The sequence below is a fragment of the Mizuhopecten yessoensis genome, unplaced genomic scaffold (genome assembly GCF_002113885.1).
Source record: "Mizuhopecten yessoensis strain PY_sf001 unplaced genomic scaffold, ASM211388v2 scaffold10251, whole genome shotgun sequence".
Taxonomy (NCBI): domain Eukaryota; kingdom Metazoa; phylum Mollusca; class Bivalvia; order Pectinida; family Pectinidae; genus Mizuhopecten; species Mizuhopecten yessoensis.
The window spans coordinates 309,217-373,730 of NW_018408453.1; the positions used below are offsets into that span (position 1 = coordinate 309,217).

At 35.3% G+C, this 64,514-nt stretch overlaps 1 protein-coding gene across 1 annotated transcript; it reads right to left on the bottom strand.

The window, feature by feature from the left end:
* Positions 1-40,882: 40,882 nt before the first annotated feature.
* Positions 40,883-53,832, bottom strand: LOC110459878 (flocculation protein FLO11-like). The gene is made up of 4 exons (XM_021512346.1): positions 53,781-53,832; positions 46,884-47,147; positions 45,291-45,515; positions 40,883-41,735 (listed from the first exon to the last, which is right to left on the bottom strand). Exons 1-4 carry the CDS (start codon positions 53,830-53,832, stop codon positions 40,948-40,950), a joined length of 1,329 nt encoding a protein of 442 aa, XP_021368021.1. The 3' UTR covers positions 40,883-40,947.
* Between the last annotated feature and the right edge of the window lie 10,682 nt (positions 53,833-64,514).

Consider the following 64,514-nt stretch of genomic DNA (forward strand, 5'->3'; position numbering starts at 1 on the left):
ATATATATATATATATATATCACCAAAGGTCTACGAGAATTTAAAACAATAACACTGTGTATTTGTAAAAGTTGGTTCTCATCGAATGTTATATTTTATCATTGATATATGTACAGTCTCTATTACCAAGTATCACAACTAACCTTTTGTTGTTTGCTTTAGTAATTTGAACTTCATTTGAAATAAGTACAGTTGTTGGACCGCACAACACACAAAAATACCGAGCGTACATCGTGCATGCATCGTTTACACACCATCCGCACATCGTCCACACATGGTGCGCACAACTGTTAGATTTCACAATCGTATTCCACATTGTGCGCCTCTCCCCGCACAACTGTGCGATTTGGAACAATTTGTTGATCATTATTACCGAGTGACAAAAATTTAGAAAGCTCGTTTGCAATATTATACACAATATATGTTACTGCAATTTCTCATTACAATAATTAAGATTATGTAGAATTTAACAATTCGTGTTACACAGTATTAAAATGACCGTTACAAGATTGTTAAGAATGGATTCTACCTGGCCTGTGCCTGACTCATAGAACTGATACCTGATAACGTATGACCATTATAAAAAAACACAGCTGGACGTTTAGTATTTGCTATTTGCATTCCATTTCGTTCTCCCGTTACTTAGATTCTCACACTTCGACGAGTGACGTAAGTGCCCCGGGTGAGGAAAACTACGGTCAATGTACCTATACAAAGTGGCTATGTGGATTTGTATACGGGACTGTGTTGTAATTTTACATTTGTCGATTAAGGTCGTTTAAAAACTCCGAAAACATCGTTTCTACTTTCAGAAAGTATAAACAGAAAGGTAAGTTTATAGAATTATAGCTAGAATATAGAAACATATTTAAAAATCAGGTTTAAATGTTTATACACGAAACAGTATATATTGTTAAGACATTCCTCAATTTACACCAACCAAGATTGTTATCGCACATTCGTCCATTTCGTCCATTTGTGTGCAAGCAATGATCGTCCATTTTTGTATCGTTAGCACATCATGCACACATCGTGCAACCACCATGCATACATCGTGCTCACACCACATATCGTGTTACGTTGTGCGATCACACAACTGTATTTAAGTAACGAGAATTGAAGAACTAGATTGACGACTACATTAAACTGTTCCGGATTCATAATGAAAGGGTATGCATGTAACGTAAAAAAATACATGTAAGTGACATACCGGATTTAAGACGATTTGTGATGTTGACGCTGTCAATTCTGTATTCTCTTTCCAGATCAACCATCCACCATTTGTATAATGGCAGACCATCCCCCCACAATGTGTGCATACAAGACCCGTCCCAGAAATATGGATTGTTGTCACCGTCAACTACCTTCGATGCCGTCCCTGTTGGGAACGTACTGATCTGTTTTGCAGGTTTATTCAGTGCAGCATTCTCAACTAGGTGTGACGTAGGATCAACAGAGCATGTTTTTGAATGTCCTGTACAAGATACGATTATTCACTTTAATTATAAGTACTATACACGTAAATTAACAACAATTAAACAATAATATATTAATAAACTCTTGCCAACTGTTAATTTCGTGAGTATTTGATGGATCGATGCTTCATAAACGCAGTAACATTAGGATCATGAAGACAGAAATACAAAAATAACTTGTTGTTTTATCTCGACATTTTGAGCATCTCTAAATTTCCAGTAACTTACCAAAAAGACGAACGATATTTTCCATTCATTTTCCTATATTGCCCTAATGCTCGTTCATATTTATTTGAAACATAACACATAAAACACCACACAAGTGTCTATTAAATTGCGTAAAAAAAAAAGAAATAGTGCTGTGATTTTTCAAGGAAAACAAACAAAGAAGGGAATCATCTGTTTCTCTAAACTTTGGAAAGTGATAGGACAATATCCAGATCTAACACAAATTACAAGTGTAAATATTTTTAGTAATTGCCTACTTCCTTCTTTTACGAATAAAGTGACAAAAATCAAACAACAAATAAGCAAAGTTAAATAATAGAAAATACAGTGTTTCGTGCATTGTATGAAAAGGAAGATGATAGAGAGAGATTCGAGCCCTGGATAGAAACACAAATTATCTCCCTTATCGTCTTTTAATGTCAGTTACGTGAAGTAGTCCCGCGGCACCTTTATAAAAACGAAATTAAGCGAAATTAACCCTTTTTACGAAATTACTATGTCGAAAGTAATGTTTATGCAGCAGAACACAGATTCTTAAAACAAACGAACTGCTGCAAGTAGCTGTGTGAAGAATAAAAGACACTGCACATCCATGTGTATTTATGTTCTGTCACATAAACTTATCTACTTTAGAAGGAGGCGTGAGCTCGGCCTACAGATATTGCATCGACGCATAAAAAACATCTTGAAAATCGTAGTTCTCGTTAAATATACAGATTCTTTATCTTGACCATACTGTAACCACAGTAGAGGTAGTAGCATTAACATTTCCATATCAACACAGGTACACAAACAATAGATTCTACAGGTATTTCAGGTATATCATCAGATACTCAAGCCTTAGCTGTAAACTCTAAAACATGGTATTACATACACGTGACGTTGTTACCCGAATGATGAGTCAAACGGTGTCCTGATAGTTTTTGTTACTATGTTATGAATATATAATTGATGTCTAAATGTTATATGTATTGTTTAAAAGGAAACATACATTAATTAAGAATGGTTTAAGTTCCACATATTTAGAGTCCATTGTTGGAAGACCCAATCTCTGCAAACGTAGCACTTGGCAAATCGTCATTTTACTCTCACGAGTATTGTCTGTATAGTTAAACGTTCTGGTTTCGTTAACTTATTGATGGCAGTGTCAGATTGTATATAGAAATGTTGCGTGTCGTTTTGATAACAACTTCTGCTAGGTGGGATTTGACAAATGGTGATATATATCATGAAAGGGGGATTATCTAAATGAAAAACCAGAAATGAATTTGCCTTTGTATTCACATCCACGGATTAAATCGATAAATGTAATTAGTATTAGCGTATTAGTGAAAGCAGTACCACTAGGCACACTTATGAGTATAAACCTAAACGGTCAGGATGCATATCACACTAGAAACAACAATACTTTTCATCAACCTTTTTATCTTGAAATCTCTTGGTGTAAACCTGTCATTCAGCCTTTCACATCCGTCATGACATCGTAAATCTGAACGAAAAATATTGCTATCGCGCTAAGCTTAGAAATTTTCATTTTAAGCTTAGTATATTATGTCATTATTTTAGATCGTAGATTAAAAATAATGGACATCAGAAAAGATTATGAACGCCCTCTCCCTACTAAATAAACAGTATGGGCGGATTGGTCGAGTGATTAACACTCAGGCCTTCCACGCAGTCGGCCGGGGTTCAATCGGTCGTTCGCAAGGATATTCAGAGAAAAATGTTTTTCTCCTGCCAACAAAGCTCCAACAACAATGGTGGAATATACATTGGTCTGAGGTGGATGTTGCGGTATCTGTGATGTAGCATTCAAGTGAAAGGGTACTATAAATGATGCCGTTGGAAGCATTGTCCCACTACAAACAGAACACATTACGTCTCCAGCACACAAGCAGGCATACACATATAGGGAGATATTAGCCAGGTGCCATAGAACTAGTAGTTAGTGCATGATAAAAAAGAATGGATCGATTAATATATATGCTAATTGTATTAATTGTATATCTATGTACCGTTAAGCGCTTTAGAGTGGCTTATGTTAGCTAGATAGGGCGCTATATCAAATGCTGTATATTATAATTATTATCATATTTACGTACAAATAGGTGATCACAGGAAAAATTTCAACATTACGTCATGACTTGTAATTCTGTTAGCAGACTTTTATCTGTTCCCCTCAATACGACCACACAAAGAGGTGTCATCAGCAAAACGTTTTAATTTAAAAAAAACATCTTTATAGAATACAAATAAGCATGGCCCTAGGAATGAACCTTTAAATCCCCCTGTCTGAAATGTTTCCAATCAAAATTAGACCCCTCCATAACAACACTTTGTTCCCGAAAGGAAGGATGTGAACTATTTTAACATATTTCATAACTGTAATTTTTAGTTTATAAATAAAACCATCAAACCATATTCTATCGAAGGCTTTACTGAGGACACAAATAAATATAAAAAAATCGATAATGAATTAAAATTAATTCATGCTTAATAAAATTTGATAAGTTCATCTTATAGAACCAGTAGCTAATGCACATCATTACTGATTCTTGTATAATCTTTTTTTATATGTCGTACTAGGTAGTTTAACATGATTCACGATCGGGAAATCAAAGTCCTCTAACCTATCGTACAGCATAGGTAAAGATCGAGGAAAGTGGAACATCATATAATCTAGAACTTATTTTATTGAAATATTACAAATGTAATGAAAATTCAGTTGAATGTTTTGACCATTTTAAAATAACCAATATTGTTTTAAACACAATAAATATCCGGACTTCAAAAAATATTTCTTTTAAATGATATGTAATTTTATCACCATATTATCAGTGTTTTGTTAATGTTATACTATTTTGCATCAATCTTAACTCATATATAGAAATAGATTGATAAATACATCGTAAAATATTTATTATATTTTTTATGAATTTGCCACTTGATCTTCGCAACTGCAGACAGGCAAATGTTATTGCTCCAGGAAAGAATGCATCAATTATGCATGCTGCTCTGTTTTTCGAAATGGCCTTATACACTGAACAATCAGCCTTTCTTAGTGCAAACGTCACATTTGGATATGCCTTATTCGAACCCTACATTTTGTACAAGCCCTACAAGTTAATCCTACCATATCACCTTGATAGACTATACGTACCTAAGCAAACTCAAACAGCCCTAGTAGTTTGCACACAAACTTAACCCTGATCCACACAATTGTAACCACCTTGGTCTTACAATGCATTATTGGCCACTATCTTAACTTGTTCCACATCAAGTTGAAGCATATTGTTAACGTCTTATACATCTTCCTGAATTTGGAATCAATTATACTACAAAGTTCTTCTACAACTTATTTCACTCAGGGTCATCGTCACGAAGATAATAGTGGTTTGTGTAATCTTTGTTATTTATGTTTCCTCACAGTATAAAATACAGAACAAAAAGACACAAAGTCAAAATCAGCACAATCTCTTACAAATAGTATCCCCAATTAAACGGTGCATAATTTGCCACTTCTTGTTCTAACTTTTTCCTTGCAGTACACCTTATCCTCACCCCTGCAGGTAGGGGATCGGGAAAAGAATATACCTGCTGTTACCCACTGCATGTATCGTAGGAGGCGTCTAATGCTTATTTCCTAGCGCCTTGCTTGGCAACACCTCACCTTTGGCTTCAATGTTGAGCGTTCGCCCAGGTGAGGAAGGCAATGGATTTTGTCCCAAGGCCAGGACATACCAATGTCCTTAAAATGGTAGTTGTTATGACATGCTTGACGTTCAGCATTTAGGGGAATGGCAACAACTGGTTCACCTGTTGTCAGTATAATGTGACAGAGCAGAATGCTGTGCTTGGTACCTTTGTAATGGCATTTCAGTGAGATGCACTTGGTTATAAAGTCGACATCAAATCCTCTTTGGTGAACACCCACGATAAACTGTCATTATTTGCCTTCAGGCATCCTTACAGTCATAGTTCTCATTTAAACTAGATTTACATTGAAGCGTGCATAGCGAAGAAACAATGAAAGATTCACCACGGAACAGCAAGTAAGAATATGAAAACAAATTGCAACACGCCTACGTGGCGTGTATGGTTTGCTGTTCGGCCTGACAGAATCATGTGATATTGTTGCTATGCTAGGTGACACATTAATAATGAACATTTAGTTTCTACAATTTACGGAGTATCATTGGAAATATCATTGGGAGCTTAGCATCATTATGAATGTAATGTTCGGCTATTTTAACTTGAGGTTTATCCCCACTAACTCAAGCCGATAAAAGTACGTGGGAAAATATACCAACTTAGCATAAACGAAAATGCCAGAATGAAAAAAGGCAGAGATCGATGATGATCAATTAGCATAACATTATAAGGGAATGACGAATGCCAACTTCAATTAATCAACGAGTCACAATGGAAAAGCTTAGGTTTTTGCAAAAATAAAGTGTATGCTAAGATTGTCATCAAATAGTCTTCTCATTACATTTATCTTGATTTCATAAGGTAATACGGTGTTTCGTTGTGTGATAGGAAGGTCGCTTTATTTCTATTATACTCAGTAGTGTGTCTAGTGGTTCTATTGTCACTATCCTTAGTTCTTTACTTAAGGACGTGCTATCACAACCTGCAATTGACCTAGATTTATATGGAGTATGTTGTCGATGAAGCAAAAGGCAGTTATTTTTTCTTCGGCATGACTTTTAGTTTGCAGTATTGCATGTACTCTTACCAAAACGCGCTACAGTTATATCCCAAACTACTTAAAGGGCAGATTACTACATGAACATAAAACTACAGTGGAATACTCTGGTATTTTGTCTACAGTAAAACAGACTCTATTATTTCGTTTTTCATTCCAATCTCGTATAAGGATCTAAATACAAAACTGTATGCATGTTGAATCTTTACTTAATATATATATATCATACATAATTAGGTTTTTGAAATATTGACTAGTGTAACTAACGATTTTTAAAAAATAAAATAAAAAAATGATAAACTTTTGTATCCAAAAGAAGTTACTTACTATACAGTGTAAGTTGGTTAGCAATGTTGATTGTTAGGTTTTGTGTTAGTGTGACCTATTTTGATATTGCTCAGATGTGACCTTTTGTGTTGTCTGCTAACATATCTTTGACCGACAAACGCCATAATTTATTGCTTGCATGTGTAGGTACGATGTACCGGATCACAACTAGTCGCAATTAAACCGAAACATGCATAAAACAAATTAATCGCTTCGTCAGTTACAACGTTGGATTCGACCAAGATGAAACAGTGGCCTGTTACCCTTGCAGAACACATTGACCCATTAATCTTGTTCATTTTTAGATTTGTATTTGTAAATCTTTCTTTCCTTTATATTTGGCATTTTGTTATCGATTTTTAGTTCGAATTACGGTCTGGTTGACAGTACATCCCTCTCCTTTTGTTTTTAGTCATTTTAAACTACAAATTGTAGGCAACTGTAAACTTCCTTTACGATATTGGTTACATCAAGAATATTTTTCAATGAAATGTATTCTTTTAAAGAACATTTTGAAAATAAAAACAAAACAAAAATTAGAAGAAAACCTCCGACTTTCCATTTATTACTCAAACAAAGTACTATTCTTTGCCATTCTATGCAGGGATTAAATTTATAAAACGTTTTCTTTTGTGAATTCATCCCCTCGTTTTTCTTTAAAGGGATTAGTTTTTATAAGACATGCTCTCTGATTATTCCATTCCTTCATTATTCTATGCAGGGATTATCGTATAAACATGAAATTAACTTTCATTTTGGCATACGCTTAGACCTAATTTTCACAAAACACAAGCTTCTTTGTTATGACCAACTGAAGTGATGTTGTCGCCCTTTCTAACACTGCATTCATATGTAATTGTGAAAGTCTAGTTTCTATTCATAAGAAGAAAATACAATGGAACTTCGAAAAGAAATATCACCATTCACATAGTGTATCTTTTCCAAATGAGCCAGCCATTTATGACTATTCCTCCCATAGAATCAGTCATATATGTATACCTTCCCATTGATTCAGTCATATATTTGCATCCTTCCAGTTCCCATTCAGCCAGTCATATATTGCCATTTCTATCATAGAACCAGTCATTTATGACCACTCCTCCCATAGAACCAGTTGTATGTTTAACTTTTCCTATTGAACGAGTCATATATTTAGCTCTACCAATTGAACCAGTCATAAATTTATCTCTTCACATTAAGCCAGTCATATATTTAATAACCACATTAAGACAGTCAAACATTTCGCTATTCCAATTGAATTCATATGTTTTATTCCTCGTGTAATAGTAATAATAATAATATTTCCAGGTTCTTATATACCTCTTTATCACAACCTAATTCACAGGTCGTATCAAAGAGGTTCACAAATTATTATCCATGGTTATAGGGCCTTTGCAACCAGCCAATATATTTCTCAACTCCCTGGAGAGCATGCAGCCGGTGCTGATATCGACATAGTTACAGTTTCTATCTAAAACATTAAGTTGAGCTTCAATACTGAAATGTTTCTTCTCGCAAATATGAGACACGGCGTATAATACTTTCCTTGTTCTTCTATTTTCCCTTGTGTGATACTAAATTTACCATTAAATTTCAGTAGAATTCCAAGCTAGCTAAAACTATCAACATTTTCTAAAGCACAACCACTTTCAACTTACCACCATTTCTCAAAACTGTGACGTTTTATAGAACTACTTATGTAAACCTTTTAATTCAGTGTTTACAAAAACTGTGTATCAGGTATTATACTATCAGGATATTATCTGATTATTGGGAAAGTTACATGTACTAGGTACTCATGATAAAATTTAGAGACATGAAATAATGTGAACATGCGGTTTTTTAGCTAAACTTAAAGATGAATTATATTTTTTTATTGCAATTTTCATTTTATTCAGAATTAGGTCAAACATTGATAATTACGAAATGTAATATTAAAAGCTTTGTGTATTTAGGTTGGTTAACTGTCTTGTGTAAACAATGTGAAGGAATTAAACAAACCGAAGATTTTTTTGGTTTGGTATTCAAGAAAAGGAAAAGGTATAATAATAAAGTTTGACATAACTTAAAATTTGTCTTACCTTGGCCATATTGTAAACTCAGCAGAAGCAGTACCGTTGATTTGAACATTTCAATACAAGACCAGAAACAGTTATGTGTTCTAGTAAAACGTATCCTGGTTCGACGTCAGTCGCATCACAAATGAACAAATTCTGACAGCTAAAACACGGCAGGCCGCATGCGTGTTCTTTGTATGCGGTTGGAGAACACAGAAGTTTGTCAGATGTGTTTCCACGATAAAAAATAATGGTTGACTTCTTAAAGGATATAGTACATTTCCTCATAAATACCAACACATATTATTTATGAACTTTATCTTTCCATTCGTTATGGTTCATAGAAGTATATTATAGGGAAAACCTTCAGGTAACAGGCGAGTATAAGCTGTACAACTGCTGAGATAACTAAAACATGACAATACGGGTGTACACTGAGTCAGAGACGTCTCATGGGTATCGTCTGTACACTTTAACGTCCATGTTTCTTTTTTGTTATTAAATCAATAATCTTGTTTATTGGCAACATCTCCTTCCATTAAGTGTCCCCTGCCAAATAGGCGACATTATTAATCATCAGTGGCTAGCAAGGTATATAAATGTAAATGTGACTGAAAAGCATGTCAGATACAAAATACAAATTTTCTCAAACCTTAATGTATGCATGTTAGGCATTTATTTCAATGAAAACATGGTTTATTTGTACAAACAGTATCATCGTTATTCATTGCATTTGTACGGCTGTTTCGTGGTTATTGCAATGTCATCCAATGATAAACTTATAACCCTACGAATCAGCAATAATTACACTTGTAAGAAAGAAACAAGTGGATGTAAATGAGGTGTTAGGACGCACGGTAGTCTAGTGGTAGTTCGCCGGACTCATGACCGAAGGGTTGTGGGTTCGTGTCACGGCACGGCATAATTCAAAACCGTAATAGATCAATAATATATACACGGCAACTTTTGATAGGGTCAAAGGAGAATAATGCAAGATCATCAAATAAATATACCAAAATGGTTGCGTTACCGACCATAAAACTTTTCAATATTTGTCATTATTTTGCGTATCTGGAAAGCTTGTAATTTAAGATTGTTAGCCACTCTATTGCACTCTGCATCTGTATATGGCAATCTATGTCTGATTCAAAAAATATTGCCATCGAAATCAGCAAATACAAGAATTCAACCATGTTTACGAAAACGATTATTTTCTCATTTATATTTTATCTTTGTCTTTTTAAAAAACAGACTTTAATATAATTCGCCACCAAACATTTGAATACATAAGAAATTTCGAATAATTTTAGAATAAACGGATATAAGGAACTGATTTAGGTGTTTATTTTTCGCAATAATTTCATACTAGGACTGTTTATCTTCATCTCTTTACTTCTTGAAAGTTATCCAGCTCAATTTCATGAGCTTGGAACAAGGTCAGATTGATTTACAAAACTCAACTGTGTCTGCGGCAATCAGTTGACTTAAAACTGTATATTGATTTGATTATTTATAACAAGCAAACTTAAAATAATATTGTGCCGTCATTATATATCTATCAACAATCTTCAAATTCGTAACACTCGTTAAAATATAAATTGTAAACACAGTAACATTAGCCGCTTTTGTACGTCCATATCACCACGGTAACACAAACCGGCAACTATAGTTGTAACTAATAAAAGTACACCATCTGATATATCACATCGGTCTCAGGTAAAAAGAACCGCGACCAAGAGATTCTTTTGATGTACATCAAAGGATCAAACTTGTCTTCTCGTCTCATCCACAATGTCGTTGATATATTTCAGTGGTGCAGCGAGCGAAAGTGAGCGTTACTCCAGGAGTATCTAGGATGTATGTACCCGGATGATAAGCCGAACGGTGTCCTGATGATACTTGTTTCTATTCCATGAATACATAAAGTTTTATAAAAAAGAGACATGAGTTGCTGAAATGAAACTACATATGAATTACGAAAACATTGACTTTCCAAACGTTAGGGTTCCTAGATGGTTAAAACACATCCTATCAAAAACAGCACTTTTTACATCATCTTTTTAATTCCATGGGTAATGTCTGTATACTTTTACGTTCAGGTTTCATTTTCTTATTAAATCAATAGTCCTGTTAGTAAAAGCAATGCATTACCTGAAGTATTGATAACATCTACAACCACTAAGTGTCACCTGCTAATTGGAAACAAACTTAATGGGAAGTGGCTAGTAAGGTTTGTGACTGGAACGCATACCAGTTACATGAACATAAATACTTTTCCAAAAATTTATTATATGCACGCAAGTCATTCACTTCAATGAAAATAATTTTGTGGAAACACTATCATCTTCATTTCGACGCCATATTTATGTAAACCATTTATCGATAGCTAAGAAGCAAAGCCATTCAATGATAACTGATATCTTTTAGTATGAATTCCACAAGATTGATGGGGCGAGGAGCTGGTAAATCAGGAAAAGATAATCAATTTTAAAACTATGCCGCCTACATTATGACAATATAAATGTTCGCCGTTTGTTCACGGATGATGAGAATATATTATCCTGGACGTGTTTCTGTTTATCCGATTTACAAAATAAAACATTTGTTTTTAACGAACGAAAGTATTTTCAAATAAAACTGAAATTGATCACTTACGAATTATAATTTATTTATGTTCATTTAACGCTACCAACAAATGTTTAACTCGCAATATGTAGATGACTCGTGTAAATTGCAATTAAAAGTCCTATAATCTTCATACAAAATTATAAGCATTTTCTATTAACCACTCTGTTGCACTGCTTCTATAAACAGTGGACTTACCAAGTTCAGATGGCATATGGGCTGTGCACATCATGGGCAACGTATAGACTTGATTGTGCCGTTACAGTCAGTACCGTCATTGCTGTGAATAAAAAAAGGCTTAAGGGTGGCAGAGTTATTTCCCTTTGTCCATGTAATCAGCATCTGCATCGGTAGTGTTAATAAGAACTCTTCTAGGTAATAAGGCGAAAATGTAGATTTCACATGCAAAACACACACCATGCGGTCGGCCATTATACAAATTCTTCTTCTTTTCTGGGAGTTTGTGATACCATAATGTAAGTTTTGTTCCTTTGTAATTATTAAAATGTGATGTTAACCCTGGCATTGTCGCGATAAACATTGCCATAGTTTGTGATACCATAATGTAAGTTTTGTTCCTTTGTAATTATTAAAATGTGATGTTAACCCTGGCATTGTCGCGATAAACATTGCCATAGTTTGTGATACCATAATGTAAGTTTTGTTCCTTTGTAATTATTAAAATGTGATGTTAACCCTGGCATTGTCGCGATAAACATTGCCATAGTTTGTGATACCATAATGTAAGTTTTGTTCCTTTGTAATTATTAAAATGTGATGTTAACCCTGGCATTGTCGCGATAAACATTGCCATATGTGGTTAATTCCATCAGTTTAGTCAGTCATGTCGACCAATTACATTGTCCATGATAATTCATATAATTCTTGGGTCGAGTTGACCTTTGGCGAATTATTAGTGACATCATTAGGGAGAATTAATACTGTAATAATTACTGTTAAATATACTAATAGAAGTTCATTTTTATTTGTTGCAGTCCTTTACTTCAATACAACAATAAATTGCCACGCTCTAAAAATGCGGCAGACTTCGTGTTTTTTTTGTGTATCGCCCAAGGCCGAAACGTGCAGGCACATTGATGAATACAACATAATCAGGGCAAGCACCTCCGACTTTATTAATGGTATTATACATCTAAAGCTTAATGAAAATCAATGAGTTCAACCTCAAAGGTCAGGATATATATTAACAGAAAACAAGTCAAAATGAGATCGTGATAGTTTTCTTTAACTTAATTACGTAGAAACCCTGTGGTGTACGATTGTCAGGCATCATTCAACATCTTTAATAGAAAACGTAAGTTTGCTGGAAATTTATGTTGTCGAAAGATGAACGTAACACTCACATGTATCTGCACCTTTAAAATTTGGTAATAGATACAGTAAGTCAGACATGTACTACACTGCATCATACACTTGATTCGTCCTTGGACAAGCAGGACTGTTCGTAGATGCTTGGGGCAAACAAAATGTCCAAATATTCCAAATTTCTGTCGATACACAGGGACAGGCGAATAAATCCTCTTAATCAAGAATCTAAATCAAATTGTTTTCTACGCCTGTTTTTCAACAAAAATCGCACATATTGATCTCAATAAGCTTAGCTTAGCATGTATACCGACAGTAACCTCTAAACCTCAGCTAAATCATATTCGTCGTAAAGTATTAAACCACTGATAAATAGTCTAAATATTCTTCATAGTCAACTATCGATAAGCAAGTTGAATAACCGACTTTTGAACATCGTGTTTCTCTATTGGTCAGTTTTCTGTACAGTGAAACGTCATTGCACCAATCTAAAAAGTTACCGAAGGCATTTACTGTAAGGCTGTATCGAAAAAAAGCATTTTGTTTTCTGGATGTAGAAAAACAAATAACGCGATGGGACGAGTATATTACGTCGTTTTTTAGTGTTATTTATGTAGTTGATACTAACAATTGGAAGAGAAATTATGGGCAATATCACTTTGTGTTTTGATACTCAATCTAACCTTTTTTTAGAACCAAAAACTCACTGTCAAGTAAATGTAAATGTACAGAAATATATGTCTGTGTCTCTCGTATATGATCATTGTGACCCTATTTGAATGATATATTACAGGAATTATGATTACGTCTTTCTCATATTAATTCGTTCACTTTGATTTGAAATATAATTATTTTTCCAAATTTATATTTGGTAAGATGTATCGATGGTTATGGTGTTTATAACTTTAAGAATCATAAAACAAACGAAACGATACAACTGAATCATAAAACAAACGAAACGATACAACTGAATCATAAAACAAACGAAACGTTACAACTCAATCATGTCGTTTTATTGAGCTATAACATGTAAGAACAACAAACATTTGAATTAGAACGATGAAATATTATTCATATCTACATAAACTATCTTTTTCAGGTTTTGGGTTCCTATTAAAACACAAACAATATCACAATTTTTTTTTTTTGCCTTTTGTTTATCAGGAAAACAAAAATTGTGAATAGTAATTGAAAGCAATGTGGTTACACTAAATGCTTTAACTGGAATCAATCAGACGGCATAGGAGTTAACACTCTTTTTGACAATAACCTCCTGATTTGAAATATATGAATAAATGATAATTGGATATATGCATTAGATAAACAAACAAACAAAATTGCATATAGCAAATTCACAAATATCCTACTGTTTACGAAAGAATATCCACTGATATCGATTAACAACGAATTGCTATACAAATGACATTGGTTCATTGTTTAAGAGAAATTTACCTCCTACTTCAGGTATTCATAATATCGGTTTGAAAAATAAACTAATATCAATTATTTCAGTGCCAAGTATCGTTTACACTTCGTTTGGACTTTTTTCTTTAACAATTAACGATAAATCAAACAGGTAAAGGTTGAATTCTACTTAATACTAGCTAGACATCACTGAAAACAATAGCAAGCTGTATGACAAATCACCAGATAAAACACCAGCTATACATCACTGAAAACAATAGCAAGCTGTATGACAGATCACTGGGTAAAACACCAGCTATACATCACTGAAAATAATAGCAAGCTGTATGACAGATCACTGGGTAAAACACCAGCTATACATCACTGAAAACAATAGCAAGCTGTATGACAGATCACTGGGTAAAACACCAGCTATACATCACTGAAAACAATAGCAAGCTGTATGACAGATCACTGGGTAAAACACCAGCTATACATCACTGAAAACAATAGCAAGCTGTATGACAGATCACTGGGTAAAACACCAGCTATACATCACTGAAAACAATAGCAAGCTGTATGACAGATCACTGGGTAAAACACCAGCTATACATCACTGAAAACAATAGCAAGCTGTATGACAGATCACTGGGTAAAACACCAGCTATACATCACTGAAAACAATAGCACGCTGTATGACAGATCACCGGGTAAAACACATGATATTTAATGTAGTAACTAAGAAAATGGCCTGGAGTATAGAAATTTGATACTAGCCTTATCCATGAAATTGATACAGTATGCAAGGTAAGCTTTTCCAATATACAACTAACATTTACGTTAATATCATGTAATACATAATCAATTGATACTTTAAACTACTTGAAGGAAATAAGTGGAGAGAATATATCACCATCACTACAAAAAGGAATTCTCTCCACGACAGAAGATTATTTTTATAAAATATTCGTGCGTTCTACTATTAAATGTTAGAGAAGTGAAACTTATAATATGAAATAGGTGCTACCTAGAGGCGGACGCTTAATAAGTATACTGTATACATTTGAATGTATTGAATAAAATAATGGAACCACCTGATAATAGTTTTAGAGTAAGCGTTAATATTTTAAATGATATGGCATCGCTTTTGTTTTGAAAGCCGTTGGTACATTACATAATTCAATGGAATAGACATGTGTCCCAATGCAATGTAGTATGGATCACACTACATTAAGTATGATGATGACCATATGTATGTGTTAGGGTATACAATGTTAAAGAGGACGTTATCGAATTTAATTATGTATACCACTCCGCGTTCATTTCCATTCTACTTCCACCAGTCTAGAGAGATTATTTTAGAGACATGCGTTCACAATGGCAAGGAAAGTGTTACCATCAACACGTTTCGGAACAAAAATGAGAGCTACAAAATAAGGTGCACTCCTTTTAATTTACTGGACCTTTTTCACCAAGTTGTCCAATATTGTGCAATATACGAAATATCGTTTAGTACAGTAAATATACAATATAATATAATGATAACACACAACTTGAATATGTGTCAGACCTTATTTTTGATATAATATGATACAACTAATTGCATTCCGTTCTAACAAAATGTACATAAATATGTATATAATGAAATATTGCTATTTCGCCGGATAAAATGAAATTTTCGCCGGATCACAAGCTCAGTCGATATGGTAATTCCTGGATTGCCTTCTCCTGACATATACATGCATCTTGCGTAATGTTGCTCTTTTACATGGACTAAAGACCGGATTTCTTACACAAACAGTATCATACTTTTCTATGATAATGTTGTTATTTTTACAACCTGATCTCATACTGAATTTGATTAAAACCTTAATAATTGTAAATTTTCCTATTTTACTGTGTAAAAGAAACATATATACCTTCATGTGTAAATATACGCATCGTAAAGCTTACAGTAGAATTTCAAAACAAAGATGCCTGACATATATTCTTTAATACATGTACCGCCTTACCAAACCCCACCGCTTATCAACAGTTTTAATTAAAAGCAGAGATTGACTGTTCCGGATTATCGATTATGACGTCATAATGATTGATGACGTTGTACGTGGGTTTTATCTGTGTGAGCTGGGTTTGGTCTCGATATATAGAAATTGGCCAGGAAATTGGCGTTATGTCATAGAAATCGTTAAAATTGAAAAAAAAAACTTAACTGAGACCGCATGTTTCGGTATTATTATAATGTCATTTGAAATTAATCTGCATCCGGTGGATCCTAAATGGCGGATTCCTTCTTTGGAATTTGTGCACGGGTGCTTTCCCAAATTACGCAAGTGAATTGACTTGCTAAGTCTATGGGATTTCATGGTCGGTTTTGACAGGGGTTTCTTTTACGTGTACGCGTACGTGTACGTGTTATCTATGAAGCCCCCACAAGAGCGTTCGCTATTAATATATACATATACATAATACTAATAATAGTTAATAATTCGAGGTTCTTATATACCGCTTTATCACAACCTAGTTCGAAGGTCTCTCAAAGCGGTTCACACATTATTATCCGTGCTTATAGGGCCTTTGCAACCAGCCAATATCTTCCTTAACCCCCTGGGGAGCATACAGCCGGAGCTGCCATTTCGGCGCTAACAGCTAGCATTCAACAATTATATAACTGCTCAACCCCGTACTCATTTACATCTGAGTAGACTGGAACAGGCGAAGTAAAGTGTCTTGCTCAAAGATACAACACTGTGCCGTGCCATGACTCGAACCCGCAACCCTTCGGTCACGAGTCCGGCGTCCTTCCGCTAGACTACCGTACCTCCTTATACATAAGAAAGTTAGAGATAAAAAGCCATTAATAAAGCCGAAAGTGTATTGGATTTTTGATTAACAAACCCGGCATTTTATTGCCAGAGATTAAAATGTATACCAACAAAACAATATCAATAATGAAATAAAGAAACACATTGGACAATCAATTACAAGTCAAATTGAATCCCAGAATTATAACTAAAGCAGTTCTTTTAGTCAGTTAGCAAACGCGTGTCAGCCCTCCCAATCGTTCAAAAAAGATAACATTAGAAAAAGCTCTATATAATGGACAGTAATTTAGTCACTATCAAAACGGTTCTAACACTATCAAAACGTCAGCAAAACAGTAATTCGAATTCATAATAAATACAAGGACAAAAAAATGAATAAATAAGCTGCAACAGCATTTTAGAATAATCTTAAAAGGAATCAATTCAATGGCAGTTGGCAGATATTATCTTCCTTGTGGCGAAAAAGTATCTAATTGGATCTCGTGATCAATATATTGATCAACAAGAGAAGAACACAATATTGTTTGGTGCTGAATAAAGCGTTTTCGAGCTTTCGATAATTACAAAATGCTGTGGCTTTACTAATCAAATACATTGTCAAAATTAGAGAAAACTTAATGATAAACAATTGCCAATGACATTCCTGGAAACTTTTGATTTGTTTTAAGACACATCAATTTGAAACAAATACAAAACACTCATGAAGACATAAAAATAGGGATGTACATTTAAAAAACAAATAGTGATTGTATAGAATCACTCTCTTTTAACACTCGTTCGCTCATTTGTTATTGGCATAATAGTCGTTATGTCCATATACATTGTATACACATAAAAATGCATATACCTTTTGCAAAATCAAACCAAACTTTTCACAAAGTCTTCAACCTATTACTAAGATAGAAAAACTGCTGTCAAAGCATTCCAACCTAACTTTACAGCACGTTTGTATACGGACAAGTGATTGAGGTGTGCTATAAACGGATGTTGGAGTACTTCAACTATTAACTTGTTTTATTGTACAAAACGAGGTAAACATTATGGTTTTCAGTCTCATATTGCAGTAGATATTCATATTCTTTTTATTTGGTTATGACTCTGTTCTTTTTCTGTTTAGCGGATGACCATAAGTTGATCAAGTCGAATGAAACAATCAGTAGTACCGGAACGCACAGAGCCAGAACACCTATAAATCCGATCGTTTCTGCAGATTGTCTCTCGTCCCCAACACTGATGAGTTTTCGCTTGGAAATACTGGTTTCTTTCTTGTCAACTGTCAGTTCTTTTCTCAACTCTTTTACCAATTCCAAACGTGCGTCCTGTGTCAAGTTTGTAGTGTTTGATGAGACGACACAGACACATGGACAGGTAGAGGTCGCTACGGTGGTGGTGTTGCCTGGCAATGAAACCAGTGTTGAGAGTGTCTTTGATGCGGATGTAGTTACTGCTGTAGTTGTTGCTACAGTTTTCAATGTTGTGGGTACTGGCAATGGTGATGTTCTGTTCCATATCGTCGTAGCTGTCGTGGTTGTTGAAGTCGCTGTTGGTATCGTTGATGATACCGATGTTATCTCTGTCGTTGTTGAGGCCGATGATGATGTTGTCCGAGTTATTTCCCCTGTCTCTGTTGTCGTAGTATTAGTTGGTGTTGTTGCTGCTACTGCCAATGTTGTCTTTGGTTTTGTAGGAGTCGTTGTTTTCCATAGCGTTGCATCTGTCGTTATGGGAATTGTTGATGATACCGATGTTGTTTGGGTCGTTGTTGATAGCACAGTTGAGGTTGCCGTAGGAGTCGTTATTACTGCAGAAGCATTTGTTGTTGTCAGTGACGTTTCTGTTGTTATGCCCTCAATGCATACTGCTACGTATCCTAAATTAAGGGGAAAGTTCCAATTAGTGAAGTAATTTCATACAATTAACCTCGTAACATCATTGATATCTGGATCCCTCTATAACTTGTTCAGTAGTCATTGATATATATAAACAAATATACATATCTATATTAAAATAATGATTAAATGACCATGTGAATTAAGTAAATATAGAAAAAGGCAGATCCAACGACCGACTTCAAAACTACCAGCATTCACCTTTCACCGGGCTCAGGTGCGTTTCAAAAGGACAACATCGTGACGTCACAATCACATGTCACCACTCTACAATAATAACGTGTTGAGACTAAATTGTATTTTTTTGATAAAATTATCTTCTTTCTTTTCTCCTAGAATAGTGTCGGAGGAATGTAATTGATATACAGCTAATCATTGTATTTATCTCCTACATTCATGGATATGATTATTAACATGTAAATTTGGTACAGATTCGGTTTTAGTTTGTTGTTTTTGTAGTCATGCGGGTCCTGAGTTCATTGCCTATTCATTGCCTATTTGACCGATGTTAAGTTCACCACATTTAGAACAAACTATTGCATAAGTTATGTTTTGTTCATTTACAATTGATATCATCCTTCAAAGAAAATTTCAAACCATTCTTAAAGGTAAAGGCATAACATTCGATAAGCAGGGACCGTGTGCCACACCTTGTATTATACTTGGATACCTCGGATGTTAAACAAGAATTATCAAACTTAGAGCATGTCAATATACGTTTCAAGTTCTTAGGTTGGCGTCTACTGTGTGAAAAAGTATACTTATCAAAATGTTTCTCATACGCCTGCTACATTGGTTTAACTCTTCACAATTGTTCTTTATCACAGAAAACGTATTAAAATTCCGTGGTCCCTTTTCAAAAGCTTTCCGTATGCCATGTTGTATCACCTCAGTAGAATAACATTGAGCTTTAAGGTATTGCTGTAGTTGACCAAATCTATCATTTTAACTTGCTGCTCACTGACATTTGTGATAATCCGTGAAACAGGATTTAAAGGAATATTAACAATAGTGTGTTTACTGATGTTGGAGTAAACAAATAAGATCCTTTTGTGCATCTGAAGTCTTACAATAGAGATCAGTTGCAATCTCATTTTAATCAAGTTGAACTAAATGATCTAAGAAAGGAAAACACGTCTCACTTTACTTTATTATATAACAAATTTAACAGGTTTTGAAATTGATTAAAATTCTGATAGTTAGGCAATATCAGAAAATAATTTTAAGGTAAGAAATTCAGTAAACTTTCCCAAAACATTGTTTCAATCTTAGAATAAAGAGGTTTTTTCTCTTTAGGATACAAGAATGTTATTCCTTGTGTGTCCACAATTGAACCTTTTAGTTTTAATATATTCCAAAATAAAGTGCAAATGACTAAAAACTCAACAAGATTTATTGGTCTTTCAGTTTCAGAAGCAATGGAGACAATGACACTGTTTTGATAAGAAATGTAAGTCATTTAGTGCAGTATATGATTAGGTATGATCACATTGTTCAGATTTCTATAATAATCATGATTTACTATTGATGGTGGTATTGCCAAAAACAGAAATTGACAAAGCTGGCTACAGTTGATGATAATCATCTATTTCTGCAACAATTATAATAAAGTTAACATCAGTGACCCTTTATAACAACTAACATGAGGTAATTGGTGTTACATGTAAAATGTGTCTTTTAAAAAGGGATTTATATTTGATTTCAAAATCAATCAAAAACTTGTAATATAAATATAATCAATACCATCATTTGTATAGGTAACAATAGAATGATAATGTTTGTTATCAATGCATTGAACATGAGTGGAAAAAGTACTGTTTTATTTCAATTGCATAATGTGTTTGTAACATGATTATTGTCATTTTAATTGTATTTTTTACGGTTTTACCTTCAACTGTGACCTCACATATGTTCATATCTCTTCTGTCGAGCGTTTCCATGTAGATCTGGATAAATTGTCCGAAAAGTCGCGCCTGACAGGTGAAGGTCCTGGTTTCCCCGCCACCCATTCCACCCCACACATGGATACACAGGGAATCATCGGTCATGTGATCATCGTCCTCAAACGTGCTGTTGAGTGACACAAATATGTCGAAGTCACGCTGTCTCTCTGCTGTAAAACAAAGAACAGATTTAAATGTCTTTTTCGGTTGCATTGCTTTTGATGAAAGAACATTTGTTATGAGAAAATAATATATTACACGGTGATATATATATGTAGTCATATCACATATATATCACCAAAGGTCTACGAGACATTTTAACAATACCACTGTATATTTGTAAAATTGGGTAATCGTCAAACGATCAGTGATATATGTACACTCTCTGATTTTAGGTATCACAGCTAACATTATGTTGTTTGCCTGATTAATTTGAACTTCAATCACAGTTGTGGGACCGCAGAACAAATCAAAAATAGCGTGCGTACATCGTGCTTACATCGTTAACACACGGTCCGCACAACGTGCACATATGTTGCACACAACTGTACGATTTAACAATCGTTTGCCCCATTGTGAGCTTCTCTCCGCACAACTGTGCGATTTGGTACAATTTGTTGATCAATATTACGGAATGACAAAAATACTGAAGGCTCGTATGCAATAATGTACACTATATATATTACTGCACTTTCTCATCACAATAATGAAGATTATGTACAATTTTACAATTCGTGTAACACAGTATTACAGTGACCGTAATTAGACTATCAAGAATGGTTTGGCTCCAAGTTAACATAACAGATAAATAACAATTTGATGAGTGACTTGAGTTTTACCTGGCATGTGCCTGATATATAGAGCTGATATGTGATACCGTATGACCGTTATGAAAACACAACTGGACGTTTAGTATTTGCCATTTTGAATTCGGTTTGGTCTCCTCTTAACCTAGATTTTCACACTCCGACGAGTGACGTAAGTGCCCCGGGTGAGAAAAACTACGGTCCAGGTAACTGTACAAAGCGGCTATGTGGATCTGTTTACGGGACTGTGTTGTCATTTTACATGTGTCGATTAAGGTCGTTTAAAAACACCGAAAACACCATTTCTATTTTGATAATAATGATAATAATAATATACAGCATTTAAATAGCGCCCTATATAATTTGTAAAATTACTCTAAGGCGCTTTACAACATATGGATAATAGTGATGGTTATAATTGTGAAAACAAACAACAACGACTTGCAATCACTTTCATACATTTAACAAGCAATGTGCACATAATTGAACAAATAAAAGGGTGGTATTAACATGACGTCTTTGCAAATATTCTAAAATGCAGACGTTTTTATGTCCCTCTTGAACTTGGCCAGGGTATTTGACTTCCTAATAGCAGATGGTAAGCTATTCCACAACGTAGCCGAAACTCTCCCAAAATAAAGTAAAAGAAAGTATAAACAGAAAGATAAGCTTATAGAATTATAGTTAGAATATAGAAACATATTTAAAAATCATTTTACATGTTTATACACGAAAGCGTATATATTGTTAAGACATTCTTCAATTTACACCAACCAAGATTGTTATCGTACAACGTTCGTCCATTTGTGCGCAAGCAATGATCGTCAATTTTTTTATCGTTAGCACATCATGCACACACCTTGCACACTCATGCACACATCGTGCGAACACCACAAATCGTGCAACGTAATGAAAATTGGAGAACATGTAACGTAAAAAATACATGTAAGTGACATACCGGAGTTAAGACGATTGGTGATGCTGACGCTGTCAATTTTGTATTCTTTTTCCAGATCAACCATCCACCATTGGTATAATGGTAGACCATCCTCCCACAATGTGTGCATACAAGATCCATAACTGTAACGCGGAGTTTTGTCACCGTCAACTGCCTTCGATGCCGTCCCTGTTGAGTACGTACTGATCTGTTTTGCAGGTTTATTCAGTGCAGCATTCTCAACTAGTTTTGACGTAGGATCAACAGAGCATGTTTTTGAATGTCCTGTACAAGATACGATTATTCACTTTAATCATTAGTACTATACACGTAAATTAACAACAATTAAACAATAATATATTAATAAACTCTTGCCAACTGTTAATTTCTTGAGTATTTGATGGATCGATGTTTCATAAACGTAGGAACATAAAGATCATGTGGAAAAAAATACAAAAATAACTTGTTTGTGTTATTAATTCGATTGTGTACTGTTTCATAGTGACATTTTGAGTTATCTCAAAATTCAAGTAACTTACCAGAAAGACGAACTATATTTTCCCTTCATTTTCCTATATTGCCCTAATGCTCGTCCATATTTATTTGAAACATAACACATAAAACACCATAGAAGTGTCTGTATAATTGCGTAAGAATATGGTGCTGTAATTTTCGATGAAAACAAACAATAAAAGAATAACATGTATCTCTAAACTTTGGAGAGCGATAGGACATTCTTCAGATCTAACACAATTTACAAATGTAAATAATGCTAGCATTTGCCGACTTCCTTCTTTTACGAATAAAGTAATAAAATTTCAAACAATAAATTAGCAAAGACATAATAAAGAAAATTTCAGTTTTTGGTGCATTGTATGAAAAGGAAGATGATAGAGTGAGATTCGAACCCTGTATAGAAAAACGAAACTATCTCCCTTATCGTCTTTCAAGGTAAGGTACTTGAAGTATTCCCGCAACATCTATATCCAAAATGAAATTAAGCGAAATAAAGTCTTTTTTACGAAAAAAAACTATGTCGAAAGTAATGTTTATGCAGCAGAACACGGATTCTTAAACGAACTGCTGCAAGTAGCTGTATAAAGAATGAAAGACACCGCACATCCATGTGTATTTATGTTCTGTCAAATCTTTTAAGAGAAAATAAACTTATCTACTTTAGAAGGAGGCGTAAGCTCGGCTTACAGATATTGTATCGACGCATACAGAACATCTAGAAAAATCGTAGTTTTCGTTAAATATACAGATGCCTTACCTTGACCATACTGTAACCACAGTAGAGGTAGTAGCATTAACATTTCCATATCAACACAGGTACACAACCAATAGATTCTACAGGTATTTCAGGTATATCATCAGATACTCAAGCCTCAGCTGTAACTTCTAAAACATGGCAATACACATGCTGTTGGTACCCGAATGATGAGTCAAACGGTGTCCTTATGATGTTAGTTACTATGTTAGGAATACCTGATTGTTTTCTAAAAGCTACACGTTTTCCGAAAAAGGAAACACATATTAATTATGAATGTTTAAGTGTCACAAGTCATTTACAGTTCATTAGTGGTTATTCCCCATCTCTCAAAAACAACGCTTGGTAAATCGTGTTTTTACAGTTGAACGTTCAGGTTTCGTTAACTTATTTATGACGTTATTAGACATGCAATAATAAACGTTGCATGACGTTTTGATATCATCTACTGCCGCTAAATGAGATCTGACAATTGTGGTATATATAATGAAAGGTGGATAATATATAAATGTAAAACACAGTTTGCATTTGTATTCACATCCACGGAGTAAATCGATAAATGCAATGAGTATTAGCGTATTAGTGACAGCAGTACCACTAGGCACAGTTTTGATTATAAACCTAAAAGGTCAGGATGCATATCGCACTAAAAACAACAATACTGATCATCAACCTTCTTATCTTGAAACATCTGTCATGGAAACGTTTATCTCATAGAAAATATTGCTATCGCGCTTAGCTTAGAAATTTTTCGTTTAAAGCTCAGTATATTTCGTCATTAATCGTAGATTAAAACAGAAAAAGACGTCAGAAAAGATTATGAACGCCCTCTCCCTAAAACATAAACAGTATGGGCGGATTGGTAGAGTGGTTAAGGACTCACACAACTAAATCAGCCAATCAGCAAGTGTTTCATACGTTTGTAGTTCCTATCTGAAATAATTTCCGGCTAATTACTGGGCAACTGAAGGAGTTTGATAAGGAACTGATGACAGATTGTTAGATAAATGAAATGTTCAGGTATTTTACTTTTGAAAAATATATACTTTTGACATATTTCCATGTCTGCGTGCGGATTTGCACAGGGGCAAAATGTCTGGGGGCGTTTCTGTTTTGGGTCACCGGTTTTGCTTGTAAACTTCCGGTTGTCAATTTCTTGGCGCTGTGACACTCCAATATGCCACTTAACCTACCAAAAAAGTCATTGTCTAGCCTTTGCAAGGTATGTATTTATGAATCTAGACAGTTGTCACTAGCCTTGAACTTCAAATATTAAAGTTATTAGCTAAAATGTTTGGTAATAACATATAGTAAATTATTTAGTTGTGTGAGTCCTTAACACTCAGGACTTCCACGCAGGCGGCCAGGGTTTCGATCCCCGAAGTCGTCGCATGGATATTCAGAGAAAATGTTTTTTTCTCCTGCCCACAAAACTCCAACAACGCAGGTGGAGTATAAATTGGCATGGGGTGGATGTTGCGGTATCTGTGATGTAGCCTTCAAGTGAGGTGTTACTATAAATGATGTCGTTGGAATCACGGTCCCACTACAAACAGAACACATTACGTCTCCAGCATACACGCAGGCATACACAATACACACATAGGGAGATATTAGCCAGGTGCCATAGGACTAGTAGTTAGGGCATGATAAGGCAGATCCTGCGAATTCCTCAAAAATTGTATCGATTAATATATATGCCAATTGTATTAATTGTATATCTATGTACAGTTAAGCGCTTTAGAGTGGCTTATGTTAGCTATACAGGGCCTTATATCAAATGCTGTATATTATAATTTTTATTATATTTACGTACAAATGGGTGATCACATGAAAAGGTTATACATTATGTCATGACTTGTAATTCTATTAGCAGACTTTTACCTGTTTCCCTCAATACGACTACACAAATAGGTGTCATCAGCAAACAAATTTCATTTTAAAAATAATCTTTATAGAATACAAATAAGCATGGTCCTAGGACTGAACCAATCAAAATTAGACCCCTCCATTACCACTCTTTGTTCCGGATCACAAAGGAAGGATGTGAACCATTTTAACATATTTCATAACTACAATTTTTAGTTTATAAATAAGACTATCATACCATACTCTATCAAAGGCTTTACTGAAGACACAAACACATGAAATAAAATCGATAATGAATTAAAATTAATGTATGCTTCACAAAATTTGATAAGTTCATCATATACATGTATGACCAATAGTTGATGCACAGTTGAATCCTTAGGTAAAAATCATTACTGATTCTTGTATAATATTTTTTTATATGTCGTAGTAGGTAATTTAACATGATTCACGATTGAGAAATCAACGTCCACGAAGAAAGTGGAACATTATATAATCTAGAACTTATTTTATTGAAATATTACAAATATGATGAAAATTCAGTTGAATAATTTGACCATTTTAAAATAACCAATATTGTTTTAAACACGATAAATATCCGGACTTCAAAAACATATTTCTTTTAAATGATATGTAATTTTATCACATATTATCAGTGTTTTGTTAATGTAATAATATTTTACATCAATCTTAACTCATATATAGAAATAGATTGATAAATATATCGTAAAATATTGATTATGCTTTTGATAAATTTGCCACCTGATCTTCCGCAAATGCAGACAGGCACATTTTATTGCTCCAGGAAAGAATGCATAAATTATGCATGCTGCTGTGTTTTTCGAAACGGTTTTATACACTGAACCATGGTGAAACATTTTACGTACCTAAGCAAACTCAAACCGCCCTAGTCCACACTCGTCCGTTACCTTGCTCCATACAAATGTAGACCTAAGTCAAACTTTTTAAACTTTAGTAGTTTACACACAAACTTAACTCTGATCAACACAACTGTAACCACCTTGGTCTTACAATGCATCATTGGCCACTATCTTAACTTGTTCCACATCAAGTTGAATCATATTGTTTACGTCTTATACATCTTCCTGAATTTTGAATCAATTATACTACAAAGCTCTTCTACAACTTATTTCACTCAGGGTCATAGTCACGAGGAAAATTGGGGTTTGTGTAATCTTCGTTATTTATGGTTCCTCACAGTATAAAATACATAACAAAAAAAGTCAAACTCAGCACAATCACTTACAAATAGTATCCCCAACCAAACGATTCATAACTTGCCACTTCTTGTTCTACCTTTTCCTGCCAGTACACCTTATCCTCCCTCCTGCAGGTAGGGCTCGGGAAAAGAATATACCTGCTGTAGCCCACTGCATGTATCGTAGGAGGCGTCTAAAGTGGAACCCCCTGCATCATTAGGAGTTTGCTTTGGTGTCCTCTATCTGCTGCACCTATTGCAATATTTGGAATCTCTATCTTTCTTTCTACTTGTAACTACCTTTTATTTCCTAGTGCCTTGCTTGGCAACACCTCACTTATGGCTTTAATGTTGAGCGTCGTATAGGTGAGGAAGGCAATGGATTCTGTCCCAAGGCCGGGACATACCAAAGTCCTTTAAATGGTAGTTGTTATTCCCTGCTTAACGTTCAGCATTTAGGGGAATGGCAACAACTGGTTCACCTGTTGTCAGTATAATATGACCGAGCAGAATGCTGTGCTTGGTGCCTTTGACATGGCATTTCAGTGAGATGCACTTGGTTATAAAGTCGACATCAAATCCTCTTTGGTGAACACCCACGATAAACTGTCATTATTAACCGTCAAGCATCGTTACAGTCATAGTTCTCATTTAAACTAGATTTACATTGAAGCGTGCATAGCGAAGAAACAATGAAAGATTCACCACGGAACAGCAAGGAAAAAATCAATTGCAACACGCCTACGTGCCGTGTATGGTTTGATGTTCGGCCTGACAGAATCAAGTGATATTGTTGCTATGCTACGCGACATACATTAATTATGAACATTTTAGTTGCTATAATTTACGGAGTATCATACGAAATATCATTGGGACCATAGCATCATAATGAATGTAATGTTCGGCTACTTTAACGTGAGGTTTATCCCCACTAATTCCAGCCTATGAAATTACGAGGAAATATATACCAATATAGCAGAAACGAAAATGCCAGAATGAAAAAAGGCAGAGATCGATACTGATCAATTAGCATAACATTATAAGGGAATGAAGAATGCTAACTTTAATGACTCAACAAATGGAAAAGATTGTATTTTTACAAAAATAAAGTTTATGCTAAGACTATCATCAAATATGCTTCTTAGTTATTACATTTGTAAAACTGTATTCATGTAGAATCTTTACTTAATATATATATATACATTATTAGGTTTTTTGAAATATTGACAAGTGTAACCAAGCGAATTTTTAAAAAAAAAATAAAAAATTATCAACTTTTGTATCGAAAGGAAGTTACTTACTATACAGTGTACGCTGGTTAGCGAAGTTAATTGTTAGAATTTGTGCTCATTTGACCTATTTTGCTGTTGCCCAGATGTGACCTGTTTTGTTGTCTGTGACCGACAAACGCCATATTTCATTGCTTGCATGTGTAAGTACGATGGACCGGATCACAACTAGTCGCAATTAAATCGAAACATGCATGCAAAAAATCGCGTCGTCAGTAACCACGTTGGATTCGACCAAGATGAAACAGTGGCCTTTTACCCTAGCAGAACACATTGACTTATTCATCTTGTTCATTTTTAGATTTTCATTTGTAAATCTTTCTTTCATTTTGTTATCGATTTTTAGTTCAAATTACGGTCTGGTTTACAATACGTCACTCTCCTTTTGTCTTTAGTCATTTTAAACTACAAATTGTAGGCAACAGTGAACGTCCTTTAAGATGTTGGTTACTTAAAGAATAGTTTTCAATAAAATGTATTCTTTTAAAAAACGTTTTGAAAATAAAAACAAAACAAAAATATGAAGAAATACCTCCGATTTTCCATTTATTACTCAAACATAGTACTATTCTTTGCCTTTTTATATAATGGTCCCCTAATATTCTATGCAGGGATTAAATTTATAAAACGTTTTCTTTTGTGAATTTATCCCCTGGTTTTTCTTTAAAGGGATTAATTTTTATCAGACATGCTCTCTGATGATTCCATTCCTTCATTATTCTATGCAGGGATTATCGTATAAACATGAAATCAACTATCGTGATGTTGGTTACTTAAAGAATAGTTTTCAATAAAATGTATTCTTTTAAAAAACGTTTTGAAAATAAAAACAAAACAAAAATATGAAGAAATACCTCCGATTTTTCATTTATTACTCAAACATAGTACTATTCTTTGCCTTTTTATATAATGGTCCCCTAATATTCTATGCAGGGATTAAATTTATAAAACGTTTTCTTTTGTGAATTTATCCACTGGTTTTTCTTTAAAGGGATTATTTTTTATAAGACATGCTCTCTGATGATTCCATCCCTTCATTATTCTATGCAGGGATTATCGTATAAACATGAAATCAACTATCACGATGTTGGTTACTTAAAGAATAGTTTTCAATAAAATGTATTCTTTTAAAAAACGTTTTGAAAATAAAAACAAAACAAAAATATGAAGAAATACCTCCGATTTTCCATTTATTACTCAAACATAGTACTATTCTTTGCCTTTTTATATAATGGTCCCCTAATATTCTATGCAGGGATTAAATTTATAAAACGTTTTCTTTTGTGAATTTATCCCCTGGTTTTTCTTTAAAGGGATTAATTTTTATAAGACATGCTCTCTGATGATTCCATCACTTCATTATTCTATGCAGGGATTATCGTATAAACATGAAATCAACTATCATTTTGGCATACGCTTAGACTTAATTTTCACAAAAACACAAGCTTCTTTGTTATGACCAACTGAAGTGATGTTGTCGCCGTTTCTATCACTGCATGTAATTGTGAATGTCTATTTTCCATTCATAAGAAGAAAATGCAATGGAACTTCGAAAAGAAATATCACCATTCACATAGTGTATCTTTCCCAAATGAGCCAGCCATTTATGACTATTCCTCCCATAGAACCTCACTTTAGCTCGATCGGTTGAGCGTAAGACTAGTAAGCCAGAGGTCCCGGGTTCTATCCCATGCGGAGGAAGTGATTTATATTTAATTAATGATGCGCTCTGTTACATTGGGGAACACTTAGGTACTTGAAACTTGAAAAGCAAACCTTGTTACTAGTAGCAAAGAATTATCTCTGTGCAGGAATTTAGACCTTATAATATTGGTTTTGATATTGATGTGAATCGCTGGGCTGGAGTAAATTTTATCCAAATTTGGGATTGGCTCAAACATAATCTTGCCAATAATGTTCATCAATATGGTAATATCACCCTATACATATGGATAGGAACTTGCGATTTGACAACAAAGTTAATAAGTTAACAAGTTAATATATTTTGCACAAGATACAGACAGCCGGTGTGAACATTATATACATTCACAAATAGACAGGATTGTGACATTTGTGAAAAGTCATCCATCAGTGAGGCTTATCTTTTTAGAAATACCTCATTATTCCATTTGTATCTGGAACTCTTGCAATGGTCATTATTCTCCAGATTTTTTCGAAGAACAGTATAGAGTTATGGAGGGTAGAATAAATTTGCTAAACAATTATATTCAGGAGGTTGATGCACAGTCTGGTGTAAGGTCTTTAAATTTCAAGGCTGACCTTTTGAAATACAAATGTACCAAAGGGTAGGTAGAAAGCCTGCTATTAACTTTAAATTGTTTGAAGATGGCGTGTACCCAGATAGAGTTTTATCTCGGGTGTGGATGAAAAGGCTTGTGACAAACGTTTTTCATGATTGTATACAACATTTTCTGTTAACTTAACTGTTATATAATGTAGTTGATCTGTGCTGTATATAATATATTATAATTATGGCAACTTTAAATAAAGTTGAGGACTTAGAAGAAGGTCAGTTTCAGGCGACCCAGGCAAAGGATATTACAAGTTCTGCCTCTGGGGGCCCTGGGGATAAAAGAATTGACCCGGAACAAATGAAAAAAGAGGGGAAGGGAATAAATAGCATGTCTGATGAAGAGATGATAGAGTACCTTATGTCTAAGGGGAAGTATGTTATATCTTCAAAAGATAATACAGATACAACAGGTACATACACATCTGTTATTTCCCCATTAGATAGAAAGAGGGCAAGTTCTGTATCATTTCTGAGCAGTACTATGAATGGGAACTCTTTTTCTTCATTCTCTACTAGACATTCACAGAATGTTCCTAAAATAATTCCACCCTTTTCAGGGGATGATCCTCCATGAAGGGAGATATAACGTACATCGAGTGGCGATTTGAGATCCGTAGTTTGGACAGAGATCCGGATATTTCACCAAGTCTGTTAATACAGGCTATTCGACATTCGTTGCGGGGTTCAGCCCGTAGGATGTTGATAACTTTAGGTGTAGGGTCAAGTGTCGCACAAATACTAACAAAGTTGGATTCCTTATTTGGGGATACCTCCACTCAAACTCGAAGCAGAGACCTGATGAGTGTGCAGTCAACTTTGGCTGTCGCCTGGAAACACTATTGCAAACCGCCTATGATAATGGGTCTCTACATAGATCATCTAAAAATGACCTCCTCCAGCACAAATTTTGGACCTCTCTTCATTCAGATAGGCTGAAAAGCCAGACCCGCCGTAAAAACGCCAGTTATGATCTGTTATTAAAAGAGATCAGAACTGTAGAGAAGAAGATTAATATCTCCAAGCAGGTTTACTCACCTGCTACAGGGTCAAATGCGGCTGAGGTTCAGAAGGGAAAGGGCAAAGGTCAAAGTCATGCTGTTAGTTGTGAAGTCGAACAGCAACAGGTAACAACCAACATATCTGATCTTAGTAAAGAGTTTGATAAAAAAAAAATCAGGGATATTGAGGAGAAACTTGATAGCAAACTTGACTGTATACTTTCCAAACTTGGTGAGTCAGGCCAGAGTAAATCAGGTCAAGGTCAAGGCCAAAAGTCACACAGAGGTCGTGGTAATAGAGGAAACCAAAATTACAACCAGAAGTCAGGCCAAGGCAATAAGAAAAATGAATCAAATGACAACCCAAACAATTAGGGGTCTCTGCTAGTGGCCGAGTTGAGACCATCAATAAAGGTCAAGGTCACACTGACATTTTGGATAGACTGATTTGGGTGTCAAATGAATATGAAATCATAATTGAAGGTCATCAAGCTAAATAGTGGTTCTATGATTTCCACTATTTCCAAAACTTGGTATGGAAAATTGCCCAACAAGCCTGAGCTTCGTGATCTTAACACGCTAGCTGTAGATATAACCTTGGCAAATGGTTCTAAGTTAAATTACTTAGGTTATGTCGAGCTAGATGTGTGTATACCCTTTATGAATGACAAAACATTTGCTATCTTAGCTTTGGTTGTACCTGATACAGACTATACCATGACTTGTCCTGTGCTTTTAGGTACTAATGTCATTCGCCTAGTGAGGAACTTAGCCTCAGATGATGTGAATATTTCAGCATCATGGCAAAACAGCTATTGACAGTATTACCTGTTCTTATACTGTGAAATCTTTTAACAGGAAAACTGTAAAAGCGGTTCATTACGAGTCTATAGTTGTTAATTGTATGGTACGAGGTATTGACCCAGGCGTTGCAAATCTCGTAACAGAAAAATTTGACAATTCTAACATAAAGTTTACAGTCTGCCCCAGAGTTCTTAAAGTCAAACAGAATGCGTCAAATGTCAAATTACCAATCAAAATTTGCAATATTACAGCAAAGTCAATAACTATCAACCCTAGATCTACAATATGTCTCGTCAATTAGGTAAAAGTTGTTTACAATTTGGCTTCAGATTTACAATTTAAGGCACCAGAGTCTGTACCTGAGGAACTGGGTCTTAATATTGACATACAAAATCTTACTGAGGCGCAGCTGTTGAGGGTTCGTCAAGTGTTAGGTAATTGGAAACATGCTTTTTCCAACAGTGCGTTTGACATCGGATGTACGGACATAGTTAAACATAAGATTGACCTCATAGATGAAAAGCCTTTCAAACAGCCTTACCGGTAAATACCACCCGGCATGTATAAGGAGGTCCGTCAGCATATACGTGATATACTGGAAGCCGGAGTTATAAAGGAGAGTAAAAGCCCATTCTCCAGTAATGTGGTTTTTGCTCGCAAGAAAAACGGTAGTCTCAGATTTTGTATTGATTACCGCATGCTGAACTCTCGAACCCGTTGAGATGCATATATGCTCCCTCGATTTGACGATACAGTTGATACCTTGTGTGGTTCAAGGTATTTTTCAAAGCTGGACCTGAGGTCAGGTTATTGGAAAGTCGTGGTATAGGAATCTGATAGGGAAACTACCGCAATTTCTGTGGGGAACCTAGGATTCTGGGAAACCAGCCGGATGGGGTTTGGTCTCATCAATGCACCAGCTACATTCCAGCGATTAATGGAAAAGTGCATGGGTGATATGCATCTCCGGGAATGTCTCATCCTCTTACTTGACATCCTGGTATGTTCACAGACTTTTGACGAACACCTCGTAAGGTTAAAATCTGTCTTTGCCAGACTCGTGCAGCATGGCTTGAAACTTAAACCCTCCAAGTGTGAGTTGTTCAAGTCTTCAGTAACATATCTCGGACAATGTCATGTAGTTGCAGAGCAAGGTATAGCGACAGACACTGAACAGATGTCTGCTGTTAAAGTTTGGCCAGAGCCAAAGAACACAAAGGAATTACGTCAGTTTCTTGGTTTCAGTGGCTATTACAGGCGTTCCATAAAGGATTACGCAAAAATAGTACAGCCCCTTAACCAATTATTACAAGGCCATGACTTAAAGAAAAAATCAAAGGCTGCTTAGACTCAAAAGTCTAAGTCTAAGTCAAAGCCTAAAACAAAAGCCCAGTGGGTTTGGGGTACACCCCAACAGGAAGGTTTTGATTTGGTTAAACAGAAACTGATTCAACCTCCTGTTCTTTCCTATGCAGACTTCTCTAAGGATTTCCGTGTACACACTGATGCAAGTAGTTCAGGCCTGGCTGCAGTTATACCAAGTGCCTGATGGAAAGGAGAAGATTATTACATCCGCCAGTCGAGGTTTGAGAGCAAGTGAACGGAATTATCCTGCGCATAAGTTGGAATTTCTTGCATTGAAATGGGCGGTACCAGACAAAACTTCATGATTACCTCTATGGTAATACGTTTGAGGTTGTCACAATAATAACCCCCGTACTTATGTACTGGGTAAGGCCAAACTGGATGCCACCTGTCACAGGTGGGTGGCAGCTCTCGCCAATTATAACTTTACTCTGAGGTACCGAGCTGGGAGAAACAATGTAGATACAGATGGTCTCTCTAGAATGTCTCAAATTCAGCTCGATGCTGTTCAGGCCATATGTCAATCAGCAGTCTCTGTGACACCATTAACGGATAGAGTGTCGGATATTGCTGTGGTTCATGTGGCTAATAAGTTTGCAGCGAAACTCGATACTCTTAGTACAGTATATTGGAGAAAGGAACAAAGGGTTGATCCAGACATTGCCACGGTTTCAGACCTGGTGAGAACCGGTTTTCACCCCAGGGGGAACCCATTACACAATGAGTCCCCATATGTACAAACACTCCTTAGAGCTTGGACCAGGTTATTTTTGCGCTACGGAGTTCTCTATAGAACCGATTCTCACGACGGTCAGAAAGTAAACCAGCTTGTTCTGCCAAAACATTACCATTCCCTAGCACTTAAAGGTGTTCATGTTGATGTTGGACATCAGGGAAGGGAGAAAACTATTTGGCTGGCATTGCAACGCTTTTACTGGCCTGGTCTTGGGAAAGACGTAAACATGAAAGTTGAGACTTGTGGTCGCTGTATCATACGTAAGACACCAGTGCAAACAGTCGCTGAGCTAGTTCCAATATAATTCTCAAGGCCACTTCAGATACTTTGTATTGATTTTCTAAGCCCTGAGATATCCTCGAGTGGGTATGAGCATATTCTGGTCATAACTGATCACTTCACCAGATATGCTCAGACAGTGCCTTGTTGCAATCAGACAGCACACACAACAGCTAAGGCATTGTACGAAAAGTTCATAGCCTATTACAGCTTTCCTGATCAGCTTCAAAGTGATCAAGGTCGTAACTTTGAAAGCATAGGCATAAAAGAACTCTGTAAGATCGCAGGAGTTCAGAAGACTCGAACCACTCCATATCACCCACAAGGAAATGGCTCAGCAGAAAGGTTTAATAGAACACTCCTCGGGATGCTAGCAACCCTTGAGGAGCACAAGCAACCTGACTGGACATTTTACGTAGCACCGCTTGTTCAAGCCTACAATGCAACAAAGAGTTATGCCACTGGATACCCACCTCACTATTTGATGTTCGGTTGGCATCCTCGGTTATCAGTAGACGTATTCATTGGAATAAACCCTGATCAACAGGAAGCAGTAGACCCGGCGTCCTATGGTGGTAAGCTACGAGGCCGTATGGAGTTTGCGTACGAGACAGCTCGTCGCACCGCCTCCAGGAATGCTGCTCAGAACAAAGACCGTTATGACAGGTCAGTTCGGGAGTCAAAACTAGAGGTTGGTGACCGTGTTTTGGTAAGAAAAACCGGTCTTAAAGGAAAGAACAAATTGGCTGGAAGGTGGGAACAGGAACCCTATTTGGTAATTGATATTCCGAATAGTGATATTCCCGTTTATAAGGTTGCACTTAACTCCAAGAAGGGACCCAAACGAACCCTTCATAGGAACATGTTGCTCCCTTTCAACTTCATTCCTGTGGATGTTCCCCCTAAGGAAGATAACCGCAAGGTTAGACAACCCAGAAAGTAAATTCCCTCTGAACGAATAGATTCAGAACCAACTTCCTCATCTAAGGATTCTGATTCAGGATCAGATTATGTGCTCCTTCCTATTGTGACAAGGCGCTCTACTAGACAGTTGTGAAACCGTGAGCAAAACAAAACAACAAACACTATACCAACAACTGTATCAATTGTTGAGCCAGGTACACTAGAACCAGAGAGACAGGATTCTGTTCTGGAAATGGTTAATTATTCTGAAATAGATCCATCACATGATTCCGTACAGGAAGTGGATTTAGATCCCGTCTCTATAGCAGAATTGTCAGTGTACTGGACGAGGGTATAGACAATCCAAGTACAGAAATTTAACCTGTATTACGGAGGTCAACTCGGCCTTCCAAGCCACCGGAGTGTTGGGGCTATCCGGTTTTCTCATTGCAAGCTTCTACACCGGTGGGCACATACCGTTTGTGAAATGTTATTCGTATATATTTTAATGTTTTGTTTTAATGAATTATATTACTTTTACCCACCGGAATAGAAGTACCGGCTGGTAGGTGACTCCCCAATCGCTGGGAAGGTTCCGCTGGGGGTGTTTTTTGTATTTTAAACATCATGCTGTGTTTCAACCTCATTTTTTATCCTTCATTTTATTCATTATCCTTCCATCCATTTGTTTTTGTAAGACCTACTCTGTTGTCAGGTATGGGGCTCCCAAACCGTCAGTAGTGGTTTGTCATTTTACATTAATATTCCTGATTTCTTGTTATCACTTGCAAATGTGATGATATGGATTTCATTGTTGGATTTTCATCTCATTCAGAGTGTATATAATCATAATGATATTGTACATGCTCATCAGAACTCTATACTTCATCGGTGACAAGTAAAAGTATTTTCGTCAAGGATAGGTAACTGTTTATTTGAGCATAGTCTAGTTAGTTCCTTCTGCAAAGATGGTTCTTATCTATTCCTGTGGTTTGTTCAATTTGTTTGGTGTTATGAGTCTTAAATATTATGAAGTCAATCATATAACCATCATATAACATTTCTAGAGCAATAGTCTCTAATTATAACCCTTTATCAGTGTATAGATTCTAGGTAATAACTGTATGAGAAATGCCAGGAGACATTTATCAAAGTGGGGGAGTATGTAGCCAGGTGTTCAAATACTACATTCAAATCATCGCGCGTAATACCAGTGCAATGAATGTATGTATGTGCACGTGCAGCCCGGCCACCCGTCAAAATCCTAGTCACCGCCGTCTTCCTACTTCACTCTGACTTTACCTCTCGATGAGAACACATGGAACCATCGAGAGCATCAGCAAGTCACATTGTCCTTACTCTGGATGTTCCTGGTAAGTATTTATGTGTGTAAGTATGAAAGAGTATAATTAAAACATAATAATCATTCGTCTTATTTCATCAATTGTATATAGATCCATTATTACATAGGTTGAGCGATGTATGAGTGATTATGTATGTTTATTCATTATATAGGTTTATTTGTCCACGGAATAAACATATCCTTGAATTGCAACGGCGTGGAGTGTTGTCATTTAGAACCCATCGTTACATATGTATACCTTCCCATTGGTTCAGTCATATATATGCATCCTTCAAGTTCCCATTGAGCCAGTCATATATTGCCATTTTTCTCATAGAACCAGTCATTTATGACCACTCCTTTCATAGAACCAGTTGTATGTTTAACTTTTCCTATTGAACGAGTCATGTATTTAGCTCTACCAATTGAACCAGTCATGTATTTATCTCTTTACATTAAGCCAGTCATATATTTAATATCCACATTGAAACAGTCAAATATTACGCTATTCCAATTCAAAGTCATATGTTTTATTCTTCGTGTAATAGTAATAACAATAATAATTCTAGGTTCTTAAATACCGCTTTATCACAACCTAGTTCGCAGGTCGTATCAAAGCGGTTCACAAATTATTATCCATGGTTATAGAGCCTTTGCAACCAGCCAATATCTTTCTCAAATACATGGAGAGCATGCAGCCAGTTCTGATATCGACACAGTTACAGTTTCTATCTAAAACGTTAAGTTGGGCTTTAATACTGAAATGTTTCTTCTCGCAAGTATGAGACACGGCGTATAATACTTTCCTTGTTCTTCTATTTCCCCCTGTGTGATACTTAATTTACCATTAAATTTCAGTAGAATTCCAAGCTAGCTAAAACTATCAACATTTTCTAAAGCACAACCACTTTCAATTTACCATCATTTCTCAAAAGTGTGACGTTTTATAGAACTATTTATGTAAACCTATTAATTCAGTGTTTACAAAAACAGTGTGTCAGGTATTATACTATCAGGATATTATCTGAGTATTGGGAAAGGTTCATGTACTAGGTACTCATGATGAAATTTAGAGACATGAAATAATGTGAGCATGCGGTTATTGAGCTTAACTTAAAGATGAATTATATTTTTTTATTTCAATTTTCATTTTATTCAGAATAAGGTCAAACATTGATTCCGAAATGTAATATTGAAAGCTTTGTGTATTTAAGTTGGTTCAACTGTCTTGTGTAAGCAATGTGAAGGAATCAAACAAACCGGAGATTGTTTTGGTTTGGTATTCAAGAAAAGGTAAAGGTATAATGATAAGTATGACATAACTTAAAATTTGTCTTACCTTGGCCATATTGTAAACTCAGCAGAAGCAGTACCGTTGATTTGAACATTTCAATACAAGACCAGAAACAGTTATGTGTTCTAGTAAAAACGTATTCTGGTTCGGTGTCAGTCGCATCACAAATGAACAAATTCTGACAGCTAAAACACGGCAGCCCGCATGCACAAAAGGTTTGTGAGATGTGTTTCCACGATAAAAAATAATGGTTGATTTCTGAAAGGATCTCGACCATTCCCTCATACTTACCAACACATATTATTTATGAACTCTATCTTTCCATTCGTTACGGTTCATAGAGATATATTATAGGGAAAACCTTCAGGTAACAGGCGAGTATAAGCTGTGCAACTGCTGCGATAACTAAAACATGACAATACGGGTGTACACTGAGTAAGAGACGTCTCATGGGTATCGTCTGTGCACTTTAACGCCCATGTTTCTTTTTTTTGTTATTAAATCAATAGTCTTGTTTATTGCCAACATCTCCTTCCACTAAGTGTCCCCCTGCCAAATAGGCGACATTCTTAATTGTCAGTGGCTAGCAAGGTATATACATGTAGATGTGACTGTAAAGCATGTCAGATACATAATACAACTTTTCTCAAACCTTATTGTATGCATGTTAGGCATTTATTTCAATGAAAAAATGGTTTATTTGTTCAAAAAATATCATCGTTATTCCTTGCATTTGGACGGCTGATTCGTGGTAATTGCAATGTCATCCAATGATAAACTGATAACCCTACGAATCAGCAATGATTACACTTGTAAAAAAGAAACAAGTGGATGTAAATGAGGTGTTAGGAGGCACGGTAGTCTAGTGGTAGTTCGCCGGACTCGTGACCCAAGGGTTGCGGGTTCGTGTCACGGCACAGCATAATTCAAAATCGTTATAGATCAATAATATATACACGGCAACTTTGATAGGGTCAAAGGAGNTCTCCGCATGTTTCGGTATTATTATTATTATTATTATTATTATTATTATTTCATTTGAAATTAATCTGCATCCGGTGGATCCTAAATGGCGGATTCCTTCAATGGAATTTGTGCACCATGATTTCCCAAATTACGCAAGTGAATTGACTTGCTAAGTCTATGGGATTTCATGGTCGGTCTTTTGACAGGGGTTTCTTTTACGTGTACGCGTACGTGTACGTGTTATCTATGAAGCCCCCACAAGAGCGTTCGCTATTAATAAATATATACATATACATAATAATTAATAATTCGATGTTCTTATATACCGCTTTATCACAACCTAGTTCGAAGGTCGTCTCAAAGCGGTTCACAAATTATTATCCGTGCTTGTAGGGCCTTTGCAACCAGCCAATATCTTTCTTAACTCCCTGGGGAGCATACAGCCGGTGCTGCCATTTCGGCACTAAAAGCTAGCATTCAACAATTCTATCACTGCTCAACCACGTACTAATTTACAGCTGAGTAGACTGGAACAGACGGAGTAAAGTATCTTCCTCTAAGATACAACACTGTGCCGTGCCGTGCCGTGCCGTGCCGTGCCGTGCCGTGCCGTGACTCGAACCCGCAACCCGTCGGTCACGAGTCCGGCGTCCTACCGTACCTCCTTTTACATAAGACAATTAGATATAAAAAGCCATTAATGAGGCCTAAAGTGTAATTGGATTTTGGAAAAACAAACCAGGCATTTTATTGTCAGGGATTAAAAAGTATATCAACACAACAGTATCAATATCAATTACAAGTCAAATTGAATCCCAAAATTATAACTAAAGCTGTTCTTCTAGTCAGTAAACAAACGCGTGTTAGCCCTCCCAATCGTTCAAAAAAGATAACATTAGAAAACAGCTCTATATAATGCACAGTAATTTAGCCATTATCAAAACGGTTCTAACACTATAAAAACGTCAACAAAACAGTAATTCGAATTCATTATAAATACAAGGACAAAAAATGAATAAATAAGCTACAACAGCATTTTGGAATAATCTTAAAAGCAATCAATTCAATGGCAGTTGGCAGATATTATCTTCCTTGTGGCAAAAAAGTATCTAATTCGATCTCGTGATCAATATATTGATCAACAAGAGAAGAACACAATATTGTTTGGTGCTGAATAAAGCGTTTTCGAGCTTTCGATAATTACAAAATGCTGTGGCTTTACTAATCAAATGCATTGTCAAAATTAGAGAAAACTTAATGATAAACAATTGCCAATAACATTCCTGGAAACTTTTGATTTGTTTTTAGACACATCAATTTGAAACAAATACAAAACACTCATGAAGGTGCAAAAATGATTATCTGTTATCATAAAAATAGGCATGTACATTTAAAAGACAAAAAATAATTGTATAGAATCACTCTCTTACTGCTGACAATCGTTCGATCTTTTATTATTGGCATAATAGTCGTTATGTCCATATACATTGTATACGCATAAAAATGAATATACTTTTCGCAAAAATCAAACCAAACTTTTCGCAAAGTCTTCAACCTATTACTAAGATAGAAAAGCTGCTGTCAAAGCATTCCAACCTAACTTTACAGCACGTTTGTATACGGACAAGTGCTTGAGGTGTGCTATAAACGGGTGTTGGAGTACTTCAACTATTAACTTGTTTCATTGTACAAAACGAGGTAAACATTATTGTTTTCAGTCTCATATTGCAGTAGATATTCATATTCTTTTTATTTGGTTATGACTCTGTTCTTTTTCTGTTTAGCGGATGACCATAAGTTGATCAAGTCGAATGAGACAATCAGTAGTACCGGAACGCACAGCGCCAGCACACCTATAAATCCGATCGTTTCTGCAGATTGTCTCTCGTCCCCAACACTGATGAGTTTTCTCTTGGAAATACTGGTTTCTTTCCTGTCAACTGTCAGTTCTTTTCTCAACTCTTTTACCAATTCCAAACGTGCTTCCTGTGTCAAGTTTGTAGTGTTTGATGAGACGACACAGACACATGGACAGGTAGAGGTCGCTACGGTGGTGGTGTTGCCTGGCAATGAAACCAGTGTTGAGAGTGTCTTTGATGCGGATGTAGTTACTGCTGTAGTTGTTGCTACAGTTTTCAATGTTGTGGGTACTGGCAATGGTGATGTTCTGTTCCATATCGTCGTAGCTGTCGTGGTTGTTGAAGTCGCTGTTGGTATCGTTGATGATACCGATGTTATCTCTGTCGTTGTTGATGCCGATGTTGATGTTGTCCGAGTTATTTCCCCTGTCTCAGTTGTCGTAGTATTAGTTGGTGTTGTTGCTGCTACTGCCGATGTTGTCTTTGGTTTTGTAGGAGTCGTTGTTTTCCATAGCGTTGCATCTGTCGTTATGGGAATTGTTAATGATACCGATGTTGTTTGGGTCGTTGTTGATAGCGCAGTTGAGGTTGCCGTAGGAGTCGTTATTACTGCAGAAGCATTTGTTGTTGTCAGTGACGTTTCTGTTGTTATGTCCTCAATGCATACTGCTACGTATCCTAAATTAAGTGGAAAGTTCCAATTAGTGTAGTAATTTCATACAAGTAACCTCAAAACATCATTGATATTGTGATCCCTCCCTCTATAACTTGTTCAGTAGTCATTGTTATATAAACACATATACATATATATATATATCTTAAAAAATGATTAAATGACCATGTGAATCAACTAAATATAGAAAGAAAAAAACGATCGAACGACCGACTTCAAAACTACCAGCATTCACCCTTCACTGAGCTCTTCAGGTGCCTTTCAAAAGGAAAACATCGTGACGTCACAATCACATGTCATCACTTTACAATAGTAACGTGTACTCACAATGTACATTATTTTTGTGGAGTGACTTGTGCAAAATGTTACTATGGCCTGTCAAGTTTTACTATTTTGATAAAATTATCTTCTTTCTTTTCTCCTTGAAAAGTGTCGGATGAATGTAATTGATATACAGCTAATCATTGTATTTATCTCCGCACATTCATGGATATGATTATTAACATGTAAATTTCGTACAGATTCGGTTTTAGTTTGTTGTGTCATCCGGGTCCTGAGTTCATTGCTTATTTGACCGATGTGAAGTTCACCACATTTATAACAAACTATTGCATAAGTTATGTTTTGTTTATTTACAATTAGTATCATCTTTTACAGTAAATCTCCAATCATTCTTAAAGATAAAGGCACCACATTTGATAAGCAGGGGACATGTTCCACACCTTGTCTTATAGTATACTTATCAAAATGTTTCTCATACGCCTGTTACTTTGCTTTAACTCTTCACAATTGTTCTTTATCACAATTTTTTTATTTAAATTCCGTTGTCCCTTTTCAAAAGCTTTCCGTATGCCATGTTGTATCACCTCAGTAGGAAGACATTGAGCTATTGAGGTATTGCTTTAGTTGATCAAATCTATCATTTTGAACTTGAAACAAGATTTAAAGGAATATTAACAGTAGTGTGTTTACTGAGGTTGGAGTAAACAAATAAGATGATTTTGTGCATCTGTAGTCTTACAATAGAGATCAGTTGCAACCTCATTTTAATCAAGTTGAACTAAAAGATCTAAGAAAGGAAAATACGTCTCACTTCATTCCATAATATAACATTGAAATTGAAGGATGTAAATAATTCAACAGGTTTTGAAATTGATTAAAATTCTGATAGTGAGGCCATATCAGAAAATAATTCTAAGGTGAGAAATTCAGTTTACCAAAACTTTGTTTCAATCTTAGAACAAAGAGTTTTTTCCTCTTTAGGATACCAGAATGTTATTCCGTGTGTGTCCACATTTGATCCTTTTAATTTTAATATATTCCCAAATAAATAGCAAATGACTAAAAACTCAACCAGATTTATTTGTCTTCCAGTTTAAGAAGCCATGGAGACAATTACTCTGTTTTGATAAGAAATGTAAGTCATTTAGTGCAGTATATGATTTAGTATGATCACATTGTTCAGATTTCTACAATAATCATGATCTACTATCGATGGTGGTATTGTCAAAAGCAGAAATTGACAAAGCTGGCTACAGTTGATGATAATAATCTATTTCTGCAACAATTATAAAAAAGTTACCATCAGTGACCCCTTAGAACCACTAACACGAGGTAATTGGTGATACATGTACATGTAAAAGGTGTCTTTTAAAAAGGGATTTATATTTGATTTCAAAATCAATCAAAAACTTGTAATATAAATATAATCAATACCACTATTTGTATAGGTAACAATATAATGATAATGTTTGTTATCAATGCATTGAACATGAGTGGAACAAAAAGTACTGTTTTATTTCAATTGCAATAGAAACACATTTTGTTTGTAACATTAATATTGTCATTTCAATTATTATGTCTTTCTGACGGCTTTACCTTCAACTGTGACTTCACATGTATTGACATCCCTTTATCATAAAGAAATTGAAAGTCAATGCAATCAATGTCCAACAACATTTCTCGTCAACATGTGTATTTATCTACCATATAAAGTATGGCTGAGATGATACAAAAGGAAGATGCATCTTCTTATGTACCCTTACCCCTTAATGGGTTTGCTAAAAGTGAGATTTTGAAAACTATGTTATAAAAGCAACTACAGTCAAACCTGTCTCGACGACCACCTGTATTCAGCGACTTCCTGTCTTACACGACCTAAACTATATTTTTTTATATAAATGACCTGTATTCAACGACTCCCTGCCTAACGCGACTAACGACCATAACATTTCACACCAAACGTGTCTACTGCGACTATTGAAAAAGAAACCGGAAGTTGTAAAATGAAATTGTTGCGTGTTTACATATATTTAAATGTTCAACAGGGTCCAATAAATATTCCTTTCCATAAATCCATGATTAAACGAGAAGAATTTCGTGTCAAAGACATAAATAATTAGCTTTTCCTCTTTCGAAATGAGCTCGAAGTGAAGCAGACAGCACTGGCCGTGATTTCCCGGTTAATACAAAAATAGATTACATGACGTGTTCTACAAACGGAATACATGCAAACTCCGTATCATTTCGTTCCGTTTGAAACCCCCTCTGATATTTTGTATCAACCCAAGAAGTCATGTTGTAAACGTAGGTCAGAGAAGTGATACAACGACATGGACATGCATTTTGAGTGTTCTATTCCGTAATATACTATACATTTGTATCTGTGGCATACATATGGGATAAATAGTATATGAACCAATAGTAGACATCGTTGTCATGAACCAATAAAGTGAGTTTTTCAAGCCGAATTTGTTCCGCCCGGATTTCGGGTGGATTCTGCATCAAAGAATTGGTGCTTTGGAAATAAGAGGTCAGTCGGCAAAATCATATCCAATAAATAATCCGAAAGAAAAAAGGCCGACAAGTAGTCTCTTATCTTATAGGAGTATGCAAAACGTCAACGCCATCTTACCGGCAATGAAGAAATTAACAAACCATATATGTTATAAATGGTTTAAGGATGCGGTTAGCCGGATAATTTATGTTACCGGACCAGCCCTGAAGTTTGCCGGTGACTTGGGAAACGTAAATGCTAAGTTTTATTGTTTTAGATATGTTCATTTTTAACAAATAATACCATGCTCATCTTAGAAAAAAAAACACTATTAAATAAACTATTAATTTATAATGCTTATAAATGTGATATTGTTTTATTACGTAAATATTTCACAAATAAGTATCACAATCATTTTAAACACACAGTTTATATCTTTCTTTAAAAAATTTGATCCTGTCTTAAGTGACCACCTGTCTTATGTGACCTTATTTTGAACTTCCCTCGGACGGTCTCATAAGACAGGTTTGACTGTACTCAACTCAGCTTCTTTTTATGCCTGGGCGACCTCTGAACTAAATGTATTTGAAAAAAAATACCTAAAGAGGTTGTCGTACACGATACACTGTTCCATCATTATCTGTCGATAAGGTGATTTCTGTATAATGCTTGTTTATAGAATGAATTAATCACGAAAGAAAACATACTCTGTATCATTTCGACTAAAGTGAATGTTCATTTGGATATCATATTGCAATTTTATTTAGCATATCTGTTATTTTACCTTCAACTGTGACTTCACATATGTTCATATTTCTTTTATCAAGCGTTTCCATGTAGATCTGGATGAATTGTCCGAAAATTGGCGTCTGACAGGTGAAAGTCCTGGTTTCCCCGCCACCCATTCCACCTGACACATGGATACACAGGCGTTCATCGGTCATGTGATCATCGACCTCAAACGTGCTGTTAAGTGACACAAATATGTCGAAGTCTCGCAGTCGCTTTGCTGCATAACAAAGAACATATGTAAATGTCATTTTCGGTTGCATTGCTCTTGATTAAAGAAAATAAATTATGAGAAAATAATAGTTTATGAAACAATTAGCTATTTTATGTTTTCAAACAAATGTGAGACAAATCAAACAAAATGATGACCATCTTTTTAGCTGCACACGGCGAAAAATCGGTATATATCACACGGTGATATATATATTGTTATGTCACATATATATCAACAAAAGTTTACGAGACATTTAAAACAATACCACTGTATATTTGTAAAATTGAGTTCTCGTCGAACGTTATATTTTATCAGTGATATACATTGTATGTACACTCTCTTGCTTCTAGGTATCACAGCTAACTTTATGTTGTTTGCCTTATTGATTTGAACTTCATTTGCAACAGTAGCGTGGGTACATCGTGCATACATCGCTCACACACCGTCTGCACATCGTCCAAATATGGTGCGTTCAACTGTGCTATTTAACAATCGTTCGCCACATTGTGCGCTTCTCCCCGCACAACTGTGCGATTTTGTACAATTTGTTGATCATTATTACGGAGTGACAAACATGCGGAAAGCTCGTATGCAATAATATACACAATATATGTTACTGCAAGTTCTCATTACAATAATTAAGATTATGTACAATTTTACAATTCGTGTTATACAGTATTAAAATGTCTAGACTGTCAAGAATGGATTTGGCTTCAAGGTAACAGAACAGATACACTTACCTGGCCTGTGCCTGACACATAGAGCTGAAATGTGATACCGTTTGACCGATAAAGAAACCACAACTGGACGTTTTGTATTTGCTATTTGCATTCGGTTTGGTCTCCCCTTACCTATATTTTCGCACTAAGAGGAGTGCCCCGGTTGAGAAAAGTTACGGTCCGGGTACCTAAACGAAGTGGCTAGGTCGATCTGTGTACGGGACTGTGGTTTAATCTTACATTTGTCGATTAAGGTCGTTTAAAAACACCGGAAACACCATTTCTACAGAAAGATCAACTGATAGAACTATAGCTAGAATATAGAAACATATTTAAAAATCAGGTTTACATGTTTATACACGAACTCGTATATATTGTTAAGACATTTCTCAATTTACACCAACCAAGATTGCTATCGCACAACGTTCGTCCATTTGTGCGCAATCAATGAGCGTCCATTTGTTTATCGTTAGCACATCATGCACACATCATGCATACATCGTGCTCACACCGCATATCGTGTAACGTTGTGCGATCACACAACCGTATTTAAGTAATGAGAATTGAAGAACTAGATTGACGACTACATTAAACTGTGCCGGATTCATAATGAAAGGGTATACATGTAAAGTAAAAATACATTTAAGTGACATACCGGATTTAAGACGATTTGTGATGTTGACGCTGTCAATTCTGTATTCTCTTTCCAGATCAACCATCCACCATTGGTATAATGGCAGACCTTCCTTCCATCTAGTGTGACTGCATGACCCGTTCCAGAAAAGTGGATTTTTGTCACCGTCAACTGCATGCGATGCCACCCCTTTAAAGTATGTACTTATCTGCGTTGCAGGTTTATTCAGTGCAGCGTTCTCAACTCGTTCTGATGAAGGATCAACAGCGCATGTTTTGGAGTATCCTATAGCACAAGATTAATAACATAATGGAAGTTCAAGGCACTTTGTAAATCGGCGTTTTAGTCTCATTCGTACTATCTGTACACTTTAACGTTCAGGTTTTGTTTTCTTGTCAAATTAATAGTCTTGTTTATTGACATGAGTATGATGATGATAGATGTGAAGAGTGTCATTATGACATGAGTATGATGATGATAGATGTGAAGAGTGTCATTATGACATGAGTATGATGATGATAGATGTGAAGAGTGTCATTATGACATGAGTATGATGATGATAGATGTGAAGAGTGTCATTATGACATGAGTATGATGATGATAGATGTGAAGAGTGTCATTATGACATGAGTATGATGATGATAGATGTGAAGAGTGTCATTATGACATGAGTATGATGATGATAGATGTGAAGAGTGTCATTATGACATGAGTATGATGATGATAGATGTGAAGAGTGTCATTATGACATGAGTATGATGATGATAGATGTGAAGAGTGTCATTATGACATGAGTATGATGATGATAGATGTGAAGAGTGTCATTATGACATGAGTATGATGATGATAGATGTGAAGAGTGTCATTATGACATGAGTATGATGATGATAGATGTGAAGAGTGTCATTATGACATGAGTATGATGATGATAGATGTGAAGAGTGTCATTATGACATGAGTATGATGATGATAGATGTGAAGAGTGTCATTATGACATGAGTATGATGATGATAGATGTGAAGAGTGTCATTATGACATGAGTATGATGATGATAGATGTGAAGAGTGTCATTATGACATGAGTATGATGATGATAGATGTGAAGAGTGTCATTATGACATGAGTATGATGATGATAGATGTGAAGAGTGTCATTATGACATGAGTATGATGATGATAGATGTGAAGAGTGTCATTATGACATGAGTATGATGATGATAGATGTGAAGAGTGTCATTATGACATGAGTATGATGATGATAGATGTGAAGAGTGTCATTATGACATGAGTATGATGATGATAGATGTGAAGAGTGTCATTATGACATGAGTATGATGATGATAGATGTGAAGAGTGTCATTATGACATGAGTATGATGATGATAGATGTGAAGAGTGTCATTATGACATGAGTATGATGATGATAGATGTGAAGAGTGTCATTATGACATGAGTATGATGATGATAGATGTGAAGAGTGTCATTATGACATGAGTATGATGATGATAGATGTGAAGAGTGTCATTATGACATGAGTATGATGATGATAGATGTGAAGAGTGTCATTATGACATGAGTATGATGATGATAGATGTGAAGAGTGTCATTATGACATGAGTATGATGATGATAGATGTGAAGAGTGTCATTATGACATGAGTATGATGATGATAGATGTGAAGAGTGTCATTATGACATGAGTATGATGATGATAGATGTGAAGAGTGTCATTATGACATGAGTATGATGATGATAGATGTGAAGAGTGTCATTATGACATGAGTATGATGATGATAGATGTGAAGAGTGTCATTATGACATGAGTATGATGATGATAGATGTGAAGAGTGTCATTATGACATGAGTATGATGATGATAGATGTGAAGAGTGTCATTATGACATGAGTATGATGATGATAGATGTGAAGAGTGTCATTATGACATGAGTATGATGATGATAGATGTGAAGAGTGTCATTATGACATGAGTATGATGATGATAGATGTGAAGAGTGTCATTATGACATGAGTATGATGATGATAGATGTGAAGAGTGTCATTATGACATGAGTATGATGATGATAGATGTGAAGAGTGTCATTATGACATGAGTATGATGATGATAGATGTGAAGAGTGTCATTATGACATGAGTATGATGATGATAGATGTGAAGAGTGTCATTATGACATGAGTATGATGATGATAGATGTGAAGAGTGTCATTATGACATGAGTATGATGATGATAGATGTGAAGAGTGTCATTATGACATGAGTATGATGATGATAGATGTGAAGAGTGTCATTATGACATGAGTATGATGATGATAGATGTGAAGAGTGTCATTATGACATGAGTATGATGATGATAGATGTGAAGAGTGTCATTATGACATGAGTATGATGATGATAGATGTGAAGAGTGTCATTATGACATGAGTATGATGATGATAGATGTGAAGAGTGTCATTATGACATGAGTATGATGATGATAGATGTGAAGAGTGTCATTATGACATGAGTATGATGATGATAGATGTGAAGAGTGTCATTATGACATGAGTATGATGATGATAGATGTGAAGAGTGTCATTATGACATGAGTATGATGATGATAGATGTGAAGAGTGTCATTATGACATGAGTATGATGATGATAGATGTGAAGAGTGTCATTATGACATGAGTATGATGATGATAGATGTGAAGAGTGTCATTATGACATGAGTATGATGATGATAGATGTGAAGAGTGTCATTATGACATGAGTATGATGATGATAGATGTGAAGAGTGTCATTATGACATGAGTATGATGATGATAGATGTGAAGAGTGTCATTATGACATGAGTATGATGATGATAGATGTGAAGAGTGTCATTATGACATGAGTATGATGATGATAGATGTGAAGAGTGTCATTATGACATGAGTATGATGATGATAGATGTGAAGAGTGTCATTATGACATGAGTATGATGATGATAGATGTGAAGAGTGTCATTATGACATGAGTATGATGATGATAGATGTGAAGAGTGTCATTATGACATGAGTATGATGATGATAGATGTGAAGAGTGTCATTATGACATGAGTATGATGATGATAGATGTGAAGAGTGTCATTATGACATGAGTATGATGATGATAGATGTGAAGAGTGTCATTATGACATGAGTATGATGATGATAGATGTGAAGAGTGTCATTATGACATGAGTATGATGATGATAGATGTGAAGAGTGTCATTATGACATGAGTATGATGATGATAGATGTGAAGAGTGTCATTATGACATGAGTATGATGATGATAGATGTGAAGAGTGTCATTATGACATGAGTATGATGATGATAGATGTGAAGAGTGTCATTATGACATGAGTATGATGATGATAGATGTGAAGAGTGTCATTATGACATGAGTATGATGATGATAGATGTGAAGAGTGTCATTATGACATGAGTATGATGATGATAGATGTGAAGAGTGTCATTATGACATGAGTATGATGATGATAGATGTGAAGAGTGTCATTATGACATGAGTATGATGATGATAGATGTGAAGAGTGTCATTATGACATGAGTATGATGATGATAGATGTGAAGAGTGTCATTATGACATGAGTATGATGATGATAGATGTGAAGAGTGTCATTATGACATGAGTATGATGATGATAGATGTGAAGAGTGTCATTATGACATGAGTATGATGATGATAGATGTGAAGAGTGTCATTATGACATGAGTATGATGATGATAGATGTGAAGAGTGTCATTATGACATGAGTATGATGATGATAGATGTGAAGAGTGTCATTATGACATGAGTATGATGATGATAGATGTGAAGAGTGTCATTATGACATGAGTATGATGATGATAGATGTGAAGAGTGTCATTATGACATGAGTATGATGATGATAGATGTGAAGAGTGTCATTATGACATGAGTATGATGATGATAGATGTGAAGAGTGTCATTATGACATGAGTATGATGATGATAGATGTGAAGAGTGTCATTATGACATGAGTATGATGATGATAGATGTGAAGAGTGTCATTATGACATGAGTATGATGATGATAGATGTGAAGAGTGTCATTATGACATGAGTATGATGATGATAGATGTGAAGAGTGTCATTATGACATGAGTATGATGATGATAGATGTGAAGAGTGTCATTATGACATGAGTATGATGATGATAGATGTGAAGAGTGTCATTATGACATGAGTATGATGATGATAGATGTGAAGAGTGTCATTATGACATGAGTATGATGATGATAGATGTGAAGAGTGTCATTATGACATGAGTATGATGATGATAGATGTGAAGAGTGTCATTATGACATGAGTATGATGATGATAGATGTGAAGAGTGTCATTATGACATGAGTATGATGATGATAGATGTGAAGAGTGTCATTATGACATGAGTATGATGATGATAGATGTGAAGAGTGTCATTATGACATGAGTATGATGATGATAGATGTGAAGAGTGTCATTATGACATGAGTATGATGATGATAGATGTGAAGAGTGTCATTATGACATGAGTATGATGATGATAGATGTGAAGAGTGTCATTATGACATGAGTATGATGATGATAGATGTGAAGAGTGTCATTATGACATGAGTATGATGATGATAGATGTGAAGAGTGTCATTATGACATGAGTATGATGATGATAGATGTGAAGAGTGTCATTATGACATGAGTATGATGATGATAGATGTGAAGAGTGTCATTATGACATGAGTATGATGATGATAGATGTGAAAAGTGTCATTATGACATGAGTATGATGATGATAGATGTGAAGAGTGTCATTATGACATGAGTATGATGATAATAGATGTGAAGAGTGTCATTATGACATGAGTATGATGATGATAGATTTGAAGAGTGTCATTATGACATGATGATGATGATGATAGATGTGAAGAGTGTCATTATGACATGATGATGATGATGATAGATGTGAAGAGTGTCATTATGACATGACTATGATGATGATAGATGTGAAGAGTGTCATTATGACATGAGTATGATGATGATAGATGTGAAGAGTGTCAAAAAAGGCATGTAAAATAAACAACAACAAAAAAGAAATATATCCACATTTCATTAATGATTAGTTTGAAATTAACCACTCAGGGATGGATCCAGAATTTTTTCAGGGGGTGTCACCATTCCAGATTTCCTGTTTAGTTTGCGACAAATACTGTCTGAACCATATGTCATGTTGCACAAACATAAGTGAGATACTGGTCCAGGCATTTATTCTTTATAAGGCCTATATCTAAAAAATATTTCTTGATATTTTTTCTTCTCTTGTTTATTAGTAAAATGCCCGAATGGAATGAATAAATAAGGTATTTATTCAAAAAATAATAATAATATACTGACACGCAAAAGAAACGCAATCTCCAATTTTTAGTAATATTTTTAACATTTCATTCAAAAGTTCCGTTTAAGTAACATAGACAATTAAAGATACACATATATTCTATTGGATTATTTAGTGCTAGCGATTATCACTTTGACAAGACAACAGTCAAGACTGAAGATTGAAATTTTCCGACTTCAATAACCCGTCATCATTTGTGCTGCTCGAATTCTGCGATGTGTAAAGTTGATAAGACGGTTTATTTGTTACATAAGGATGTTCTGCCACTTTTCCAAAAGCACCTGGTTCAGAGCCACAAAATAATGATATCATCACCATTATCATCAAATAACAATATGAGAACGACATCATCCTTTTCAACATCACCTTAACCACAATAGAATGACTTCACAGTTATCATCATCATACAATATTATCATATTAATAATCGGTTATCATCATGTCATAATGGCACTCGTCATCACTTAAAACTCAGTCATCATACTCATGTCTTAATGACACTCTTCACTTTTATTTCATTTCATAATATTTTATTGTACTGATGTTATGTACAAAAGGAATCGGGGAACAGGCTTATCCACATTTGCGCTGCAACCAACTATATGAACATTATGAGCAGAAATGCATTTCATTTGAGTATGAAGGCAAAAACTCTCGTGACGTAACATGTGGTTTACTTATGACGTCATAGATTAACCTTGCTCAATGAGAGTCTTGTCGCTTCGCTTCGGAAAACATGGAGAATGCCCCTAGGTTAAACGTTCAAATGACTACGGTTAATTATTGGTGTCCATTTTTTTTATTTAAATACGTCAATGTCGTTTAAAAGACGATGCATATGTAACGAACGGGTCCCTACGTGGGCGCCAATTTTAACGAACGTTACCTTCTCACTCGGGTTCGACTGACGCTTTCGCTTGCAGATTCCATGGATTTTAATGAAGTATGAAATAATAGAGAGGAAGCAGAGCTTGGTGACAAAAACAACTTAGGCAGATGTAGATTTTACACGTTCATTGTACGACTACATTATCAAACTTAACAACGCACGTGGCGGCAAGTGGGTTTTCCGAATTTACAACAAAATTCGGTGAAATAAAAAGTAGCATGGCCCTGCCTATAATTTGAACGCACTCTAAAACCTTGCTAGATACATTGGAACGAATTATAAACCTCTCCACGAAATAACGATGACACGTGGTCGAGAACATACGGCTATCACTTCCACTGAATAGCTTACCCGTTAACCCTTCTATTTTTGCAACATTCCTTCACGTGAGCTCGAGGAGCCTACCGCTCATAGAAACCCTCACTAAAAGCCCCAAAATAGATAGGGCGGAGAATGTTCAGCCACTACCTAAGTGCTACCAACAAACATCTCTCCTCCAAACGGTATGGATGTTTAATAAAAGTTCCCAACCCCGAATTTTGGAAGGATGGGCGACAGAGCCTTCTTTAATCATTGGATTACTTAGCTAGACTTAACACGTCTTACCTGTCTGAAATCGGGAGCCAAAATGCTGTATCCCAGAAGCCCTCTCGATCATTTCCGGAAGCGGCCGGTATAATTTTAGGGATCCCCGGTCAGGTAATTAAACGGAACACAACGCCCAAACCTTGGTGCGTTACACATTTACAAAACGCAGTAAATAAATATATTTTCTATAGTGGAAATGTAGATATATGGATTGAACGGCGGTTTTTTAAAATCGTCATGCCGGTATGAACGCAGATCGGTTACTTCCATATTAAACATGAAGCCGCTTATGAATGTAACCGATTTGTGTTCATACCGGCATGAAAATAAATAAGAAAAAAGCCGTTCAATCCCTATATAAACCATATCCTTACAAAAATATGTTTCTTTAAATATTAAAATGGGAGATTGTTTGTATTTTGATATTGATTTGACAATACTTATTTCAATTATCGCAATTGTTGTAAAATAATTATTTGACAATACTATTTGAAAATCTAAACAGAACGTCTGGTGTCTCTAAAATAACTCTGAACTGTCTCTACAATATTTCTATTCATATTTACGTTCTGTGATTGCAAACTAGAAATAAAAGGTTGAGTGTTGACTGGAATAGCATACTCATCGCTGATAGAGAGTTAAGTAAGAGATGTCTATGGTTAGTATAAATAGGACAGTGCAGGGCTATCATTTAGATGTACATAAAATAAATATGAATTCAAATTAATTGCAGAAATACTTAACTGACATAATATTTCTATTACCGTGATATTTACAAATATTTCTACATAATTGTTGAACATCCGCATCGGATGAACGTAAACATTCCTTATTCAGAGCTCCAAGACATGTCATAGTGGGAAACTGACAGACTGGATTGTTCCATTCTGACATAAGTTTTGGGAAACAGCTAGAACCATATAAATGCGTGCGTTGTACTGGAACATCAAATAACCTATTGTGTCGAAAGTTGTAATTTTCAATGTCATTAGAAAGGGTAGGATTTAGTCAGAGACATGAGATGGATAATTGCTGTTAAAAATTTAAAAAGAAAAGTGATATAAGTGTCTTCTTTTACTAAGTGAAACATTATGGCCTCCATGTATGAAATATTATTGCTCGTGCCCTGTCCTAAACCAGAAATAATGCGTGCTGCTTCGAGTTGGATTGACTCTAACACGTTGCAGACTACTGGGAACAGTTAGCCCATACAACATCAGCATATTCTAGGATTGGACGAACAAATGAAATATAAATAGTCTCCGGAGATTTTCAATAAATCTTAAATTCTAACATTCTAACGGCATATTGTCCTTTTTTGGACATGCAGTAATCTTGCCACAACATTTTGGAAGTTTCCAGCTAATAGTAAATACACTGCCCTGTTGCGTGTATCGTTAACTAGCCTAGGCATTATGACGTAATCACAAGCGAATTTCTTTTACCGGACTACTCTTACCCAAAACCTGACGAATGCTTAACAAGTCTGGGGCGCATGTGATGCGCCATGTGTATCGGTGTACGTGCTTATTGGGCTATGTATAGAAGTCCCGCGGACATGAGAAAGCATAGAGTGACAAAGTTCAATCAACCGTGAAATGGTGGTGGAAATGTATGCTATTCAACAAGGCTAACAACAGTTTAATGATATTATAAAGTTAAGGACATACAAGGGGTTGCGTTTCTTTTGCGTGTCAGTGTATGTATCTCTAAAATTTGGATGGCGAGAGGACACTCTTCAGATCTAACACAAAATGCAAATATTAATAATAATAGATGTTGCCGACTCCCTTCTTTTACGAATGAAGTAGAATGTTGCCATCCCGCTTAGCAAATATGTCATTAAGAAGTTTTGTGTTTTTTGTTTTCAGAAAAAGCCTATGAACGCCATTTCCCTAAAAAATAAACTGTGTATATACATCATATTTACGTACAAATGGATGAGCACAGGAAAGGGATATACATTATTGCATACCTACACAAGAAGAAAACACAAATGTTGGTTATGCATTAGCTGGCATGATGCACATATCGATTGGCCATGCACCAACACTATTCTGTGCTGGCTCCATTTTAGTCTACATTTCAGATGACAAAGCCACATCGAAGTAAGTGTTTGGTTATCATATAAAAAGGTATTGATGCAGTAGGATAGCTAATATGGAGCTGTCGTTTGTAAGTATAGAGAGGACAATAGGGGAACCATAAAAGCAGGTACATGTAGGACTATCTTTTACATACGAGTTACATAGATGTTATATCAAATTACTTGCACAAATACTGAAATGACAGAGTAACTTTTATTTTACAATCACCATGATTTTTGAATATATGAGTACAATGAAGGTGAAATATTAACTCCAAAGGATGACATTGAGGGGGAAAAGCAATTTTGATTGTTCTATTCTGACATAAATTTTGAAAAGATACTGTTATTATATACCCGAGTTCTTGATATTCGAATTCAGATATTCTGTTGTAGCGGAGATGATGATTTCCAGTGTTATTAACTGTATATGGCTGAAGTGCATCTTGAGAGGGGCATTTCTATACAACTTTTTATTTATAAACACTATAATATTTTGGTGAAAGTGTTTTTTTCGATATCAGCATGAAACAACCCAGTTTCTCTGTACAATATATCATGACTTGGACTGCGCCTTTAAGTTGGACTCTAGTACAATGCATTTATTCTGCGTACAGTTCGCCAATACAATATTTGCATATTCAAAGAAATGGGCTTATATCATAGGGAATTTTCTATTCATTCTATTTTTTACACATGTAAGTTATTCATTTGTATACAAAATGTATGCGGTAAAACAAGGTAGCCTTACTTTTATAACCCCCAAGTGTTGATTATTGGAAACGTCAGTAAAGTGCGACTCGTTGAAATATAGGACAGGATGCCATGCCACAGGGTCTATCCACCCCGAGAAGAAGAGAATTTCAGTTTTATCGAGATTAAACTTTTCCCGAAAAAGACTGTCAGCATGGCCGGACGCACGAACGGACGGAAACAACGAACACTTTATACCACAAACTTCGTCAAAGCAGGGGGATAACAACTTAACAAAGACCTTTGAGTAATAGTAAACAAAATGAAACAAGTGGTGCTCATACTGCCATATCAACACACGACTACAAACCAGGGAAGGTTGTTTGTACTACAGGAACAAAGTCATATACATCACAGACTAACAAGTAAGAATATCTAAAAGTCGCAACACGTCTACGTGCCGTGTTCACATTGTAGTTGGATGCTTAGCCCTACAGAGTCATGTGATATTGGTGCTCTGCTACGCGACATTCATTAATAATGAACATTTAGCTTCTACAATTTACGGAGGAGTAGAATTGGGTATTCTGTATCATAATAAAAGTAGCATTCGGTTCTTTTAACTTGAGGTTTTTGTTTTCCCCATTGATTCCAGGCTATGAAAATATGAGGAAAAATATACCAATATAGCTGAAGGGAAAATGTCAGTATAAAAACACGGCAGAGATCAATGACTATCAATTAGCATAACATTATGAGGAAAAGAAGAATGCCAACTTCAACAATAGTGGATAAGCTTGAATTTTTGCAGAAACAAAATGTATGGTAAGCTTATCACCCAACGGGTTTCCTTTATATGGTCGTCAACGTGACATTACAAATTGTATTTGACCTGGATTTACATGCCAGGTGTTGTCGATAAAGTAGAAGACGCTTACACATCCGTAACACCTGGCCTACTGATGACCTACTGATGTTTTCTGGTGCCTTTAAATGATAACCAATATTGTATATAAAACACTGAAAAAGATAGGCCGAATAGTAATCATACAGTTATGCAAATTTTACTGCTGAACAACAAGTGTACTGACTGGGCAACAGCCAAAATATTTTTGAAAATGATATTTTTTCCCGGCATGATTATAACATAGTAACTATGTAATGCAATAGTAGATGTACCCCAACCATGGCGCGCTACAGTTATATCCGAAACCACTTAAAGGGGAGATTACTCTTTGTACAAAGAGTTGCATTTGAATACTCTCGTGTTTTGCATGCAGAGTCCATTAGTTTTATGTTATTAGAGTCGAAATACAAAACTGTATGCATATTGAATCTTCATTTGAATATATATTTTCTTGGGGTTTTTGTAATATATGTAACTTGTTTTACCGTTCAGATATTAAAAACATAAAAAGGATAAACTTTCGTATCTAAATGTAGGTACAAACTATACAATGTAGAGGTGGTTGGCGATGTTGATATTAGGGTGTTTTGACCTGATGTGGTCTATTTTGTATAAATATGTTGAAATAAGAATTCCAATTTTCCCTGTAGTCACCCAAAAAAATACTAGTCCTTGCTCTTTTATAAATGGACCCCCTTATTTTTCTATGCTTGGATTATTTGATCTAAAACATGCTTTTCTATAAATTCATCCTTTCATTATTATTATATGCAGGGACTAATTGGTATTAAAAATTAAAATCCAATATCTTTTTGGCATAAATTAAGGCTAAATTTACATAAAAAAATCAAACTCTTTCATTATTACGCATTGAAGTAACGAGTGCACCCTTTGTTACACTGGATTCTTATTATCAAGATTCGATTCATACATAGAAAATGCATCGGAACGCGGAACAAAAACTATCACCAGCCTTTTATTGTTACTTTTCCCAATGAACCAGTCATTGATTTATCCTTTCTCATTGAACCAGTCATTGTTTAATCCTTTCCCATTGAACCAGTCATTGATTTATCCTTTCTCATTGAACCAGTAATTGATTTATCCTTTCTAATTGAACCAGTCATATATTTATTCCTTCCCATTGAACCAGGCATTGATTTATCCTTTCTAATTGAACCAGTCATTGATTTATTTATCCTTTTTCATTGAACCAGTCATTTATTTATCCTGTCTCATTGAACCAGTCATTGTTTAATCCTTTCCCATTGAACCAGTCATTGTTTTATCCTTTCTCATTGAACCAGTCATTGATTGATACCTTCTCATTGAACCAGTCATTTATTTATCCTTTCTCATTGAACCAGTCATATATTTATACCTTCCCATTAAACCAGTCATTGATTTATCCTTTCTCATTGAACCAGTCATTGATTTATCCTTTCTAATTGAACCAGTCATATATTTATACCTTCCCATTGAACCAGTCATATATTTATTCTCTCTCATTGAACCAGTCATTGATTTAGACCTTCCCATTGAATCAGTCATTGATTTATCCTTTTTCATTGAACCAGTCATTGATTTATCCTTTCCCATTGAACCAGTCAAATATTTATACCTTCCCATTGAACCAGTCATAAATTTATACCTTTCCATTGAACTAGTCATATATTTATACCTTTCCATTGAACTAGTCATATATTTATACCTTTCCATTGAACCAGTCATTGATTTATCCTTTCTCATTGAACTAGTCATTGATTTATACCTTCCCATTGAACAAGTCATATATTTATACCTTCCCATTGAACCAGTCATAGATTTATCCTTTCCTATTGAACCAGTCATTGATTTATACCTTCCCATTGAATCAGTCATTGATTTATCCTTTCTCATTGAACCAGTCATTGATTTATACCTTCCCATTGAATCAGTCATTGATTTATCCTTTCTCATTGAACCAGTCATTGACCTATCCTTTCTAATTGAACCAGTCTTATATTTATACCTTCCCATTGAATCAGTCATTGATTTATCCTTTCTCATTGGACCAGTCATTGATTTATACCTTCCCATTGAATCAGGCATTGATTTATCCTTTCTCATTGAACCAGTCATATATTTATACCTTCCCATTGAACAAGTCATATATTTATACCTTCTCATTGAACCAGTCATATATGTATACCTTCTTTTTGAACCAGTCATATATTTATACCTTCCCATTGAACTAGTCATATATTTATACCTTCCCATTGAACCAGTCATAGATTTATACCTTCCCATTAAACCAGTCATTGATTTATCCTTTTTCATTGAACCAGTCATAGATTTATACCTTCCCATTGAACCAGTTAAAGATTTATACCTTCTCAATGAACCAGTCATAGATTTATACCTTCCCATTGAACCAGTCATTGATTTATCCTTTCTCATTGAACCAGTCATATATTTATCCCTTCCCATTGAACCAGTCATATATTTATACCTTCCCATTGAACCAGTCATATATGTATACCTTCCTTTTGAACCAGTCATATATTTATACCTTCCCATTGAACTAGTCATATATTTATACCTTTCCATTGAACCAGTCATATATTTATACCTTCCCATTGAACTAGTCATATATTTATACCTTCCGATTGAACCAGTCATATATTTATACCTTCCCATTGAACCAGTCATAGATTTATACCTTCCCATTGAACCAGTCATATATGTATACCTTCCCATTGAACCAGTCATATATTTATACCTTCCCATTGAACCAGTCATTGATTTATACCTTCCCATTGAACCAGTCATAGATTTATACCTTCCCATTGAACCAGTCATAGATTTATACCTTCCCATTGAACCAGTCATAGATTTATACCTTCCTATTGAACCAGTCATAGATTTATACCTTCCCATTGAACCAGTCATATATTTGTCCCGTCAATCGAGCAAGCAATACATTTGCATTCTTCTCATAGAACCCATCATGTATGGCTATTCCTCGCATAAAATCATTCATATCTGTATCCCTCTCCCTAGAACCAGTCATAGATGTATCCCTTCCCGTTAAGTTAGTCATATATAAAACTCTTCCGATTTAACCAGTAATATATATAGCTCATACCATTGAACCAGTCATTGTTTTATCCTTTCTCATTGAACCAGTCATTGTTTTATCCTTTCTCATTGAACCAGTCATTGATTTATACCTTCCCATTGAACCAGTCATTAATTTATCCTTTCTCATTGAACCAGTCATATATTTATACCTTCCCATTGAACCAGTCATATATTTATACCTTCCCATTGAACCAGTCATTATTTTATCCTTTCTCATTGAACCAGTCATATATGTATACCTTCCCATTGAACCAGTCATATATGTATACCTTCCTTTTGAACCAGTCATATAATTATACCTTCCCATTGAACTAGTCATATATTTATACCTTCCCATTGAACCAGTCATATATTTATACCTTCCGATTGAACCAGTCATAGATTTATACCTTCCCATTGAACCAGTCATAGATTTATACCTTCCCATTGAACCAGTCATATATTTATACCTTCCCATTGAACCAGTCATATATTTATACCTTCCCATTGAACCAGTCATAGATTTATACCTTCCCATTGAACCAGTCATAGATTTATACCTTCCCATTGAACCAGTCATATATTTATACCTTCCCATTGAACCAGTCATATATTTATACCTTCCCATTGAACCAGTCATAGATTTATACCTTCCCATTGAACCAGTCATAGATTTATACCTTCCCATTGAACCAGTCATATATGTATACCTTCCCATTGAACCAGTCATATATTTATACCTTCCCATTGAACCAGTCATAGATTTATACCTTCCCATTGAACCAGTCATATATTTGTCCCGTCAATCGAGCAAGCAATACATTTGCATTCTTCTCATAGAACCCATCATGTATGGCTATTCCTCGCATAAAATCATTCATATATGTATCCCTCTCCCTAGAACCAGTCATAGATGTATCCCTTCCCGTTAAGTTAGTCATATATAAAACTCTTCCCATTTAACCAGTAATATATATAGCTCATACCATTGAACCAGTCATAAAACTATTTTTTTACCAATTAAGCCAGTCATATATTTAACTTTTCCCATTGAACCAGTCGTATATCAAACACGTCCGATTGAGCCAGTCATAGATTGGTTTGGTTTTATCTTCATAGAATCAGTCCCGTTTAATATCACAGGGAGATCAATTTTTCCGAGTCCCCTCCCAAAGGTCTGAAGACTGGCCACTTATTTGTGGCCACTTTTTAATTCATTTATGTATTGATGGTAACTTATTTTTTTACAAATGCGTTGGTGGCTATTGTTTATTCAAAAATGTTATGAAAGCGTCTTCTTCCAAGGAGAGAACTAGCAACATACATCCCGCACTGTTTGGTTGGCTTCACAAGAGGTATGAAAGTGGTAAACCAGGAACATACATGTCAATGTCATTTATAAACACGTCAGATACAGCGACACTTTCCACAGACTGCATGCTTTATTAACATCTATTTCAATTCAAATGTCTCTTCTTTGTAAAACAAAATATAAAACCGTTCACTATTTGCATTTGGACGATAAATTCATGCAAAACACTTATTGCTTTCTAAATCGCGTCAACGAGCCACTATTTAATGGAAGAACCCACGTATTAACAGGAAGTTGTTTGCCATTTGAGAGAGTTGTGAAACATTGAGTCGTTAATTGCAGGTATACATTTACATTATGTTAGCGACTCATTATAGCGATTTATGGGAAAATATACAAAAACTGTATTGATTCGGTGTTTATAAATTTACATATGTATTATGTTATTGTAGGTAAGTACAAACCATAACCAACTATATTGATTATTTGTATAACAGTTATATAGCTACAATTGTTTGTAATAAGGATCTTCTACACAAACTAGTAAAACATATTGAGTAATACTTTAAATAAGCGTTTAATGTAACACGCCTATAACACGTACTGTTTATTGATACCATAAACAACCCTTGAAACTCGTTTTATAAACGCAAAATTCCCATCAGTACCAGAAAATTACCAGGAAAGACTTGTGTATTTTGAATCAGGAATGGTTCTTTTTTTATACCTTTTATAGAGGCCTGCCTATAACATGCAATTATGACGAATAATACATAGAGAGTTAACATAAAAATTGAATTAGAAAACAAAGAGTTTTCCTATCAATTGTATGGTAATGAAATAGAAAATTGTCCATTTAAAATAATACAAACTAAATTTTGATGTTGTTTACGAACAAGAAATGATATATTGAATTATCACGAGGTTGCTTTGATAAACATTAATTGATTTTTTTGTGTATTACAGTATTTTTTTTTTTATGTAATCCTATTAATTCAGTGTTACAAAAACTGTTTATCAGGTATAAGACTATCACCGCATTATCTGAACATGGACAAAGGTACATGTAGCAGGTACAATTCAGATAACATTTTGAGACATCAACTAATGTCATAGCTAAAATTGAAAATGAATTATAAATTTACTTAAATTTCTATTTTAATAGGCTTTAGGTCCTAAATATATGAGGAAATGTAATATCAAAAACTTGATGTATTTGAGTTAGTTTAACTTTCTTGTAACAATGTAAAGGAATTTAACCAAACGGATAAATTTGTTTACTTGGCATTAATAATAATAATAATTCGATGTTCCTATTTACCGCTTTATCACAACCTAGTTCGTAGGTCTTCTCAAAGCGGTTCACAAATTATCATCCGTGGTTATAGGGCCTTTGCAACCAGCCAACATATTTCTCAACTCCCTGGAAAGCATACAGCCGGTGCTGCCATTTCGGCGCTCACAGCTAGCATTCAACAATTCTAGCACTGCCAAGAAACGTACTCATCTCCAGCTGAGTAGACTGGAACAAGCGGAGTAAAATGTCTTGCTGAAAGATACAACACCGTGCCGTGCCGTGNGAAACGTACTCATCTCCAGCTGAGTAGACTGGAACAAGCGGAGTAAAATGTCTTGCTGAAAGATACAACACCGTGCCGTGCCGTGACTCGAGCCCGCAACCCTTCGGTCACAAGCCCGGCGTCCTACCACTAGCCTACCGTGCCTCACAACCCTTCGATCACAAGCCCGGTGTCCTACCACTAGCCTATCGTGTCTCCTATCACCGTATTATCTGAATTATCGCTTTCAGGAAAAGAAAACAAATGAAAAGTTCATTACAATACTGTTTCATGTAAACTTGCAAACACACTATGTTTTCTACTATTATAAAAAAGTATAACATAAATTTGTCTTACCTTGGCCATATTGTAAACTCAGCAAGAGCAGTACCATTGATATATACATTTCTATACAAAACCAGAAACAGTTATGTGTTCGAGTAAACAGTCGCATCGCAAATGAGCAAATTCTGACAGCTAAAACAGGGCAGCACGCATGCGTGCCCTTTATATGCGGTTGGTGTGCCCAGAGGTTTATGAGAAATTTTGCTACGACATGAGCGACTGGTTAATTTCTGAAAGGCTCTCGTACAATTCCCTATAGATATTGACACACATTAATTATGAACACTCGATTCCACATATAAAAATAGATATACATTATATGGGGAATTCCACAGGTAACTATTGGGTAAAAGCTTTAGAACTGCTATAATAACTCAAACATGACATTACGTATTTGCACTGAGTGTTTTCGACTGTAGGCACTAGACAAAGCTCAGGAGAATTTCTAGAAACATTAATAATAAATGACCGATTTTTCAACAAATCATCGAAGCATTTAAACAAATATATGGCTGCACTCGGCTTTTATAAATAATATACTATTGTAGTTTATGTACCGCTTTCAACATAGATTTTAATCTCAATGAAATGTGTGGGCAACTAGTGCAAATTACAGTTTAACTTAAGACAATGATAAGTCTTGCGTAAGTATTTCTAAGTACAACCTTAGACCAGTGATCAGTCTGACGTAAATATGTTTGAGTACAACTTTAGACAAGTGATCAGTCTGACGTTAGCATTTCTGGGT

What these genes read in the sequence shown, in the direction of transcription:
- LOC110459878 (XM_021512346.1), bottom strand. Translation starts at nt 53,832, where the DNA reads ATGATCGAGAGGGCTTCTGGGATACAGCATTTTGGCTCCCGATTTCAG. An exon ending in CACAAATCGTCTTAAATCCG is followed by an intron (nt 45,516 to 46,883) that starts GTATGTCACTTA and finishes TTTGTTATGCAG; the next exon opens with CAAAGCGACTGCGAGACTTC. An exon ending in ATGTGAAGTCACAGTTGAAG is followed by an intron (nt 41,736 to 45,290) that starts GTAAAATAACAG and finishes CACTTAATTTAG; the next exon opens with GATACGTAGCAGTATGCATT.